General features: G+C 44.7%; 1 protein-coding gene and 1 long non-coding RNA gene across 2 annotated transcripts; one reads left to right on the top strand and one right to left on the bottom strand.

The window, feature by feature from the left end:
• The first annotated feature begins 3323 nt into the window (after positions 1–3323).
• On the top strand, positions 3324–4551 carry LOC311009890. Its single transcript, XR_014596706.1, has 3 exons — positions 3324–3343; positions 4007–4162; positions 4467–4551. It is a non-coding gene; the product is annotated as an uncharacterized lncRNA (long non-coding RNA).
• Positions 4552–7935: 3384 nt separating this feature from the next.
• Positions 7936–35691, bottom strand: LOC311010083 (CD5 antigen-like; the record flags this gene model as incomplete). Its single annotated transcript, XM_084004564.1, has 5 exons — positions 7936–7950; positions 9047–9132; positions 9226–9540; positions 22511–22733; positions 35515–35691. 5 exons carry the CDS (start codon positions 35689–35691, stop codon positions 7936–7938), a joined length of 816 nt encoding a protein of 271 aa, XP_083860690.1.
• Positions 35692–61392: the final 25701 nt, after the last annotated feature.

The raw sequence follows: 61392 nt of genomic DNA, 5'->3' as shown, positions 1-61392 counted from the left end.
TTTTTTGGAAGTGGGAGATTCTTGTAAAATTTCATAATGGACTGTTCACCTTGATCTCCTCCATCTCCTTTCAGCACTCCTGCATTCCCTTTTGAGCTGTTTTATTTCTTCAGTTTTCCACAGGAGTGTAGGTCTTGTTTTAATTGTTTTTATAAAAAAGTGGAACCACTGGTGGAGCTACTTAGTTAGCGTTTCCTCACCGTTCTCACAGGGGCCTCCCGCTGATTAAAACTGGTGATTGTAAAAAACACACAAAAGTGGTCAGATATAGCCAGGTCCAACAGAGGGCACACCAATGGACAGGCCATAAGATAAAACCAGGTCCAAGGTGCGCCCTCTGCTGTGGGTCGGCTGCGTAACATGTTGCTTAAAATCAAGGTGTAAAAGGTTTAAAGATTATCTGGGCATTGAGTCTGAGGAGATGTCCACATGTAGATTAAAGTCACCAGTTATTCAAATTCTGTTAAAAGTGGTATGAATAATTAATAAAAGTTCTGAAAATTCCCTAATGAAAGAAGTGGAATACTGGGTCGGTATTGAAGACGCGGATGTTTTTTATGATTGAGTCTCCAATTATTAATGTGGTTGGGGAAAAAAGGGGGCAGGGGGGTGACGGTTTCTGGCTCACCTGGCAGCCAGTGGCATCAGGAGTTGGAGTTGGTTTCCTGTCCGGGTCCGGGCGAGGAAACCAACCGGAGCGGCGGAGCACAGCCTCTTTCAGAATCTTGCGTCGGGCGGAGGAGGTCCGGTTCGAAGGCCGCTGAGGTGGCTCCCCTGTGTGTTCCCCAGCCACCCGGGCCTCATCATTGCAGCTCCTCACCGGCGAGGCCACGGGGTCCGCAGGTAGTACAGGTGTGCCCCGGTCCAGGAGAGGAGGAGGCGCGGAGAGAACCGGGTCGTCATCGGCCAGAGCAGTGTAGCGGTTGGAGAGGTTAACGGGAGGTGGAGAGACAGACCCGGCCGAGCCTCTCTTACATCCCCGGACTGCAACCTCAGCCCAGGTTGACCCATGATTTGGGGTTAAGCAGGAGGGCCGGCAACTGGTGGATAGATCCCACACTACTGTATCCTGCAGGGTTGAGCTTGGTAGTTTTTTGGAATGGTCGGCTGCTAAAAAACTGGTCAGTACAGGAAGACGGGAGGAGAAACTAGTCAGCAGTGAGTCCTTCTTCTGCAGTTCGTCAGAGAGCCGACGGATGTCCTCCTTAAGGTCTGACATCTTTTTATATGCCTTTTTTAAAAGCTCACTGTCTTCGCAGGGCATGGCAGGCATAGTTGCCAGGGCCTCGGCTTCCGCAGCAGCAGACGGAGAGAGCGGTTCTTGGTAGAGGTCCTGCCGTCCGATCATTAAAATATGCAAGTCTGATAAAAAAGCATGGTATAAAATATGAGCTAAAAAATGGATAAAAAAGTAACAAGGATAAAAGTAGCTATAAGGGGAGCAGTTTCCCCTGGCGTCCAAACAAAACAAAACGGCGCACAGGCGCAGGAAATGTGCGTCACCTGTTACCTGTCACCTCTCACCTCACAATGAGTTGAAAAGTAGTAGGACCAAGGACTTATTAACTAACAAGGAAGATGTAAAAAATATCAATCAATTGTACCTGCCAAACCCATCTTTTAATAAATGAAAGCTTTAAATATCATTTCATATAATGTGAATGGTATCAATAACCCAATTAAGCGTAAGAAATTATTAGTAAAGCTTAAAAAAAGACATATCTTGTGAAATCAGAACATGAAAAACTTAAGAAACTTACAAACGCCAAGGTTTATTATTCTTCATACAAATCTTGTAGAAGATGGGTTGCAGTTTTAATAATGCCTCAAATAGGTTTCACACTGAAGAAATTAATTGCTGATAAAGAAGGCAGATAAGTAATGGTTGTAGGAATGATTGAACAAGTAATGGTTTCATTTATGAATGTTTACAATCCTCCTGAAGAAGGTCCGGATTTAATTAAAAAGGGTGTTGAAATGATTGTATTGGAAAGTCGAGGGGTCACTATTGCCGCTGGTGACTTTAACCTCATACACTCTAAAAAGTGTATTTCAGCAGTAGTTGAAGTTACGTAAGGTTCTGAGTGAGTTTCATTATGATTTCTGCTTTAGTGGAGGCACTCTACATTTGTGGAGTATATCAACTTGTTATTAAGTGTTGTTCCCTTAGTACACATGTAACCTGCTATTCTCATTTGAGTGAACCTGCATCAATTCGGTTTCTCGTGACGCTGTGCGTCTGACGTCATGACGTCTCCGCCTTCTCCAGAATTTTCTACCTGCGGTTTAGACGCCATTTTTTCGGCTCCAGCAATTTGGGAAGAAGGTAACGAAGATATTACTTTTTACATCGTCATTGAAGGTAAGTCAAATGTAGAACAAATATTTTAATACGTTAGATATAAAAATAGTCCAACTGTATCGTTAAGTTTGTTAAGTGTTTAGTAAACTGACCAAACCAGCTATCATTCAGCCATGCTAACATTAGCGAAATGGACAGGTTAGTAGTTTTTTGGTTTACTGTTAGTTATTCATTAGCATTAGCACATTATAGCGGCAAACTGGGCCGCGGTTCTCTTCAGACTACGTTACTTCGGGCCCGCACATTTATACATGAGTGTGTGCATGTCTGTCGGCGCGCACAGTTCATGTGGTCATGGCCACGGGTGGTGTGGGAGGTAAGGTTAACTAAGCTCAGCTTGTACTGATAATAACCACAAATTACTCTGATCACCGCCGACTTCATTGTTCACAAGTGAGAGAAAATCATCCGCGGCCCCAACATGCGGCGCGTGTGTGCGCACTCTCAGCGGAGTCAGTGTGTCGGGGCGTCGGAGGTGAGAAGTAGAGCTCACCACAATATGCATATTTTGTAGGCTTTCCGCCGATCTGATCGGCTATAGCTGATCCGTTTTGAGCCCTGTCACTATGTGACGGACAATAACGTTTTTTTTTAATCATTAGATGTCGGTTACAAACAAACATGTCGGTGCCGTGGAACTTCTTTGGAGTAAATGAGACGGATAAAACACAAGCAATTTGTAATCTATGCAACGGGAGCATCTGCAAAAAGTTTCAACGCGACAGTGACGTCATTGATCCGATCGTGATCGGTTATTGATTTATTTAAACAGCGAGACCTGCTGACATCAAAAGACACTGTCGTTGTACAAATGAAACCAAACGAACTTGTAAAAGTGTATTATTACATTTAAGACCAGCGTATATGATATATATATATATATATATATATATATATATATATATATATATGATTTCTTTCTTCCTTTTTTTTCATGACTGGCGGTGGGCTCAAGCTGTACACTCATTTGGACCACCTAAGGTAAGTAGCACTGCTACAGACCAGGCTGAAATGTGGCTGTATGTCACTTACAGGATAGTGTGTTTTGAAGTGAAAAAAATATTTGAAAAAATAAATACAATTTCAACACTTACAGTAAATGTGAAATGCAGGTGATTGTTATATATTGTAATATTGCCCAACCCTACATCTGTGTTTTTTTTGTTTTTTTTCAAATGATTTCTATACACCCAGTAAAGCGCATCTCTTTGTTTCTCCAGTGTTACGCTTCACATGGAGATGTAAGGACTGTGGGACAACATTAACAAAAGATCTGAACTGCTCAAGCACGACAAACTGATTCAAAGGCATTACGGACGAGGCCACTCATATCCATGCACTTATTAAACCAAGAATGCAGGATTTCAAGGACAGATGGCCTGCACTCTTCACACAGAAAGAGGTAAGAATGGAACTGAAGTGATCAAAGTCTGTATGCTTCAGGATTTATTGCAGTTAACTTTTATGAATTGGTCATAACTTGACGTGGTTGAGATTGTATAACACTGAACTTAATGACGGAATTTACATTTTGAATTTCCACGTTATACTTTTTGGGGTATAGACATTTTGGCATACAGGATGAGATTGGTTGCATTTTGTTCCATAATACAAAATCTACTGTCATTTGTGTTTTGTTTTTAGATAAATACAGAGTTCCAGAGGCTCGTGGCTGTTCCTCTTGAGGGGAAGTTCATGGCCCAATTAGACGTGCACTCAAGTCAGCTGATCAAAGTCATCCGTGCCAAAGGAGGAGCAACACGCCGAAAGACTGCAAACATCATGGACACATTGGACCAGGTAAATCTGTACCATCAAACGAGACACGTCTTAACTAAGAGGGCTGTCAAAATATATCTGAATCCTTCATAAATACATTAATATGGGCAGGCCAATGCTAATCATTGCTTTCATATGCATGAATGTTTTTAATGACTCAAAAACTACACCACTGAACTCATCCCCTTTTTCTTTCTATAATGAATCTCTGGGCTTGCGAATTACTGTTTTTAAGTAAAGTACATGTAAGAGTTAAGCAATAAGAGTAAGGATGTCTGTCTTATGAAATTTAGAACTTAAAATGTATCAACATTTGTTGTTCTAGAATGTGGACATTAATCTTCGGAGGGAATGTGTGCTGAAAGCCCTCACCATCTTCCTGGGAGAAGATGCAGATGACCTGATCAAGGAATATCTTGTAAGTTTCAACAGTTTATATGTCAGCACATCTAAGGGACACAAAAAAACTGTTGGAACAAACATAACACCTGAACCATAGTTGGAGACATGTTGTATTTATTATCATGGCCATATTTCTCCTCCCCGTCTCCCCTCTTTTCCTTCTCTCCTCTCCTTGTCTCCTCTTCTTCTCCGCCTCCACTTCTCCTTCCCTCTTCTGCTCATCTCCTCTACTTCTCCCCTCTCCTCCTCTTTTCCTTCCATCTTCTCCTCCTCGTCTCCTCTTCTTTTCCTCCCCTCTCCTCTCTTTGCTTTCTCTCTCCTCGTTGTCTCCCATCTCCTCTTCACCTCATCCCTTCTTCTCCAACCCCCTTTCTCCTCTCTTAGCCCTCTCTCTCTTCTCCTCCCCTCTCCTTCTTCTCTCTTTTCCTTCTCTCTTCACCTCCTTGTCACCTCTCCTCCTCCTTCCCTCTCCATCTCTCTTTGCCTTCTCCTAGATTAAGTGTACTAGAAAAAGAGAGATTTTTGTTAGTTGTTGCTAGAACAACCATAACACCTGAACCATGGTTGGATTGCTGACGTGTATTTATTATCACGACCATATTGGACATTATGTAATTCCCAGCAACAATACACACCACACCATCCTTCTCTCTTTACTGCCTCCCATAGGTGTTGCATGGCTATATTGGCGCTCGACGGCAGATTTATGCGGGTTGAACGATGTTGTGTGCACGATGTTATTTTTGAAAACAGAGCAGGGGGGGGGGGATATTCGTGTCTCTAAATACCCTGCTACGTGTAAACATGGCCTTAGTTGATTATACAAATTCAAAGGAATAGTTTGACATGTTGGGAAATCTTATCTTTCTTGCTTACAATTAGATTGTCAGATTGATACACCTCTCTCTGCTGTTTCTGGTGTGTGATGACACCCAGCCAAGATATAGCCTAGCACATAACACATATTGGTACATCACCCAAACACTTCATCATAGTAAGAAGAAGTGAGGCTAATGACGATTTGTGTTTGTGTCCTGTACCCCCTCTGTAGGACTGTGGAGCAGAGGGACCTGGAGCAGCTCACCATGGCAGTGTTTGTGATTCGGAAGGAGGGGGAATTTCCCTCCGTTTGTAGGGAAAGGTTGCATTTCAGTTTTGATGTGTTCTGTTATACAACAAACTTGTGTGACAGTGTGTAACAGTGTGATTTAAAACTCTAAAAGAAGTGTTCATATTTTTTCATCCCTATTCGTCAGCTAAACTGTTCAGATTCATAATATTCATTGGCTATAGCTAAAGAGAAGTTTCTGTATACTCTTGGGGCACTTTTTCATAGTTGTGATAACACTGTATGTGTTGAGATTGTTAGGCATATTTGTGTACTACTTTGTTGCACTATTTCACACTTTGCTGACAACTTGTTGGTCCTACTAACAGTTACTTGTGCATTTTGTGCATATGTGTTTTTAAAAAGGACAAATGTGTAATGTGTTGGCCCAAAAGCTGTGTTGGTGGCCATAAAGTTAATGGTTTGTTACATTTTTATTTAATTTAATTTAATTTAATTTTAGGGTTACTCCAAAAAGTAATTTACACTAAACCATATTATTAGTTTAGAAAAGAGCAATATTTTACTTCTGGGTTATGCAAATTATTGAGTTGGGAAACTCAAAAACTTTAAGTTGACCTGCCTTAATTTTAAGTTAGATTAATGCAAATGTGACTAAATCAATTGTCAATCAATTTAAACTAACTTAATTCATTTAGGTGTTACCAAATGAAACAATTCAATTAAGTTGGTTAAACAATTTTCTTTTTTCAGTGTAATGGACCTGAGTAAGGATACACATAGGGCCCTAGTTTCGTGGCGCAGCGCAGCGCGGCGCAGGGTGGCGGAGCCGGCGCAATGCAAGTTTCGACCCACGCAGCCTTGTGCACGGTCAGTTTGGCAGTTTGGTGGATCGCCTGCGCCAAGATGGGTGTGGCGGCGCAGCAGGGGGAGGCGTCACAGATTCAGCTTGGCGGAGTGGAAGTTTCGTGGTAAAAAGCCTCACCCAGACTGCGCTGAAAGCTCGCCAGCTCCAACCTGGTCTACTTTCGGCGCAAGGCGTAAATAAAGTCCATTCATTCAATGCGAATCACAGCTGGCGGATCGGAAGTTTGGCTGACGGCGCGCAGTGTGCACACGTCACCGAGACCTCACAGGCACCTTCCACAGTTCCAGGCCCATTTAATGCAATAAATAATCAAAACAAACACTATTTAATGCAACTAATTGAATCAACACGTGAATTTATATCTATAAAGATTGTCCCGTCACATCTCACGTCATCTGACGTTACGCACACGTAACGGAAACTCTGGACGGAAACTAACGGTCCCTCTGGGACCAAACATCTCCTTCTCTCTCTATTGTTTTGTATAATATGGGCATTGTTATTATTATGATATGTGTGCACAGCGCGTGATGCGCGTGGTGTCATCGGGTTGTCAAGTGACGGAACTTGCACTGAACCTCCCCTAACGCATTAAAGGAGAGGAGAGGAGCTCATTTGATTGGTGAAGATCTGAATCGGCTGTATTAATCCCAGTCCACGCCTCGTCTCCTCCTAGTCTCCCACTCACGCCTTCTTCTCCTCCCTCTTTCCCACTTGCGCAGGTGGGTGAGATAATATATGACTGAGAAACACTCTAGAAATTTGAGCTAGAATCAAAAATGTTGTTGAAATAAAGAAAGACTTACTGGCTCTGAGAGAGATAAAAGAAGACCCTGAATTCAAGCCTAACAAAACGGATGAAGCCTTTGACATTTGGGCACAAAAGGGATTGACCATTTTTGGGCAGTGTTTAAATGAGAAGGGAATAATACAATTTGAATATTTAAGTAAAGCGTATCATTTGCCGCATTCCCACTTCTTCCGATATTTACAAATAAGACGTTATATCCAAAATAGTGAAATAAAAAATAAGACCAGCAGAGACTTAAATCCACTGGTGCAATTTTTGATAAAGAAATATGATAAAACTAAAGTTCCACATCAAATCTCGGCTGTATATACTATTTTGGAAAATAACTGTAAATATGAAGATACAAAGGCAAAATTGAAATGGGAAGAATTGAATATAGGCCTATCAGAGGAGAGTTGGAAGGAAATGAATCAGAATGTTCATGCAACGACTGTATCGCCGTATTGGAGGGAATATGCATGGAAAAACACCGGTGCAGCAAGCTAGCTATAATAGTAAAATATCATCAAGCTGCTGGGGAACCATACGCTAATGTTCAACATATATTCTGGTCATGTCCTGTTTTACAAATATTCTGGGAAAAGGTACAGAAAGAAATCAGTCATATTTTAAGATGTGCTGTTCAACTAAATACAGACTATATGCTACTGGGAAGGACCCTAGACACACCCCACGAGGAAAAAGATAAGTACTTGCTCAGAGCGCTGCGTATAACTGCTTGAAAACAAATGACCAGAAACTGGCTTCAGAAATCCCTGCCCACAATATAAAAATGGAGGGACACCATTCAACAGGTACATGAAATGGAGTACATAACATATAAAATGAGGGGTAACCTCAGATTGTATGAAATAAGCTGGGCCAAGTGGTCAACCTACTACAATTAATTTAATTTTAAGGTGGATGTCATAGTTGTGGTTATCCTATTTGCCTGTTGTAATTATTTTCTTTTTTAAAACTTGTATTTACTTATTTATTGCACGTTTGTTTATGTTGCTCTTAGTGTTATGCTGTCCATGTTGTTCTTCCTTTTTTCCTTTCCATGTGTATGCAAATGTACAAACACGTGGTGACTTAAAAAATAAAGTATTAAAAAAAACATGAACAAATCAATTCTAAAATGGACTGGAAGCCAGTGAAATGACCTGAGCACAGCTGTTATATGGTCCTACTTCCTGTTTGTAGTTCTCTACTGAAAGGAGTTTGGTAAGACTTTAGATGGAAATGAGGGACGAGAGATGAAAGGTCACATTTACCCTCCGTTCAACAAGATGGACCCTTAAAACAGGAAGTGATGTCACAGGTCTGACAGACAGACAGACAGACAGACAGACAGGTGTGTCCTGCCAGGTGAAGCTCAGCAGTCTATGGAGGGTCTGAATCTTCCAGAAACCAGCCCACTTCTCTATATTCTAGGACGTCATTGTCCTGGAGAACTTTACAGTTCAGTCCAGTGGAAACCACTGACTGTCACTGGGACAGAGGAAGGAACATACTGGGAACACTGCTGTCATAGATGATGTCATAGATGATGTCACTGAGGGGCTTACCTGAGCAGGTGAGATTCAGGATGAAAGAAGAGGAATCTGATGTTGCACACTCCCTCAGAGTGGATCCAGAATGAACACAGTCAGACCAGATCCTCCACACAGGTCTGACTGAGGACTCCTCTCTCCATCTTACAGAAACAGCAGAGCCACAGTCCAGCTCTCTACAGACAACAGCTGCTTCCTTCAGGGACCAGTCCTTGCCAACCACTGGTCTCCAGTCTCCCTGATGTCTCACCTCCAGTGTTCCAGCACAGCGACTGGCTCCTCCCACCAACCTGACATCATCAGGCTCTGAACAGAAAGAAGAGAGTTGTCAGTCAAAGAGCAAAGTGAGTTTGATGAGAACAGAAATGAACCAGATCAAAGCTGCAGCTCCTCTTCTACCTGAGCAGGTGAGTCCAACAGCTTTGCCAGGTGAGCAGGTGTTTCTATCTGAGCCTGAGCTTCTACAGTCCAGGAGAGCAGACTCATGGCCTCCACACTGGAACTCTTTGGTCCACGTTGGAGCCCCCACGTCTCCATAGAGCGCCCCCTGGAGGACTGAAGGAGCCCCACAGCCAAGCTCCCTACAGACCACCTCTGCATCCTGCTGGTCAAAGTCAGCTTCACACACTGAGGACCACCACTGGTTGGACTGGTTGGACTTCACCTCCAGTCTGCCTGAGCACAGACTAGTCCCATTCAGCAGCCTGACAGAGTCTGGAGAGATGATAGAAGATCAAATAGAGAGAGAGAAAAGACACCAGACACCAGAGAAAAAGATGTCATGAAACTATTCAGTGATTCAAACTGGACTCAAAACAATTCCACCATCAGTTCATCATTTACAGTTTTTCTCAATTGCTTTGCCACAATTCTCAAAAGATAATGAATATTTTCTAAACAACATGTGTAAACCTCCAAACCACTGGCCACTGCTTCACAACAGATTATCATTTCTCATTCTTTTAAATAATTTGCAAATATTTTAGCACATATATGCAAATTAGTACAATTATCTACAATTTGCACAATTAATGATTGAACATATCTTGCTGATCAAAACTGATTATGTTGCTTCTCAGTTGAATAGTTGTTCTCTTCAAAACATGTATGAATTCTTTCATGGTGTGAGTCATCACATGTACAATAGTCCGTTCAACTGTCTAAATGTGTCGGCATATATACCATGAATATCATTATGTATAGAGCAGTGTTTTCCCTAGATCTTTTCATGGCAGTGGTGCTCTGAGTTTGTAACGCTAGCGGGGTCCGGGGTCATTGTGGTAAATGTAAGAAAGATCATTGCTGTCAACATTGCTTTTCTGGAAAATGGCTTGTAATTAAGCTCTATTAATGGAGCTAAAATTATTATTTGCTGGTCCCAGTCGTTATATGCCCCGAATTAGATGTTAATGTTGTTTGTGGATTTAAATGATAATTGTTCACGTCAGGAGTTTGACTGTTTATATTAATTGTTCAGTTTTAAGGCTGCGGAGAAACCCAATGAGAAACACGTGGCATATGTGACGTCACGTCATCGCCCTTTCTCACAGCCATTCAATGCCGCTCAAACGAAGATGCCGGTGTGTTTTGTTCCTGAATGTTCCATTCCAGCAGGTACGGCTGTTCACGCTTTCGGTTCCCGTCCGATGAGATGACGAGGAATCTCTGGCTTAAACTGACAGATATCATTCACGCCAAGAGCAGCGATGAGCTGTAGTTCACAAAGCGGCCTCACACAAAAGCTACCATTATCAAACGGAGTTTTTTTTTTCCCATGAAAAATTATCTTTAAAAACCACAAACAACATGTGAAATTTATGGCACAATTCAAACGCACAATTTCGATCTCGCCATAGGAATACATGCATCAGAAATTTGTTTCTTGGTGGATGCTGGGTGAGGATAGGCCTGTCACAATAACATATTTTGCTGGCCGATTAATTGTCCCAGAAATTATTGAAATAAGCGATAATATTGCTGTTTTGAGACCATTTTCAACTGATATAATGATAATGGCATAATAATGCAAGTACACCCTTTCAAAGATTAAAATGTTTATATCTGAAGAATATTTAACATGAGAACTGGAAAACATTTAAAATATCCAAAATAAATAAACAAAACAAACAAAACCAATAAATAAAATGGACTCTCAATCTATTTTAACAAAAAATGCACTTGAATAAAAACACACAACCAAAACAATAAATAAATTGGATGTTAACTAACATGCACACAATGAAGCTGGCAGCAGCCACACGTTACAGACAGTCTGTGTAACAGGTAACACCCTGTCTACGGACACTGCGCCTCCGTTCCCTGTATAGTTTAACTGTTTGAACGATACTAAACGGCGGCATCTCTTTAGCGATTTAGCAAACTACACAGCCTGTGAGTGCGCACCATTTTGCACTGTCCTGTTTGTACTTTGTTGTCGACTAAAGGCCAGTGTGATGGTGGACTGTTTTTTTCCCCAGCTGGGAAAACTGCATCAGATGGTTATGCTTTAGGCGGAGACGCAGGTTTGTTGTATTGCCGCGTTTAGTTGCTATTGTTTTCGAACAAATTCAACTTCAACTTTCAACTTCACTTTATTTATAGAGCACTTTTTCTACATAGACATGTAACACAAAGTGCCACACATAAAAAGGAAAATAGAAAAAACAATTACAAATAAAGCCCCTCCCTCCCACCCTCCATACTCCACACACGCACACGCACGCACACACACACAAACATACACACACACCTGCACACTCTCACTACTGACAATAGGGAGACATGGCATGACACTGATGATTGAGGAAACGCTATCTTTGGGGCCATCCACACTGGGAGGAGTCGCAGGCTGTGCCACAGGGGGCACCAGTGCGACAATGCGACATACCGGCTCATACAGGTTGAGTGGTTCACCGCGGCCATGCTGTTTGAAACCAAAGTGTTTCGACACGCCAGATGTCGCTTTTGGCTTTGAAACCAGTTCCATCTTTTTAAAACGCCAAATCTCAACTAGCGTGTTTGCTACTTGCGGGGCACCGACGCTGTACGCTACACCAGGGGTCCGCCTCCCCACACAGAGACTGCGCGCTGACAGGTAACTGACACGACACGTGACGAGAGTGACGCACCGGAGAGAAAACTCTTGCCATCCAGTCTCTCTGGTGGAGAGACGCAAGGAAAAAATTTAATTATCACGGCTGGCAAAGTTACCAAGCTCATTAAAAGTTATCATGCGATTAATTGATTTATTGCTTATCGCGACAGGCCTAGATGAGGATCATCGGACTTCAATAACTTCAGAATGACAGCTGAGCCAGCTGACAGCTCGAGATACAGATGTTCCAAGAGTTTACCGCCACAGGAGATAATCCAATCAGGATTAAGAAGCACATCGCAACAACATAGCAACGTAGTACTAGTTTCGCGTGTCGGAGAAACATGATGTTTCTCTTTTTGTCAAAGATTCTAGATTGTAAGTAGCCTGGTGGGTCCAAGGAAGCTTCAGATTGCACTGCCAAGTTTACCTAGCTGCCTGCTAGCAACTTTAAATTCAAGGTAGCGGTCTGAATGTGACTCCAAACCAATTAAGCCAGGATTTTTATTTATTATTATTATTTTTTTTGCCGTGGCGCAGACAAACCAGCAGTGGCGCGCATATAGAGGAAACAGTGTATGGAGTATTTTCTAATGTCCACTTAACTTGTAAATTGTCTGTCAGGAGAAAGTTGAACTTCACTAACCAATGACGAGTTTGTCCCATCTTACATCAACCAATCACACGTCATCTCCAGTCAGCTGACAGGTGCTATTCATGAGTACGGCTGTTACCAAACATATTTATAGAGCTGGACTACAACAGAATAACCACAATGTCTGAACATGGAGGAACCTGCTCAGGTACATCATGAACAGGGCAACTGCCTGCTGGAGGAAGAGGAAGAGGAGGAAGGACCCGAGGTGGTGTCGGGAGGGCAAGACAGTCATTTTACATGAATAAAAATACAGGAACAATTTCCATGGAAACGTGAGTGCAGTGTGTAATACTGTAAAAGAAACTTGTACTGATGAAATCAGCATGTGGATAGTATTCAGTTTAGTGTTCAGTTCACTGGACAAACAGAACATTCTAGTAGAGGAAACATTCAGGGTCAACTAAAGAAATAGGACAAACCTGAAATGTGGATATAAGGAACATTTCCAGGCTCCACTGCCGTCCTGAAAAACATCTAAACATTCTGACCACCATTGTTTCCATGAGGTCAAAGGAACTTTTCATTTGGAGGGCAGAGACTTTTTATATGAGACACTAACTTTGTTTTGAAGCACGACTTCAATGTTTTGAGTGAGTTCTGACCTTTTGCAGGTGAGTTATGGTGTTGTGTTGGAACATGGAAGCTATTTAGACAAATCAGGTTCTGAGAATATTAACAAAGTTTCAAGAGATGAGCCAAAGAAATTGAAATAAACTGTAACACCAGAACATGTTTAGAACACCACAGCCTGCCGTAACACATCATCATCTGCAGATCCTCTAATCTGTTCCTTCTGCTCAGAGACTCCACAAACGTTGCTCTCCACACAGAGAAGTTACAACTTTGGATTCTCTCTTATCTTCCTGAGAATAAAGCTGTGTTTAGAAACAGAGCTGTAAGATGTATAAGCCATCGGGGCTGGACTCTCTCCTCCATGTGGGGGTGGAGATACTGACGAATCCCCGACTGAGCTGCTCAGAGTTGTGGCCACTTTTGGTGCCTGCTATGGTGGCAACCAAAGAACCTGCTGGTGGAAACCAGCGGCTCAGAAAGCTGTGGAGCTGAAGAAGGAGTCCTTTCAGGCTGCTTGGTGGTCGGCCCAGAGGACTCCTGAAGTAGCACACGTGGAGGTTTCTCTCATACAGATATCTTGGTGCATTCAGCAGCTGATTTACTGACACTGAGCTCATCAGTCTGCTGCTGTTATTTTTTTTATAACTTTCTTTATTGGAAGCAATTCCACAGGTAGCAACACATCAGTACAGCGTGACATAGAGGACTTCCATTCCAACATTTTTCCCCATTTTTTACCCCTCCCACAATCCCGACCCACTCAAAGGTGAACAGTTCTATGAGTCCAGTAACATGTAAACAGTACAGAGTACATACAACAAATACATGAATAAGGAAAATGATAAGGTAGGCAAGTAAATGAAATTAAAATGTAAAAAAAAAAGAAAAAAAAAAAAAACTCGACAATAATTCAATAAAATAAATGAAATTAAAATAAATAAATAGGGGGGGGGGGGGGGGGGGGGCTCAGTCGTCACAATCAGGCAGAGTAGTCAAAGATTAAATATGATTTAAGAGAGGTTTCCAAGTCTTTTCAAAATGACCTAAGGAACCATTGAGGGAAAATCTAAGCTTTTCAAGTTTAATGGACAGTAGCACTTCTTTCACCCACCTACTATGAGATGGAGGTTGAGGGTGTTTCCAATTAAGAAGTATGAGTCGCCTAGCCAACAGGGTGGCAAAGGGAACAACGGTACGGAAAACTTTAGAGGCAAGAGGCTGCAGGGGGGAACCAAATAGGCCCAAGAGAGGATCAGGAGATATAGTAGTGTTATATGCTGTGCTAAGAGTATTAAAGATTTCAGACCAAAAAATGGCAAGCTTGGGACAGAACCAAAACATATGGGAATGGTCAGCTGGAGATTGTTTGCACCTATTGCATGAATCAGTTACATTGGGATCAATCCGAGATAGCCTCAAATTGGTGTAATGAGCTTTGTGCACAACTTTACATTGTAGGAGGCCGTGTCTTGCACAGATTGAAGAGGAGTGAACCAACCGTAAAACTTGTTGCCAATACTCATCGGGCAAAGTGGTCCCAAGCTCTTGCTCCCATTACTCTTTGGGACCGGAAGCTGGGGTGTCAATAGCAGAATTAATGAGACCGTAAATATTAGAAATTAGCCGCTTTTGTTTAGGATCAAGAGCCAGTAATGAATCAACCAAAGTTTCAGGGGGGCGACTAGGAAATTTGGGGTTCTGGTTCTGAATAAAATGCCTTGCCTGGAAAAAACGAAAAAGGTGGGATTTAGGCAGGTCAAATTTTGTTGAGAGCTCAGAAAAGGACATAAAGGTCCCTTGGTTGTAAAGGTCCCTGAATTTACACTCAACAAAAATATAAACGCAACACTTTTGTTTTTGCTCCCATTTTTCATGAGATGGACTTAAAGATCTAAAATTCATTCCAGATACACAATATTACCATTTCTCTCAAACATTGTTCACAAATCTGTCTAAATGTGTGATAGTGAGCACTTCTGCTTTGCTGAGATAATCCATCCCACCTCACAGGTGTGCCACATCAAGATGCTGATGTGACATCATGATTAGTGCACAGGTGTACCTTATACTGCCCACAATAAAAGGCCACTCTGAAATGTGCAGTTTTGTCTCACAGCAAAATGCCACAGATGCCACAAGCATTGAGGGAGCGTGCAATTGGCATGCTGACAGCAGGAATGTCAACCAGATCTGTTGCTCGTGCATTGAATGTTCATTTCTCCACCATAAGCCGTCTCCAAAGGCGTTTCAGAGAATATGGCAGTACATCCAACCGGCCTCACAACCGCAGACCACGTGTAACCACACCAGCCCAGGACCTCCACATCCAGCAAGTTCACCTCCAAGATCGTCTGAGACCAGCCACTCAGACAGCTGCTGAAACAATTGGTTTGCATAACCAAACAATTTCTGCACAAACTGTCAGAAACCGTCTCAGGGAAGCTCAACTGCATGCTCGTCGTCCTCATCGGGGTCTTGACCTGACTCCAGCTCGTCGCCGTAACAGACTTGAGTGGGCAAATGCTCACATTCAATGGCGTCTGGCACGTTGGAGAGGTGTTCTCTTCACGGATGAATCTCGGTTTACATTGTTCAGGGCAGATGGCAGACGGCATCGTGTGGGTGAGCGCTTTGCTGATGTCAATGTTGTGGATCGAGTGGCCCATGGTGGTGGTGGGGTTATGGTATGGGCAGGCATCTGTTATGGACGAAGAACACAGGTGCATTTTATTGATGGCATTTTGAATGCACAGAGATACCGTGATGAGATCCTGAGGCCCATTGTTGTGCCATACATCCATGAACATCACCTCATGTTTCAGCAAGATAATGCACGGCCCCATGTTGCAAGGATCTGTACACAATTCTTGGAAGCTGAAAATGTCCCAGTTCTTGCATGGCCAGCATACTCACCGGACATGTCACCCATTGAGCATGTTTGGGATGTGCTTGACCGGCGTATACGACAGCGTGTACCAGTTCACACTAATATCCAGCAACTTCGCACAGCCATTGAAGAGGAGTGGACCAACATTCCACAGGCCACAATTGACAATCTGATAAACTCTATGCGAAGAAGATGTGTTGCACTGCATGAGGCAAATGGTGGTCACACCAGATACTGACTGGTTCTGAGTCCCCAGACCCCCAATAAAGCAAAAAAATGCACATTTCAGGGTGGCCTTTTATTGTGGACAGTCTAAGGCACACCTGTGCACTAATCATGATGTCAGATCAGCATCTTGATGTGGCACACCTGTGAGGTGGGATGGATTATCTCAGCAAAGCAGAAGTGCTCACTATCACACATTTAGACAGATTTGTGAACAATGTTTGAGAGAAATGGTAATATTGTGTATCTGGAATGAATTTTAGATCTTTAAGTCCATCTCATGAAAAATGGGAGCAAAAACAAAAGTGTTGCGTTTATATTTTTGTTGAGTGTAGTTATCCCTTTGTCAAACCAAGTCCTAAAAGCCAAGTCGGTGCAGGAGGGCAGAAATAGGTGATTGTTTACAATGGGGGAGAGGTCTGAGGCTCTATGGAGGCCTAGGCTTTTCCTAAATTGAATCCAGATTCTAAAGGAGTTACTTACTACTGGGTTTAAGGTAAAATTGGAGGCAGTCAAGGGGAGTTGGGAGCAAGCCAGGGAGTGAAGGGAAAGTTTAGAGGATGCTAGTTCCATATCTACCCAAGCAGGGCGCTCTTCATCTGCTGTGTTGTTAATCCAGTATAAAAGTTTATTAACATTACAGGACCAGTAATAGTGTAAGAAATTGGGCAACGCTAAGCCACCTAGAGCCTTTGGGAGCTGCAGGACTGATCTTCTAATGCGTGGGTTTTTATTGCCCCAGAGGAAGGAGCTTATTAATTGATCAAGCGATCTAAAAAATGACTTTTTAATTAGGACAGGGATATGTGAAAATAGATATAAAAATTTGGGTAAAACAACCATTTTAACTAAACTAGCACGACCTACTAAGGATAGAGGGAGACCAGACCATCTGTCAAAGTCTTGTTTACACCTCTCAAAGAGAGGAGCAAAATTTTTGGAGAAAAGTTGATTGATTGAATTAGTAACATGCACCCCCAAATATTTAAATCCATCAGTAGCATATTTGAAAGGGAAAAAATCGGGGGGTATATTTCTGGCCAGATGATTGATGGGGAGAAGTTCACTCTTTTGGAGGTTAAGCTTATAACCTGAATACAACCCAAATCTGTCTAAGATATTTAGAACCACAGGGAGAGAGGCAGCTGGATTAGACATGTACAAAAGGAGGTCATCGGCATACAAAGATAATTTATGGACTGTACCAGCTCTGGTGATGCCCTCAAACCCACCCTCCTGACGTAGCCAGATGGCTAGAGGCTCAATAGCTATGGCAAATAGGAGGGGGGAAAGAGGGCAGCCCTGTCTGGTTCCACGATAAAGTGGAAATGGGGCGGACTGGAGTCCATTTGTGTGGACGGAGGCGACTGGGTTGGCATAAAGCAATTTGATCCAAGATATAAATTCTGGGGGGAAGCCAAATTTCTGCAAAACAAAAAAAAGGAAGCTCCACTCCACCCTGTCGAAGGCCTTTTCTGCATCTAGTGAGATAATCACTTCCGGGATATTCAAGCTGGGAGCACTAATGATATTCAAGAGCCTCCTTGTGTTATGAAATGAGTGCCTTCCAAGCATGAAACCTGTTTGGTCAGTAGATATTATATTTGATAGGACTTGTTGTAGGCGTTGGGCTAGGATTTTTGACAGGATCTTTAGGTCAACATTTAAGAGAGAAATGGGCCTGTAACTACCGCACAAAAGAGGATCTTTATCACACTTAAGCAACAGAGAAATAGAGGCCTCCGACAGGGTGGAAGGTAGGCGACCCCCAGCAAAGGATTCATTATACATTCTCTGGAGGGCTGGAGCAATGGTAGCAGAAAATAGTTTAAAAAACTCAACCGTGAACCCGTCAGGGCCTGGGGTTTTACCATTCTGGAGTGACATAATCGCCTCCTGTACTTCCCTGGCCGAAATTGGATTTCCCAACTCCCTACACAAATCCTCATCCATTTTAGGAAAAACAATCCTATCCAGAGGGTTGTCTCCATCCCAAACATCTGAAGGGCATTGTGAAGAGTAAAGGTTAGAATAGAAAGAACAAAATATCTTATTAATCTTGATAGGATCTGAGGTAACTTCACCTGACGTGGGTTTGATCTTGGGGATCAGTCTGGACAGTGCGGCTGCACGTGCCTGATGCGCTAATAATCTTCCTGCTTTGTCTCCAGTCTCAAAGAAACGTTGTTTAGCGAGGAATAACTGCTTCTGTGTTTTGCTGGTGGACAATAAATCAAATTTAGACTGAAGCTGAAGGCGTTCTTTATAAAGAGCAGGGGTTGGAGTTGTAGCATACAAATTGTCAATTTTAAATATCTCTTTGGTGAGTGTCTCTAACTCCACCCTTTCTGCCTTCTTTAGGGATGAAACATATGAAATAATTTGCCCACGCATAAACACCTTAAAGGTTTCCCACAAAGTACATCTAGAGATCTCTGGAGAATCATTAGTATCAAAGAACAAGGAGATCTGCGTATGAAGGAAGTCTTTAAAGGAAGCTTGAGCTAGCAAAGAAGAGTTAAGTCTCCACTGTCTGGAGGGGGGGACCCGACTAGGAAAGTTAATATCCACAGATACAGGGGCGTGGTCCGAAATAACAATGCTATGGTACTCACATGGGTGGACCTCTGGTAAAAAATAATTATCCAGGAGAAAAAAATCTATCCGCGAATATGAATGATGGACATGTGAAAAAAAAGAAAAAGCTTTGTCTGAATGGGATTTAGCTCTCCACGGGTCAAATAAACCTAAACTGGTCCTATATGTGTCAAGGACTTTAGCTGACTTGGACAACACCTGAGGATTAGAGGAGGATCTGTCTAGGGAGGGGTTTTGAATCAAATTGAAGTCGCCACCAATTATTAAGTAATGGTCATCAACTTTAGGAAGGGAGGAAAAAAAGCTTGTAATAAATTTATCATCATCCCATGTAGGTGCATAAACACAGGCCATTACCACAGGGATTCCACATAGACTACCAGAAATAATTACAAATCGACCATTAGGGTCTTCAATGGAGCTTGACAACTCAAACGGAACGTTTTTATGTATGAGGATTGCTGCGCCCCTCGCCCTTACTGGGAATTTAGAATGAAATAAATGCCCTATCCAAGGTCGCTTAATACGGTTAACCTCTGAGGAGCAGAGGTGAGTTTCCTGTAAAAAGAAAATGTCACCCCTGAGTTAGTCTGCTGCTGTTCTGGTACATTACTGTCATTGATGATGTCATAGATCAGTGGTTCCCAACCTTTTTCTGCAGGGACCCCCCTTTGTAGATAAAAAAAATATTGTCCCCCCCCCATGAAATCCATTATAATCAAATGTTTTCCCCAAATTCCATGTTTTCCATTCTTCTGAAGAAAATAAACTGGGTCATTCCATGTGAAAACAGCCAATATCTGAACTACATAACAGACTTCTGGAAAAAGTCCAAAATGGTGCATTTTGATGAATAACATTCATATTATGCTTCATAGTCAAAGGTTTTATTTAATTAAAAGAAAGAACCAATATGTATCTTTATCTCTTATAAATCCCTTTAGGATCATCAAGTGCCCACATGGTCATTTTGGGGTCCAAATATGGGGTTCCAAAAGAGTCACCTCTGCCCAGGGTTTTTTTTGGACCCCCATAAAACCCCCACCAGTGGTACATTGCCCTTAAAATTCATTTTGGCAAGAGCAAAGGTCCCACATATAACAAATAATGCTGTTTAGAATAAATGTGATCATTCATCATGGTGCTAGGAGCACCCAAAAAGTGAAAAATAATTTTGGCCGTCAAAAAAAAATGGACTTTGGTGACCCACCTCTCACCCAAACAGTAAGGAATGTTGATTCTGCCTTCAGAATTGTGTAGTGCACACCTCCTCAACTGCCGACCCACCATCTGAGATTGTCCAGCCTCTCTGCACCTTCTCCGATGTCACACAGAAAGAGGTGGAGGATGTCATCAGAAGAATGAAGCCGCCCACCTGTTGTTATCAGACCAATACTGAAAAAACCCACCCTGGATCCAGAAGTCCTTTCCAATTACAGGCCCATCTCCAATCTTCCATTTCTGTCAAAGGTCCTGGAAAAAACAGTTGCTGCACAACTTTCAAGATCATCTCAAAGGCAATAACCTTTTTGAGAAGTTTCAGTCTGGATTCCGCCCTGGCCATAGCACAGAAACAGCCTTGGTCAGGGTGACCAATGACCTTCTGATGGAAGCAGATACTGGTTCCACATCTCTATTAATCCTCCTGGACCTAACAGCTGCCTTTGATACAGTTGACCACAATATCCTCCTACACCGCCTGCAGTACACCATTGGACTCTCAGAAAATGCACACAACTGGTTCACCTCATATCTAACCGACAGAACCGAGCATATCGTCCTGGGCAAAGCAAAATCATACACCCACAACATCACCTGCGGTGTCCCTCAGGGCTCGGTGCTGGGCCCCACCCTCTTCACCCTCTATCTGCTTCCCCTGGGCAAAGTCATTAGCAGGCATGGAATATCCTTCCATTGTTATGCTGATGATACACAGCTTTACATAAGGACAACCCCCACTTCTTCTGCTCCCCTGCCATCATCCACACTAACCACCTGCCTGGAGGAGATTGAGGCATGGATGAAGCTCAACTTTCTTCAGCTGAACAGTTCGAAAACAGAAGCCATCCTAGTCGGCACACCACATCAGCTACGCTCATCCACCATCACCAGTATCACCTTCTCCGGCCAAAACATCCCCCTTTCCACATCTGTCACCAACCTGGGTGATAAAATAGATCCTCAACACTCTTTTGACACCCACATCAAACACATCTGTAAGACATCATTCAGGAACATTTCCAAACTCCGTCCATCACTCACCCTGGCAGATGCAGAGAAGCTCGTCCATGCCTTTGTCTCCTCCAGGCTTGATTACTGTAATGCCCTACTCATCGGGATCTCTGGCAAGAGCATTCAAAGACTGCAATACATCCAGTACAGTGCTGCCAGGATCCTGATGAGGGTGCGCAAACACAATCACATCACCCCCATCCTGAAATCTCTTCACTGGCTCCCTGTCCCACTCAGAATCGAGTACAAGGTCTCCCTCCTCACCCACCAGTGCATTCACGGACATGCCACCCTATACCTCAAGGAACTCCTCACCCCCCATACCTCCTCACGCACCCTCCGTTCTGGTACCTCAAACACCCTCCAAGTCCCAAGAACCAAGCTCCGCACCATGGGTGATCTGGCCTTTTCCTCGGCTGCTCCGAGGTTGTGGAACGCCCTCCCTGACCACCTGAGGGCCCCACAGACTTCAGATGTTTTTATAAAAGACCTAAAAACCTACCTGTTCTCCAAGGCTTTTTGTTAAATGTCTTCAATATGTTCTCCTTTTAACTTAACTTATTACTTATCTTTCTTTTTACTTTTATTTTTTATTTTTCTATTCTGCTCTGTAGCACTTTGAGATTGTTGAATGTAAAGTAAATAAAATGTATTACTATTATTATTATAATTTCATTACATACATGTATACATTCCAATAGTACTGATTTGTTTACTATTCAAATTATATTCGGTTCCAGAAGTTCGTTCCAACAGCCCTAAAACATTCTAGTAGTTTGAATTATAATTCCTTGTTATTCAGAGACCATGAACATGTGCATAAATATGCAAATGTGTGAGCAATCATTTATGGACTTTCACCGTGTCTGAAGTCAGCGCGTCTGTCGATCCACTCGCCGCTATTTAAGTTTCACTATCAGTTGTGAATCAGTTAATTTCTCAGTGTTTCTAACGTCAGATTGTGTTTGGAGCTGCTCATCACATGGATTCTTGTGGGTCATTTGATGACAAAACTCAGAAAAAACTTATCATAAACATCTTCAACATGACTATCAATCACTGTGTGTGTGTGTGTGTGTGTGTGTGTGTGTGTCAGCCCCGCCCCTCTGTTAAAGACAGAGAGGAGAGACGCTGGATGAAGCGGTGTCTGTTAATTACACTAAAACACAGGAGAGACTCTCAACGTGTTTTCTCTTTTCTTTTGACAAACGCTTATAATGTTATATATATATATATATATATATATATATATAAATATATATATTAGAGAAAACATAGATTTTTATAAATTCAATGAAATTCCGCATTTTACAGTTGATTACATTTTCATTGTCAAAATATGTGATTCCATCATAGGGCCCAGTTTGAAAATCTCAGTCATAAATGATGTCATAGATTAAATAACTGAGGGGCTTACCTGAGCAGGTGAGATTCAGGATGGAGGAATAGGAGAATGATGTTGCACACTCCCTCAGAGTGGATCCAGAATGAACACAGTCAGACCAGATCCCCCACACAGGTCTTCTTGAGGACTCCTCTCTCAGTCCTACAGAAACAGCAGAGCCACAGTCCAGCTCTCTACAGAAAACAGCTGCTTCCTTCAGGGTCCAGTCATCGTAATCCACTGGTCTCCAGTCTCCCTGATGTCTCACCTCCAGTGTTCCAGCACAGCGACTGGCTCCTCCCACCAACCTGACAGGCTCTGAACAGAAAGAAGAGAGTCGTCAGTCAAAGAGCAAAGTGAGTTTGATGAGAACAGAAATGAACCAGATCAAAGCTGCAGCTCCTCTTCTACCTGAGCAGGTGAGTCCAACAGCTTTGCCAGGTGAGCAGGTGTTTCTATCTGAGCCTGAGCTTCTACAGTCCAGGAGAGCAGACTCATGGCCTCCACACTGGAACTCTTTGGTCCACGTTGGAGCCCCCACGTCTCCATAGAGCGCCCCCTGGAGGACTGAAGGAGCCCCACAGCCAAGCTCCCTACAGACCACCTCTGCATCCTGCTGGTCAAAGTCAGCTTCACACACTGAGGACCACCACTGGTTGGACTGGTTGGACTTCACCTCCAGTCTGCCTGAGCACAGACTAGTCCCATTCAGCAGCCTGACAGAGTCTGGAGAGATGATAGAAGATCAAATAGAGAGAGAGAAAAGACACCAGACACCAGAGAAAAAGATGTCATGAAACTATTCAGTGATTCAAACTGGACTCAAAACAATTCCACCATCAGTTCATCATTTACAGTTTTTCTCAACTGCTTTGCCACAATTCTCTAAAGATAATGAATATTTTCTAAACAACATGTGTAAACCTCCAAACCACTGGCCACTGCTTCACAACAGATTATCATTTCTCATTCTTTTGAATAAATTGCAAATGATTTAGGACATATATGTAAATGAGTACCAATATCTACAATTTGCACAATTATTGATTGAACATATCTTGCTGATCAAAACTGATTATGTTGCTTCTCAGTTGAATAGTTGTTCTCTTCAAAACATGTATGAATTATTTCATGGTGTAAGTCATCACATACACAATAGTCCATAGGGGTGGGGGGAAATCGATCCTTATATGCATTGTGATGCAGACGATTCTGAATCGATGCACAAATGTAAAAAAATAGATTTTTTTTATTCCGTATTGTTTACGGAACACAAAAGGTGGAACTCTGAAATGCAGCGCCCGGACAGTCTGTGGCGTTACACATAACAGAGACACGGCTGAGAGAGAAATCCCAACGGCACCCGCTGCATTTACACCGATAATGTTTCATCATCCATGGCTGAAATAAACACTAGTACTGCTTTGTACATGTTGAGAAGTCCCAGACACACCAGGAAACTAAACGGCGTCCTGTCTGAGTTTCTACCTTTACCCAGAGGGGGATCGGTGAGTCTCATAGAGCTGCATTCACAGCAGCGGCCGCTGTCAAAGAACCACGTTGTGATTTATTTACCATTTAAAGAGATAAAGGGCCCTAGTTTCGTGGCGTAGCGCAGGGCGGCGCAGGGTGGCGGAGCCGGCGCAATGCAAGTTTCGACCCACGCAGCCTTGCGCACCGTCAGTTTGGCAGTTTGGTGGATCGCCTGCGCCAACATGGGTGTGGCGGCGCAGCAGGGGGAGGCGTCACAGATTCAGCTTGGCGTAGCGAAAGTTTCGTGACAAAAAGCCTCGCCGAGACTGCGCTGAAAGCTCGCCAGCTCCAACCTGGTCTACTTTCGGCGCAAGGCGTAAATGAAGTCCATTCATTCAATGCGAATCACAGCTGGCGGAGTGGCAGTTTGGCTGACGGCGCGCAGTGCGCACACGTCACCAAGACCTCACAGGCAGGTTTCCACAGTTCCAGGCACATTTAAATGCAATAAATAATCACAACAAACACTATTTAATGCAACTAATTGAATCAACATGTGAATTTATATCTATATAGATTGTCCCGTCACATCTGGCGTCAGATCAAAGGCGGATGGCACGCGTAATGGAAACTCAGCCTCTGGGACCAAAACATCTCCCTCTCTCTCTCCTGTTTTTTATAATATGGGCATTGTTATTATTATGATACGCGCGCACAGCGCGTGATGCGCGTGGTGGGAGCGGCGGCGGCTGCTTCTGTCATCGGGTTGTCAAGTGAGGGAACTTGCACTGAACCTCCCCTAACGCATTAAAGGAGAGGAGAGGAGCTCATTTGATTGGTGAAGATCTGAATCGGCTGTATTAATCCCAGTCCACGACTCGTCTCCTCCTCGTCTCCCACTCACGCCTTCTTCTCCTCCCTCTTTCCCACTTGCGCCGGTGGGCGAGACGGGAGGTGTGCCTGCCCGAGCCTGCGCGGTGCACGAAACTTGCAAAGTCCAGGCGGACACACCCCGTCGGCGTGGCGCAGGTGCGCTGAGAGCTGACTGCGCCTGGTCTACGAAACTAGGGCCCAAAGAGTATGCCGAAGTAATGACGATTAGTAAAAAGTCTGAAGTCATGGTTTATTAAGTCTGTCCGTTAAGACGATACAAAATAACTTTACAAATACCTGTTTTTGCATTCGGCTCGCTCAGAGCTAAGCTAGGCTAACACCGTAGCTGCTACGTAAACACTGAACATAACGTCGTCTCGGCATAAATATGGCAGAGACCTTGTTGTTGTTCGGTCTCTGTATGAGACGTAAGATACTATCCCACGGGTGTCATGATTTGTGTTTTGTCATGTTCTGTTTCCTTGGTTTTGATTTCCTGTTTTATTTTGTCCTCAGTGTCATTTCCTGTCTCGTACTTCCTGGTCCTTGTTGTTTCCGCTGTCTTGACTCCCCCACCCTCTCGTGTTGATTACCATGCCTGCCCTGATGTGTTTCACCTGTTCCTCATCAGCTCCCTGCCTCCCTGTGTATATAGTCTGTGTGTTTCCCCTGTCTCTTGTTGGTTCATTGTCGATGTTGCTGTCGCTGTCACCCCCTGCATGTTGCACCACGTCAGGTTTATTCGTCTCTGCGTCCTGCCCAGTGTGCGAGTTATACCACGGTGTCCGGGGGAGCCGGGGCTGGGGGCGGGCAATCATTTTTTTTTTTTTTTTTTTTTGGAGGGGGGCAAAGTTTAAATGCTGATCCTGTCATTAATAGCAACAGCATATGCCTATTATAAAGAGCAAATCCGTTGCACGCACACCATAGGTCTATGTACAATATTTACATGAAACACCCCGATCGATCATCATCACATCATACATCACATGGGCTCACAGAGCCAAACACGCGATAAGAGCAGCCAGCGGCACCAACCATGAACCAGTGTGCGAGTTATACCACGGTGTCCGGTGCAGGCAGCGCCCCCACGCTTCAAGCGCCTCGGACGTGCAAGCAGGCAACACTTTTTTCATGAATCACGAATTAAAAATACAATTTTATTTCTCTTATTTTACACCTTTGAGGGAAAACCATGGCCAAAATATAATTAATTTGGCAATCATATCAATATTTTAGAGCTCCCCCCAAATTTCACAAATCATGTTTCCAGGGGAGCTCAGGTGGCCACCAGGGGAGCCATGGCTCCCCCTGCTCCCCCGTAACTCGCACCCTGGTCCTGCCTCCCGTGTCCCTTCATGTTTTGGTTTTGTTCGTAAGTGTTTCGTTGATGACCGTTTTTGCCCTTGTGGTTTTCTTTGTTTGATACTTTGTTTTAGTCTTAGCTTGGTTTTGTATTTAGTTAATAATTTAAATAAATCCTTTTTTCAACTGCATTTGGGTCCTCACCTCCTGTTTCCAAGCCCGAATCGTGACAACGGGAGACCACAGACCGCTACGCTGTGATGTGTTCAAATGCAGCTGCATTGATTAATGCATTGAAATATTTGTATATAGGCTACAGTATTAGGGTTGGGCCATATCATATTGTTCACGATAATACTGCTTGATTTTTTTACATGGTAGAAAAATCATATAGTGACATTCTGATTGGTTGGCGTGAATACTCTTATGCTGCTTACGTACACTCACATGTGTGATGCAGCGCAGCATCATTCAACAAGCATGAGTGAAAGCAAACATGGCTGAAAGCAACACTTCAGAAGAAATGATTCCCAAAAAAGGAGCTACTTCTAGAAACATGCTGTTTTTTCCTCTTAAACTAGAGAAACGGGGCTAAACATCCATGTGAGCCGTTATCTCTGACAACAAAACGAATGCATAAATTTGTAAAAGATGTGACTAGATGTCTCCGTGGCGCATTTCTCCATTTTGTATATCGATCAGTTCTCATCCGCCATCTTGCTAGTGACTTATAGAGTTACATTTATGCATCGGACGCTCGTATTGGCCCCCGTAACGGCTTTTACAGCCAATCAGAAAACCTAATTTACGCTTGGCCGTGAGCTGTTGTGTTTGCCCAAACGGGAGACACGGAGGAGTTCAAAGCAGAGAAAAGGATTATCAAAGAGTAGTTGTAGTACACGATATACATACACACATATTTAGGGCAGGGAGAGGAAAGGACAATTCCTGGCAAAAAAAAAAAAAAAACGCTCATAGACTCTACCCAAAAGAATCTCCATATTTCACAAACAGAAGGAGTTGGAAGCTTCAGATGACTTCTGGAACAATCCAAACAAGTGTGTGCAACTTTCTACATAGAGCTTTCCTTTCATTGTAATGGCTTGCAGTGCTTTATTTCGTAAAATCCGTAAAAATGCAAGGTCTGTTTTGTATTTATTTTTAATTCATGGGCTAAAATCCCCTATTATAGTGTATGGAAGTATTCATTGAGAAATACACACAGTTAGCTGATGTTGTGCTGATTCTGGGGATGTGTATAACTTGATGATACTGTAAGAAATGACAATTGTATAGGGCAAAACGCAAAAGCATGAAAAGACGGAGAGTTCTCTATGTGGGTTTCAGAGAGTTAAGGCTGTTTACAAACTAGACTACTGACTAAACTACAACTTAACTGAGAAATGTATATTTGTTTTAGTATTAAGTGAATATTTCAAGGTGAATTATATGTTCTTGAAATGAATATCAACCTATTTTTCCGTATTTTGTCATATCGTCAAATACATCGTTATCGCCTAAATACCCTGAAATATCCTGATATTCTTTAAGGGCCATATTGCCCACCCCTATACAGTTCACTGTTTGCTCTCAGGGATAAGCTCATCGCCTGTAACAGGAGGATTTTGTGTTATCACTTATAGGAAGTGATATAGGGTCCTAGTTTCGTAGACCAGGCGCAGTCAGCTTTCAGCGCACCTGTGCCGCGCCGACGGGGTGTGTCCGCCTGGACTTTGCAAGTTTCGTGCACCGCGCAGGCTCGCGCAGGCACACCTCCCGTCTCGCCCACCGGCGCAAGTGTGAAAGACGGAGGAGAAGAAGGCGTGAGTGGGAGACGAGGAGGAGACGAGGCGTGGACTGGGATTAATACAGCCGATTCAGATCTTCACCAATCAAATGAGCTCCTCTCCTCTCCTTTAATGCGTTAGGGGAGGTTCAGTGCAAGTTCCGTCACTTGACAAACCGATGACAGAAGCAGCCGCCGCCGCTCCCACCACGCGCATCGTATTATAATAATAGGCGAATTCGACTTGATGTAGCCGCCTGCAGCGCGCTACCTAACGTGATGTATTGTGGGTTGAAAGCGATGCATGATGGCTAGAATTGTGTCCGACTTAGCAGCCGACTGCAAAGACGTCACAGGGTCGCGACCATATCACGTGACCCAAAACATCGCGAGAACAAGTTTTTAAGAGGCGCTTCTTGCGGCGCTTGGCAGCGCGGTGAACGGTGGCTGCAACTGGCTTGTCCACACCTCCGCTACAGCGGAATGGTTCTCATTGGTTAAAAGTTCAATGACGTGTGTTCAGGTCCGCACTCGGCGGCCACCTTGTGGTGAAATGATACTTTTTATTTTGGTCGCATTGATCTCATGGCTTGATCTAAAGTTCCGTGCATTGTGTTGTGAGTCGGCCTATTATATGTGAGGTCTGGTTAATACAAACATAGAATGATAATACAAATATACTGGAAAAAAGAATGCCTTCCACATGTTGCCTTGCGTGCGTGTGTGTGTATGTAATATATATATATTTATTTATTTATATTTATATATTTATATATTACACACACACACACACACAACACATCCTCTTTGGTTTGCTGCTGTGTTCTATCGCTTGAGCACCATAGTCACGTTGACTTTGTTGTCCGACTTGACGGCGTTTGGCTGCCGTCTCTTTTAGAGCCCGCCCCCTCAGACACCTGCAGCTCTCGTCGGCGTGATAAGTCAAGTCAAGTCAAGCCAAGACCATCCCGAACGAGCCTATTAACAATGCCGATATTATAAAAAACAGGAGAGAGAGAAGGAGATGTTTGGTCCGAGAGGCTGAGTTTCCGTTACGCGTGCCATCCGCCTTTGATCTGACATCAGATGTGACGGGACAATCTATATAGATATAAATTCATGTGTTTGTTGTGATTATTTATTGCATTTAAATGTGCCTGGAACTGTGGAAACCTGCCTGTGAGGTCTCGGTGACGTGTGCGCACTGCGCGCCGTCAGCCAAACTTGCACTGCGCCAGCTGTGATTCGCATTGAATGAATGAAGTTTATTCACGCCTTGCGCCGAAAGTAGACCAGGTCGGAGCTGGCGAGCTTTCAGCGCAGTCTCGGCGAGGCTTTTTGTCACGGAACTTCCGCTACGCCAAGCTGAATCTGTGACGCCTCCCCCTGCTGCGCCGCCACACCCATCTTGGCGCAGGCGATCCACCAAACTGACCGTGCGCAAGGCTGCGTGGGTCGAAACTTGCATTGCGCCGGCTCCGCCACGAAACTAGGGCCCATAGTGTTGTGTTGGAACATGGAAGCTATTTAGACAAATCAGGTTCTGAGAATATTAACAAAGTTTCAAGAGATGAGCCAAAGAAATTGAAATAAACTGTAACACCAGAACATGTTTAGAACACCACAGCCTGCAGCAGTGTTACATCACATTTACATGAATACACTCTAACAACTGTTATCCAGTGTTCAACACTTTCAATATGTTTTCAAGCAGAAACACATCATCATCTGCAGATCCTCTATTCTGTTCCTTCTGCTCAGAGACTCCACAAACGTTGCTCTCCACACAGAGAAGTTACAACTTTGGATTCTCTCTTATCTTCCCGAGAATAAAGCTGTGTTTAGAAACAGAGCTGTAAGATGTAAAAACCATCGGGGCTGGACTCTCTCCTTCTAAGGAGGTGTTCAGGGTGAAGGACTCCACGTGGGGGTGGAGATACTGACGAGCCCCCGACTGAGCTGCTCAGAGTTGTGGCCACTTTTGGTGCCTGCTATGGTGGCAACCAAAGAACCTGCTGGTGGAAACCAGCGGCTCAGAAAGCTGTGGAGCTGAAGAAGGAGTCCTTTCAGGCTGCTTGGTGGTCGGCCCAGAGGACTCCTGAAGCAGCACACGTGGAGGTTTCTCTCATACAGATATCTTGGTGCATTCAGCAGCTGATTTACTGACACTGAGCTCATCAGTCTGCTGCTGTTCTGGTACATTACTGTCATTGATGATGTCATAGATCAGTTTAAATTGAATTTTCTCCCCAAATTCCATGAAAGAATTAAAGACATTTTTTTCCATCAAATTGTCTATCATCATGTGGTTGATGAATCAAAACTCAATAAATCAATTTGAATTTTCCTCTATAATACTATTCAGATTTGAATATGAACTTGAAATCATATTTCATTATTTAATTCTCAAATTCAGCCTATTAATTAATTAATATTAACTGCACTACACAGGCTTATATGTTGCCAATGCCATTATCGGCAATGTGGTTGTTTTACTTCCTGTCCACTAGAGGGCGTTCCAAAAACATTAAATATGTTGAATTACCAACAGCTGACAGCTTCCTAGATAAGTAATAATGAAGAACGTAAAACAACCACATTGCCGTTCTCCTGGGGACGCTGTTTCCCTGTTGTCATGGCTACGCCCTCCTCGTCTCACCGTCAGCTCTACTATCACGTTCTCACGTACATCGTGTTGTTGGTCTCGTTCCTGATGAATCAGCTGATGGAGACGCGGATCGATCTAGCTAGCAGTAAGCAGCATGAATGCATCTTTGTCATGACGTCATCGCTTCTAGAGCTCCGTCCATATCTTTGTTTCATTTCACGGAGTGCTGCCGCGCCGTTATTTCTGCGTGCGCTGCTGTCGCTTAACCTGACTCTCGCCAGATGAACTTCGTTCCGCCTAGCTCCACTCACATCCATCTGGGATCACTCCATTGGGAGTGATTTCCGCACCAGATTTCATGGACGGGCCAATCAGGACGCAGGGCGGGAGGTTCATAGATGTGACGTGGCGGAGAAGCGACTGTGAGACTGTTTTGATTCGTCGCTCTCTTTAGCATGATTAGCGTCACGGATTGGCTTCGATGTGAGTGGTTGAAGTAGCACGTCAATAAAGATGACGGACAAGTGTCTTATCCTATCATATGCAAGGATTTTTCATACGCAAACACCTCTCCAATGGAGCAATCCCAGATGGATGAGTGGAGCTATGCGGAACGAAATTAATCTGGCGAGAGTCAGGTTAGCTGTCGCTGTTTCTGTGGTGAGATTGTGATTTATAATTGCTTGTTATTCAGAGACCATGAACATGTGCATAAATATGCAAATGTGTGTGCAATCATTTATGGACTTTCACCGTGTCTGAAGTCAGCGCGTCTGTCGATCCACTCGCCGCTATTTAAGTTTCACTATCAGTTGTGAATCAGTTCATTTCTCAGTGTTTCTAACGTGAGATTGTGTTTGGAGCTGCTCATCACATGGATTCTTGTGGGTCATTTGATGACAAAACTCAGAAAATACTTATAATAAACATCTTCGACATGACTATCAATCACTGTGTGTGTGTGTGTGTGTGTCAGCCCCGCCCCTCTGTGAAACAGACAGAGAGGAGAGACCCTGTCTGTTGATTACACTAAAACACAGGAGAGACTCTCAATGTGTTTTTTCTATTTTCTTTCGACAAACGTTATAATGTTATATATATATATATATTATAAATTCAATGTAATTCTGCATTTTACAGTTGATTACATTTTCATTGTCAAAATATGTGATTCCATCATAGGGCCCTACTCGGCACGCCCCAGTTTGAAAACCTCAGTCATAGATGATGTCATAGATGATGTCACTGAGGGGCTTACCTGAGCAGGTGAGATTCTGGATGGAGGAAGAGAAATCTGATCCTGCACACTCCCTCAGAGTGGATCCAGAATGAAGACAGTCAGACCTGATCCTCCACACAGGACTTCTTGAGGACTCCTCTCTCTCTACTACAGAAACAGCAGAGCCACAGTCCAGCTCTCTACAGACAACAGCTGCTTCCTTCAGGGTCCAGTCATCGCCATCCACTGGTCTCCAGTCTCCCTGTCTCACCTCCAGTGTTCCAGCACAGCGACTGGCTCCTCCCACCAACCTGACAGGCTCTGAACAGAAAGAAGAGAGTCGTCAGTCAAAGAGCAAAGTGAGTTTGATGAGAACAGAAATGAACCAGATCAAAGCTGCAGCTCCTCTTCTACCTGAGCAGGTGAGTCCAACAGCTTTGCCAGGTGAGCAGGTGTTTCTATCTGAGCCTGAGCTTCTACAGTCCAGGAGAGCAGACTCATGGCCTCCACACTGGAACTCTTTGGTCCACGTTGGAGCCCCCACGTCTCCATAGAGCGCCCCCTGGAGGACTGAAGGAGCCCCACAGCCAAGCTCCCTACAGACCACCTCTGCATCCTGCTGGTCAAAGTCAGCTTCACACACTGAGGACCACCACTGGTTGGACTGGTTGGACTTCACCTCCAGTCTGCCTGAGCACAGACTAGTCCCATTCAGCAGCCTGACAGAGTCTGGAGAGATGATAGAAGATCAAATAGAGAGAGAGAAAAGACACCAGACACCAGAGAAAAAGATGTCATGAAACTATTCAGTGATTCAAACTGGACTCAAAACAATTCCACCATCAGTTCATCATGAACACCAGAACACATGGTTACAACACCACAGCCTGCAGCCATGTTCCATCACATTCCCGTGTACTCGTGGCTTAAGGGTGAAGCTGATGTGGTCTCTGTCCCACTGTGACACCGAGGTCCACAAGAAGACAACACAACACTTCACTAACTGTGGATGCTCCACGTAATAAGGCAGGGAGACACCAACTGTGCCACGTTAACACCATATCAGCCGTGTGACAAAGAAATGTGTTGCACTCTCTTCACACAGCACTGCTGTTGCAGAATAGTGGGGACGTCCATGTTCTCCCTCATGGTCCTCATGCAGCCGCTAACCTGTGATGATCACATTAGAGCTGCACAGTTTGATGTGTGCACGAGGGCGGAAGTTTGCATCGGGACGATAAGGACAAGTCACAACCAAAGTTTGGGAAGACAGAATTGTTCCAACCAATATTTTGATATATTTTAATATAACAGAATGTTCTTTTACATAATGTATTGTTGTATTGTAATGTATTGTACAACCGTCCCTCCGGATCTGGCGGACATTCTTTTATCAATGAGAGTTCGGCCGATGGAGAGTCTTCACTGGAGGAGCCCACAGAAAAGGAGAAGATGAATGTAGAGGATGAGAAGACGGCTGTAAACAAAGCTAAGGATGACAAAGATAGTGATGAGGATTGTTTGTAAAGAATTAAATCATGTGTCTTCTATGAGTTAGGACAGCAAAAGCTCTCAAGGACCTAGAGTTGTTATGATGTGATGTTTTAAATCACTGTGAGTTTACATCATTGATGTCTCGCTCTTAAAGTCTTTGTGTACTAAATGCTCAGGGGTTAGGAGGAAGCCCCTGACCCAGGCAGGCAATGAGCCCCTGAGCCACGGGCTGGCGGAAACCAGCTCCCTGGCCCTCGCCAGGGCCGACTGCCTCTCCTCCTCTCCCTCAGCATGCCGGTGCTCGGCCTGGAGACACTGGAGTCGGTAGGTAGCCTCCCGGAGCTCGTGTGTCGAGCCACATAAAAAAAAGGCTGCCGAGTCCATCATTAGCCTCTGCTGGGTCCTTAAAGTGGTCGGATCATTCTGTCAGGTTTATGGGCTAGGAAACAGGCGTGGACTCGAAAAACAGGTGGTGAGGACCCAAGTGCAGTTAAAACAGAGGTTTTATTTAAATAATAAACTAAATACAAAATAAAACCTAAGACAAAAAACAAAGTATCAAATGAAGGAGACCACACGGGCAAAAACACCAGGCAAAGAAACACTTACGAAACGGAACCAAACACGAAGGGACACGGAAGGCAGGACGCAGGGACAAAGACAAATCCAGGGACGAGACGTGGTGCATGACAGCGACAAGAGACAACGACATCGACAGCAACAATGATCCGACAAGAGACAGGGGAAACACACAGACTATATACACAGGGAGGCAGGGAGCTGACGAGGTACAGGTGAAACACATCAGGACAGGCATGGTAATCAACACGAGAGGGAGGGGGAGTCAAGACAGTGGAAACAACAAGGACCAGGAAGTACGAGACAGGGAACCACACTGAGGACAAAATAAAACAGGAAATCAAAACCAAGGAAACAGAACATGACAAAACACAGACATGACACCCTGCAGGATTTCCCCCCAGAAAACTTGCTCAGCCTGGTGGTAGGGCCACTAGAGAAGCCCACCGGCCGCCCACCATGTTTTTGTAAAGATAAATTGTTAAAAGTTGACAGGAATTTTGAAATTATGACTATAATGTGTTATTGTAAGCCATTTATTAACAATACTTAAATGCAGTCTTACAAAAAGGCGCAATCTTGAAATATGGTTTTAACAAAAAAAAAAAAAAATACAATTAAAATAAATAATATCAATTGTTTTCACTAAAGTTCAATCCTGGTGAATCTTAAAATAAGCCATTGCTGGTCAAATTTAGAAGTAAAATAAACTAACATAAATGTGCAAAAGTGCAAACGTGAGGACTCTGGTTAAGGATCCTTGCGTTGCCCGCTTGCAGTGGTTGCGACACACCCGGCAAAACATACCTAAGAACGACACAAAAAAAGCCACAGCTATAAAACAAAACATATCTAGTGTTGAATTTAATAGCAAAATTTGCTCAACTAACATAAAATTAGCGAGCATAATATTGTTAATATTTTAATAAAGTACTAAACATGCTTATCATACTCGGTCTTGTAGAGCCATCCGCTAAATTTAGGGTCCGCTTAAATCGAAAGTTACCACTGTAACTACGGTTCTATGAATCCTGGATGACCGCCAGAGGCAGTGCTTAACACTGGATATCTTCTGTCTCGCGCAGGTCAAGTATTCATATCAACAAAGTCACCTGTGACCTCGGATGACCCCCGGCTCAGGTATAAGTTCCGGTGTCATCCGCAAGATCGCTTCCTACAGAATCTTCTTGCAGCTCACGAGATTCTGAGTGACCTGGATTTCTGGTGGTCATCCAGGATTCATAGAACTGAGTTACAGTCGTAACTTTCGTTCTATTTCATCCTAACTGACCGCCAGAGGCAGTGCTTAACACTGGATGACTCATACCAACAGAGTCACGAGGAATCCAGAATACCCACCTATATAGGTGAGGTGGAGGGAGTCCAGCGGAGAACCACGAAATAGCAGCCACATACACCCTCAGTGTAGAAGGCGACTGATCACTGTCTAGAAGCGATTGCAGAAACTTAAGGATGGTAGACACGGAGCAGTGCACTGAACACCAGTTGGAAAATAGTTTCCACCTGTTCTGATACTGCAGGCGGGTAGAAGGTGCTCTAGCACTCAGAATAGTTCTCCTGACGGGTTCTATACAATCGCTCAGCAGCGGGTTGGGCCCTGCAGCGGCCAAACCCACAACCGAAGGCGGCAAGGGTTGGGCTGCCAAATCCAACCCCCCAGCTGCGACAAGAGGTCTGACCTCTCTGGAAGGCGCCAGGGTGTCCCGCAGCAGAGTTTGTGCAGCAGGGGAAACCAGGTCCTGGCAGGCCAGAAGGGGGCCACCAGGAGCAGGCTGTGCCCCTGGTGAAGCACCCTGAGAAGCGTTTGGAGGATCAGGGGAAGTGGCGGGAAGGCATAGAGAAGGCTGTCTGGCCATGCGTGGGCCAGAGCATCCTGACCCAGAGGGCTGGTCGTCTCCATTAAGGAGAACTACAGTGGGCAGTGGGCTGACTCTTCCGAGGCAAAGAGGTCCACCTCTGCTCTTCCGAAGAGACCCCAAATGTTGTGCACCACCTCTGGGTGATTCTGATGCCCCTGTAAATACGCCGCCCGTAGGCTGGTCAGGCGAGGGGCTGCCCACGTTAGAAGAGCCTGGGAAACCTGCAGTAGCCGTGCGGACATGGTGCCCCCTTGGAATAAGGAAAGATGATGGAGGACATCGACCACAGGTCGAGGCGAGGGCCGGGCCTCCATCGTAACTGTGTCCAGATCCACACCGAGAAAGGTTATGGTCCGTGAGGGGATCAGAAAGCTCTTCTCCCAGTGCACCCTCAGACCGAGCTGAGACACGTGAGAAAGAAGGCGAGCCGTGTCCTTGGCGGCCTGAAGCCGGGTCGGCGCACAAATTAGCCAATCGTCCAGGTATGGTAGGATCTTCAAGCCCTGCGACTACAGAGGTGAGAGAGCTGCCACGACGCACCAGGTGAATACCCGTGGGGAGAGGGAGAGCCCAAATGGGAGCACCCTGAACTTAAAATGACGGCCTTGGAAAGCAAAACGAAGAAACTTCCTGTGATGAGGCACAATAGGAACATGAAATAGGTATCCTTCAAGTCGACTGAGGTGAACCAGTCTCCTTCGGCGACGGCATGAAGGACATCTGCTGCGCTGTCCATGTGGAATGGCAAGACTTTTAGAAACTTGTTGAGGCCCCTTAGATCGAGGACTGGCCGAGGCCCGCCGCATTTCTTTGTGATCAGGAAATAAGTCGAGTAGAACCCCCCGGGCTGAAGCCAGGGATCCATCGGCTCGATTGCCCCTTTGGTCAGAAGGGCGGATAACTCCGGATCTAGGGCTAGGTTTTTTGCCGGGTCGTGGATGACGGCCATGTCATCTTGACCCGGCCAAAGGTAGGGGGCCGGCGTCGGAACTGAAGTTTGTAACCCTGGGCTAGGGTGGAAACCACCCAGGGATCCAGAGTTTGCGCTGCCCAGCAGTCCAGCTGCTGCTGGGAGAAATGTCCGACAGCCAGCCCCGAAACTTCAATTCCTGCCCCCCCGGCCTTTCGGGGCCTTGGGGGGGGGGCGACGGTTATGCACCGTGGCCCGAGGTTGTTCGGAGGTAAAGCGGGCAGGCTCCTGATGGCAGCGGACAGGCATCTCGGCAGATTGCAGAGGCCCATAGTAGCCCCTGGGGTGAGACGGTGGCCAGGGTTGGCCCCGTGGGGCAGATGCCAAGCCCCCAGCCCTGCCGGAGGGGGGGGGGGGGGGGGGGCATGCCCCTGCTAAGACCCGAGAACTGCCGCCTGGTACGATCAGCCTGGACAGTCCGCTCGAGTGCCTGCAGAGCGGCTGCGCCGAACATTTCCCCTGGTTCCACTGGAACCATGCGACGGGTCCTCCTACATGTTTCGGACAAGGGTGACTGTGCCAGCCAGACCTGGCGGCGAGTCTGAACAAGAGTGGACATCAGATGCCCCATTTCCCTCGACATTAAGGCAAAAGCCTGCAGCGAGGCATCACTGAGGCTGATGGTGGATGCGTCTACTTCAGCCTGCTGCAGTGCACCGTGTTGCCAATACGACCCATCCGGGCTGCTGTGCCATATGCCTTATAAAGAAGGTCGTCTGTAATGCGACATTGCAGGCAAGGGCACCTGGCATCTGGCCTCAGGGCCTCGTCGGGGGAGATTACAAGGGAAGCAATTGTCGGCTCAACAGCCGGCATGTGGTCAAGGCCAAATTTGGCCGCATCCTGCATTGCAGCCAAAGTCCGGCCGTCTGCTGTAAGGTGGGAGAGAGCCTTAGAGTCTCTCCAGCATGCATGCAACTCCCTCAGATATTCGTTAGAGGGAGGGATGGTGAAGGTGGCAGGGGCCGGAGTGCGCCTGAAGAAAGCACGAGCCGGCTTCGGCTCTGCTTGCTTGAGATCCAGCTGCAGGCGTGCCAGGGCTGCACGAATGATGGATCCCATGGAGCCATCTGCCGTCCCCTCCACGGAGCTCTGAGCGGAGGAACGAGAGCTAAGCCGAGAGACCTGGGAGGACATCTCATTAAAGAGAGTGGCAGAAGCTGCCACGGATACAATGTCCTCCTCCTGAAACAGCTAAGGCATGGATGTTCACTCGGGTGAAACAGCGGTTTCTGTACGAGCAACAGGGCGGAGGGACAGGAGGAGAGATTTCATCTGGGCCAGCTCTGTTGCAAGCAGATCCACCTTTGAGGCCAGCTTGTCAGACTTGGCCGTTTTCCTGGAGGGAGCCCGAGCAGCCCCTGTGGCATGCCGCTTGCTCGGATGGGCGGGCAGGCTTGGGACGACTGCCCCGACAATGTGGAGCAAGCATCGGCCATCAGGCTCTCCACCTCAGTCAGCCTTGCTACTCTCACAGCGAGAGGCATGTAACTGCAGTTCATGCAGGGGTCTTCTGAAAGACCCTCCCTCAGGTGCTCAAGGCCAAGACAAGAGGGACAATGGGAATACAGGAATTCAGGCATGTGAATCCATTGCGGCAACGGTGCCAGTACAGTCAGGCCGAGCAAGAGCACTCTGCTGACCATGAGAACCGGACATAAGACGGTTGTAAGGCTACGGTGAGAGGAGAGTGGAACACACTCTACGACCTAGCGACCGTATGTATTCTCCGTGAATTTCCCTCTGTAAATGCTATAGTGAGGGGGGCGAGGACAATCCCTTCGCAAATACGGCAGCTTATCAGTATTGGGATTTAGTTATCAATATAAAGGCTAGCACAGAGCACAGGCTTCTGCTAGCACCCCCCAAAGGCAGCCTGAGCTAGAGCACTCCGCTAACTGTGGGGACAGGACACGAACAGTGTTCAACGCTACGATGGGAGGGGAGCGAGGACACACCACTTCACTAGTATGCCAGTTATTCGCATAAGCTAGCACCGAGGCACACTTCAGGGCAGCGAGAGCGAGAGCACTCCGCTAACCGTGAACACAGGACCCGAAAAACGGTGATCAATAATACCGAGGGAGGTGAGCGAGGACACCCACCTTCACTGATATGGCAGTTATCGATCTAAAGCTAGCGCGGGGCATGCGCTCCTGCTAGCGTCCTTTCAGGGCAGCCAGAGCGAGAGCTCTCCGCTAACTGTGAACGCAGGACATGTTACCTATGAAATAAATGCCAGTGAGAGGAGAGCAGACAATACTCTCCGTCTTCTCCACATTAAGTTAGCTTGCTTCATTAGCGAAAAACGCCATGAAGTAAACCGAAAAACGATACGGGCAAGGAGAGGGGAGCGAGGGCACTCACTTCACTGACGCCGTATCAGCATTTCCTAGCTCCCGCTAGCCTAACACAACGCCAACAGGGTGTTGAGGGCACTGCACTCGACTGGCTCACCTCCTACCTCACCAACAGACAACAGTTCGTCTCCCTCTCCGGCCACACATCCACCCTCTCCCCGGTCACGCAGGGGGTCCCCCAAGGCTCAGTCCTCGGCCCCCTCCTCTTCATCTGCTACCTCTTCCCCCTTGGTCACATCATCCGCAACCTCAACCTGGACCATCACTGCTACGCCGACGACACCCAGATCTATATCAGCACCAAATCCACCAAGAACCCTCCCCTCACCCACATCGAAACCTGCATCTCCACAATAAAAACATGGCTGACTCACAACTTCCTCAAACTCAACAGTGATAAAACAGAGCTCCTCCTCATAGGCACCAAATCCACCCTCAGCAAAACCGGACCCATCTCACTCACCATCGACACCTCGACCATCACTCCCTCCCCCCTGGCACGCAACCTTGGCGTTATCCTGGACCCCACCCTCTCCTTCGATCATCATGTCAGCTCCGTCATCAAGACCTCCTACTTCCACCTCCGCCGCATCGCCAAAATCCGACACTGCCTCTCTCCCCCTCCTGCCGAATCCCTCATCCACGCCTTCATCTCCTCCCGCCTCGACTACTGTAACTCCCTCCTCACCGGCATCACTTCCCACTCCCTCCATAGACTTCAAATGGTCCAAAACTCTGCTGCCCGCCTCCTCACCCACACCCGGTCCCGTGAACACATCACTCCCGTCCTCAACTCTCTGCACTGGCTCGCCATCAAACAGCGCATCAACTACAAGATCCTCCTCCTCACCTTCAAAGCCCTCCACCACCTGGCCCCCCCCTACCTGTCTGACCTCCTCATTCCCCACCGCCCCACCCGTGCCCTCCGATCCTCCTCCACTCTCTCCCTGACAACACCCATATCCAGACTCAAATCCTTCGGCGACCGAGCCTTCTCCCGTACTGCACCCCGACTCTGGAACTCTCTCCCCACATCTGTCCGCGACTCACCCTCACTCCCCACATTCAAGTCCCGGTTAAAAACATACCTCTTCTCCCAAGCCTACGACCTCCCCTACCCATATCCGGTCTCTCCATCACCTCGCTCATTAACGTCTCACTGTCTCTCCCTCGTCTCCCCCTGTATGTCTCTACCCTGTTTCTTTTGTGTCCCTTGTAAGCGTCTTTGGGTCATTGAAAAGCGCTATATAAATTAAATGAATTATTATTATTATTATTACCATAAACCAATCAACCTTACCGGCTGGTGGTGATAGTGATGAGTGATGATCGGAGGATCCGTCCGTCCCGGCCGAGGCCGAACGGCCTGTAATCACCAATCCTCCTCTAAGGACGGCTTGTCGCAGCCTCTGGAGGGCGAAGAATACGCAACTCCGATCTAGAGACCACAAGGCTACAAGCGATGAGCCGAAAAGTTATAATATAGGGCTTTAGCTAAAGCTAATGATACTGCAGTAACAAGCCGTAACCTGCAAAGCGAGAAGATGAAAAGGAAGCGATTTCGCGGATGACACCAGAACTTATACCTGAGCCGGGGGTCATCCGAGGTCACAGGTGACTTGGTTGATATTAATACTCGACCTGCGCATGCGCAAGACAGAAGATATCCAGTGTTAAGCACTGACTCTGGTGGTCAGTAAGGATGAAATAGAACCGCTAGTTCGATGTTTACCATCGCGGCACGCAGAAGGCTGCTCTGACGGCGTGTTAACATCCGTGCTAACATCCGTGCTAACTTACGCTGGCTCTGCCTCATCATCGAACCGTGCACTTCATTTGGGGAAGGTACTAAAATGTCCCATGATTTTCATGGTCTGTGAATGTCTCATGACGTTTCTTTTGTTTATTTGAGTAACCAGGAATCAATCTGTTATTAGCCAATCCGTGCCTGTTAGAGATGGGTGTCAACTACCAACCGGATTCGGAAAGGGGTGGGACAAACAAAAAAGAGAGGGACGAGACACAAAGCCTGTGTGTTGGGAGTGCCGCAGGGCTCCATCTTAGGGCCGCTGCTGTTTAGCACATACATTAATGACCTTCCATCTGTGTGTGATGAAGTAGGGACCCTGATGTATGTGGACGATACGGTCCTGTACACTGCTGGGAAAGATCCCGAAGAAGTAGCTGTGAAGCTGTCAATGGCAATGGAAAAAGTTACACGGTGGCTTCAGTACTCTCGTCTTACACTTAATACTAATAAAACGGTAACCATGTATTTCTCAAATAAACAACGAAATACTATTTTCCCAAATATATATGTTAATGGAGAAATAATAAAAAATGTCAATGAGTTCAAATACCTGGGTGTGATACTAGATTCCACTCTTACATTTAAGGGCCATGTTAAGAAAATGAGCCACACGCTGAAATATAACTTGTTAAATTTTAGAAACATCAGGAACTCATTAACAGTTGAAGCCGCGAAAACTTATTTCAATGCCATGATTTTGTCACATTATAATTACTGTATGTCCTGTTGGTCTCAGGCAAGTCCATCTGTCCTGAAACCCATCAGGTCACTACACAAACAAGCACTGAAAATATTAGACAGAAAGTCACGACAGTATCATCACTGTGAAATACTAAACAAATATAAAATGCTTAGCTTTGATAATCTAATGATGTATTCTAATGTCCGTCTAGTGTACAAAATAATTCTCTAACCTTTGTTAAACTCAGAACCAGAGCCTTAAGATCTGTCTCAAGTGGAGATTGTAACATCCCTAAGCGTAGCTCTGCCTTTGCTCAATCTGCCTTCTCTTTTAAATCTGTCACATCATGGAACAATCTTCCAACTAATCTGAAACTTTGTACAGACTTCAATGTTTTCTCCCGGGAAGTCAAAAAATGGATCCTAAGAAATCAGACATGTCAGCATTAATCATGAGCCTAAATTATTCTTAACCTTGGCAAAGTGTGAAGTATTTTAATAACTGTATGTTTTGTTAACTGATATGAAATAGGACTATGTCCTGAGTGTTTGTGATGTGTGAGAGGGTGTATATGCATATGTGTATGGATGTTTAGAATGCTATGTAAATTGATCATTCTTATATTTCTATTGTTCTTATTCACCTGCCCAGGGACTATGGATGGAAAGTAGCTAGTAAGCTAAATCCGGTACAAGGCATCTCGTCTCATTTCGAGACTAATGTTATTTTGTACATTGTCCCTGATACAAATAAACTTATTAAACTAAACTAGAGGGTGCTCAGAATCCCCGCTGTCGCCAGAGAGACTGCTGCTGTATGAGGACGTGTCAGCAGGACTAGTTTTCTTCATCTCCTTTCACCTTACTCCTCTGAGCCGAGGGTTTGAGAGAACTGTGGTTATCCGTGAGTACTGAGAAACACTTTCACAAGGATACATGAGCTCCAACTCAACATGCAAGAAAAGCCTGCTGGCCCGCCAGGCCTATAAAGCACTGGAGGAAACCCTGTCCTGTGTGCATTTCTGTACATTGAACCACAACGTCATGTTATTTTCTTCACAAGGCAGTCAGACACTTGTCCCTAAACTGCATGACATACAGCTGCAAGTCTTCACCAACTTCCTTGCCTGCTATATCAAATCTGCACTCCTGAACCTGATGCCCAAAGCTCTGGCTACCCTGGACTTTGATGACAAAGATTCAGAATGGTACATTCACAACATCCTGGGAGTACTTTAAATTGAATGTACTGAAATTAGATTGATGAATGATTGCTTCAGAGCCTCTGCTGGGTTTGTATGATAACATGTACTGTCGTATGTGTTTGTGTGCTTATTGTTGTTGATCAGTTACTACATTTGTTTTTTTTAGCTACTACATATACTTTTTTTAGCTACTACATTTGTTTTTTTAACTGAAAAAATCTTGTCTGTACCCTTATTTTCTTCTCAGAGTACACCAGAATGCTTCTGTATGTTGGATGCCCCCAAACCCCCCTACTCAGGTTTTTTTGGGGCAAATATGTCACCTTTTTCAGCCCCTCTGAGTTTGCAGGTCTGGACAAAGCTTTGGATGTCTCTTTTCTATTTCCCCACCCAGAGAGTAAGTAGTAGCGTAGCTGCAAGACAGTGGGGTTGCTGGGCAGTGTCCCGACCAAAGCTGAGACCCAACTTCAGCCCTTGTGTGCATAAAAGCACCAGATGTGATCAATGATGCATGTGAATTAAATCCTTTAAAAAGTAGGAATAAAAATAATTACAACCAATAACAGCAACCAACTAGTTACAATCTAAAAGAGAAGTCAATAAAAAGCTAATGGAAAAATAAAGAATAGTAAAAGCAACAGGTGACATGTAGGTTAAAACCAATAAATTCAGTTATTTATCGAATCGAAAATACTTAAACTATATGACTTAGTAAGCTATCGCACAGCACAAATGATGTACAAAGCTTCTAACAGAACTCTCCCTCAGAACCTACAAAATCTCTTCATACACAGAGAGAGACACAATCTTAGAGGGGACATGATTTTCAGGCAAAGGAAGGTACGAACTACGTTAAAATCCTTTTCCTTATCGGTCACAGGGGTTAGACTATGGAATGTGTTAGAAGAAGAAGTCAAAAAATCAGCAACACTAAGTGGCTTTAAGAAGAAGTATGTAAATTCAACCGTTGACCGGTATAGATTATTGCATGAGAGTTGATAAATGTCTGAGGCACGAATCAGCAGACATGGTGTTGTGACGGGATGGGAGCATAACTAATGAACATTCTGTACCCAAACAATAAGTTGGACCGAAGAAACTGTATGGTGTGATGTCAGTTGTACGTAGCAGGGAGTATCAACAATGTGTAGATAAATGAGGTATGAATACCAAGCGCAACTGTTACTCCTACAATTCACGATGGAGTTGCTGAACTGGTCACTGAATGCTATTGACAGAGTGTTCTCAACACGGCGTGCGGGTTCTGGTGAACCTGCGTGTCCGGATGGGACCTTCATGTCCGGCTACATCATGGATGGTTGGGGAAAGTGGAGAGTCATCTGCCTTGCCACTCTGGATGTGGAAGACGTCGAGGACGTGTACGTGTTCGCGTTCACGACAACTGGAATGATCGCCTTGGGATGTGGAATCTTCATGCTACATCGGAAACTGAGAAAGATCGCCACGGAGCTGACCAGCGTGAGGGTGGACAACGCCACCACTCGGTCTACTGTGGTCGGGATGCGCTCTGATATCTCGGCAGTTCGTGAGTTCCCTTCACGGAAGCGAGCTGAAGTTGCCAATAACCGGGAGGAAGTGGCCAAGTCAAGGGCAGCGAGAGCTGCAGAGGACAGTGAGGATTAATAAAAAAAAGAAAAAGGGGGGCTCCCACACCATCTCTCACCATCTCAACAACTAGTACCTACACTGGACTTTATTTTTTTATCTTTATTTTTATTTTTATTTTTTATTTTTTCATTTTTTTTTACTTCTCTTTTCCCTCGGACCTTGTCTACATGTTGAGACTGTTGCTCTATCGTGATGAATAAATATGGACACGTGTGCAGACACACACGTAATCTGTATGCACTGGACTTCAGCTCTCTGTACCACCTACTGCTGTAACATGTTTTGTCAAATGTCACTAGGAAAAGGAAAAGTTATGTCAAGTGAAAAATGCAATGAAAAGAAAAGATTATGATGATGATTTTATCCTGTGTGTAATGGGGGCGGGACCAGATAAGCCTTGGCTTCTCCCGCTTTAACTTTCGGCCATGTGTATTTTACTATGTGAACAATGATGTGTGATGATGATTTAACTGACATGCCCGAAATAAACAAATAAATAAATAAATAAATAAAAAGAAAGAACACAATAAAAGTAATAATCCAGACCTTCAACCAGACTCCTGGACGGTGCAGCTATAAAGGAATGTTTCCAGTTTAGTTTTTTTCCTGGAGAGCCGGGGAATAACCAAGCGGCCTGTTCTCGACCACCTGAGAGGTCTGGCTGCTTGGTACCTCACAAGACTGTCAGAGAGATATTGGGGTCTCAGACCATGTAGGGTCTTAAAAACACCATTAACATTAAACATTAAGATGTGTGACAAAAAAAAATACACTGGTCCCTTCAGCTTATAGCTGTAGGGGCCAGTGCTCGGTGCGATTGCCCCGTGGCCCTAATGAGGGGGAGACTGTATGAAATAAGATGGGCCATGTGGTCAACCTACTACAATTAATTTAATTTTAAGGTGGATGTCATAGTTGTGGTTATCCTATTTGCCTGTTGTAATTCTTTTCTTTTTTATTATTATTATTATTTTCTTTTTTAAAACTTGTATTTACTTATTTATTGCATGTTTGTTTATGTTTCTCTTACTGTTATGCTGTCCATGTTGTTGTTATGCAATTTTTTTTCCTTTTTTCCTTTCCATGTATATGCAAATGTACAAACACCGGGTGACTTTAAAAATAAAGTATTAAAAAAACATGAACAAATCAATTCTAAAATGGACTGGAAGTCAGTGAAATGACCTGAGCACAGCTGTTATATGGTCCTACTTCCTGTTTGTAGTTCTCTACTGAAAGGAGTTTGGTAAGACTTTAGATGGAAATGAGGGACGAGAGATGAAAGGTCACATTTACCCTCCGTTCAACAAGATGGACCCTCAAAACAGGAAGTGATGTCACAGGTCTGACAGACAGACAGACAGGTGTGTCCTGCCAGGTGAAGCTCAGCAGTCTATGGAGGGTCTGAAGCTTCCAGAAACCAGCCCACTTCTCTACATTCTAGGACGTCATTGTCCTGGAGAACTTTACAGTTCAGTCCAGTGGAAACCACTGACTGTCACTGGGACAGAGGAAGGAACATACTGGGAAAACTGCTGCTATAGATGATGTCATAGATGATGTCACTGAGGGGCTTACCTGAGCAGGTGAGATTCAGGATGGAGGGAGAGAAGTCTGATGTTGCACACTTCCTCGGAGTGGATCCAGAATGAACACAGTCGGACCTGATCCTCCACACAGGTCTGTATGAGGATGCCTTTCTCCATCCTACAGAAACAGCAGGGCCACAGTCCAGCTCTCTACAGACAACAGCTGCTTCCTTCAGGGTCCAGTCATCATCGTCATCCACTGGTCTCCAGTCTTCCTGATGTCTCACCTCAAGTGTTCCAGCACAGCGACTGGCTCCTCCCACCAACCTGACAGGCTCTGAACAGAAAGAAGAGAGTCGTCAGTCAAAGAGCAAAGTGAGTTTGATGAGAACAGAAATGAACCAGATCAAAGCTGCAGCTCCTCTTCTACCTGAGCAGGTGAGTCCAACAGCTTTGCCAGGTGAGCAGGTGTTTCTATCTGAGCCTGAGCTTCTACAGTCCAGGAGAGCAGACTCATGGCCTCCACACTGGAACTCTTTGGTCCACGTTGGAGCCCCCACGTCTCCATAGAGCGCCCCCTGGAGGACTGAAGGAGCCCCACAGCCAAGCTCCCTACAGACCACCTCTGCATCCTGCTGGTCAAAGTCAGCTTCACACACTGAGGACCACCACTGGTTGGACTGGTTGGACTTCACCTTCAGTCTGCCTGAGCACAGACTAGTCCCATTCAGCAGCCTGACAGAGTCTGGAGAGATGATAGAAGATCAAATAGAGAGAGAGAAAAGACACCAGACACCAGAGAAAAAGATGTCATGAAACTATTCAGTGATTCAAACTGGACTCAAAACAATTCCACCATCAGTTCATCATGAACACCAGAACACATGGTTACAACACCACAGCCTGCAGCCATGTTCCATCACATTCCCGTGTCCTCGTGGCTTAAGGGTGAAGCTGATGTGGTCTCTGTCCCACTGTGACACCGAGGTCCACAAGCAGACAACACAACACTTCACTAACTGTGGATGCTCCACGTAATAAGGCAGGGAGACACCAACTGTGCCACGTTAACACCATATCAGCCGCGTGACAAAGAAATGTGTTGCACTCTCTTCACACAGCACTGCTGTTGCAGAATAGTGGGGACGTCCATGTTCTCCCTCATGGTCCTCATGCAGCCGCTAACCTGTGATGATCACATTAGAGCTGCACAGTTTGATGTGTGCACGAGGGCGGAAGTTTGCATCGGGACGACAAGGACAAGTCACAACCAACGTTTGGGAAAGACAGACTTGTTCCAACCAATATTTTGATATATTTTAATATAACAGAATGTTATTTTACATAATGCATTGAATAGAATATTTTTCAGCAAAATTCACCATTTCAATCCAAATATGTCAGTCAGGTGAATCGTGTAGATTCAAGTGGGGGGGGGGGGGTCGTTGGCATAATTCCACATAGACTGGAGTGAGACTATTGGCGTTTCAGAGTGTGATCTCCTTCACAATAAAATATCTTTGGTTGAACGTCAAGATAACAGCATCGTCGAGGTCTTCACTTTTCAATGATACTCGCTTTGAGGTAAGTCTCGTTATCTCTAACGATATAATACACTGTTTAATGTTAAATGAAGTTTAAGTGTGTCGTGATTCGTTTTTTTCCTAACGTTACCTTTTCCACCAAGTTTATAATGGAAAGCTGGTCAGCTAGTTAGCACGTAAGCTAACGTGACTGAATTATGTATTAAAGGGGACATATACTGTTTTTCATCAATTTAACACAGCTGTCAGAGGTCCAACAACATTGTATTCGATATGCATTGCCCCAAACTCATCCATGGTCCTGAATTTCAGCTGTCTAAAAGTTGCTGAAATGAGCTCTGCTGAGAACATGCTGTTTCTGTGTCTGCACCTTTAAATGCTAATGAGCTCTGTCTGTCATCGCCTACTCGGAGAGCTACGGAGACAACGCTTATGCTACGCGGCAGCATGCGCCAATGTTTACGTGGATGTATGGCTATGGCTCGCCTATGTGTCTCAGGTGAAGTTGCTGGTCCTGTAGGGTTGGGACAGATCCTATTACGAGGGTCAGTGTCAAGGCAAAGCCAGCTTTGTACTGACTCTTGTTACTGAAGCAGTCCGGTGTGAAGTGGTTAGCACACATACAGAAGCTAACACGGACTGTAGCCGGCACATTGTCGTTAAAAATGAAACGCAACAGACCAGTGGCCTCAATTATAAAACTGTGCGTAGGATCCTTACTAAAGGTCTACGTACGACCAAAAGCCAAAGTTTGCGTGCACCAAAAAAAAATCTGATTCATAAAACTGCGCACACAAGCTGTACGTAATGTTCCCTTTATAAATCACAGGATCACCTACAAGTGTGCGTATCTGAATCCCGCCCACTACAAGCCCACATTTTACCCTATTAATGAGCCGGCATACAATCATTTCCGTGTGGTAAATCACGGCGACAGGTCAGAAAAAAAGCGATGAAACGTAACTTTGCAGAAACGGAGGAAGAGTCACTTGTTGGGGAGGTGGAGGCCCGGAAAATAATTTAATTTTGTGGTCACAGCAGAATAAAAAGACGCAGTGTGAGTGGCAACACATTGCTGCTGCAGTCAACGGCATCAGTGGGACGGAGACGGTGATCTGAAGGTAAATGACATCTTTCTGCTCCTTAACCAACAGGGATTGAATGTATTGCTTGAGTATTTGAGGAAGTTTGATTTTGATGTGACTTTGACGGGGATTGTGTCCGAAAAGGATGGAGACACAGATGCGACTGAGACCAGAGGGATAAAGGTGAACAGATTTTAAACTTTTAGATAAAACAAAACGTTAAATAGTTTCTGTCCTTCCAGAGTCTGCAGCGTTGGGCGTAGAGGAAGGTGACGGTGAGGAGGGTGACGTGAGGAGGGTGACGGTGACGGGCCCTCGGCACAGCGTCCATGGCACATCAAGCGGTCGGGTGCACAGACACAATTGAGACACAATCACCACCATCAACAACGTTGCAGATGAGCAAACACACACTGTGATGCAAGAAATTGCCATATTAATAAAAGAATACGTAGAAAAAATTAACATTGATTGTTGTCTTTCTTATCGCAGCATGACATCCTCACGGATTCTTGCGCCCTGTTGATACACCTAGTCGGGCAGGGGGGCGTGGCTCGGGGTCATCATGCTAGGGACTCTACCACCTTTGCCGGGTGGTAGAGTCTGCCTCCTGAAGTTCGGTAAAGTTGCGCTCCACGCTCCGCGACTGAGCGCGCACGAGCGTGCCACTCATTATAGCACATTTCCTCTGCACACTTGTGGTTTAAAAACGAGTATAAAGTGTAACAAGTATACGATGGCTTAATGGCTGTATGTATGTGTGTTGATGACATATGCACAGTAAATAAGGAGAAGATGTAGTTATTCCCGCTGTGTTCTGCAGTGATCTAATGGAGGGTATTTATTGTATCCTGTATTACATGCAGTCGGGCCGTCTCCTCCTCCTCCTCCTGCGGTGACAGCGCTGATTCAATATTTCGAAATGATTTTGAATTATTTAGAAGGTGTTTATGAAGTTGAGTTCATCATGATAACGCAAATCTAACGTATGATATGGAGTGAAATTAAATGTGTGTTAGTCCTCAAAAATATAATAGTTCTTCTCACGTTTACTTCCTACAATCTGACTTCAGTTCACCACAGCTCCATCTGTGTCGCTGACTGTGTGTAAGCAGAAAATCTGAGACATGGAGGAAACACTCATCAATATGAAAACTCGGGTTTCGGAAATGGAGACGGCAAATTAACAGCTGTGTAAGGAGAATGAAGAAGTGAAAGAAAAGGCAGAGCGGCTGGAAAACCACAGCAGGAGATACAACCTTTGTGTTTGGCCTAACTGCCGAGATCGAAAAGGGGAATCCAACAAGCTACATGGCATCACTGTTCAAAGAGTTGTTTAAAGGGAAAATCCTGCTCGAACCACAAGTGGAGTATGCGCATCGAGTTGGTTCTGTGGTGAAGTCAGGGAACAGAGCCATGATCATGCAAATGCAAAGTTTTATGGTGAAAGAAGAGATTATAAACAGTGCCAAGAAAAAACGTGTTTTGAGGCCCATGGAATGAAGTTGCGGATCTTTCCGGACCTGACGGCAGATGTGGTCAAAAAACTAACAAGTTTTAATGAAGTGAGGAGCAGCCTAAGGAAGGCAGGTATGCGTCATTAAAGCAATGACTGGACGGTAGACAGGAATATATATATATATTTTTTTTGTTTTTTTGTTTCGATTGGACACATGGTTTCTGAGTAACCCAACTTGGACTATCTATTTAATTTCTATTTTCAGCAGCCTTATTTAAGCCACTCGAAGCAAGCTGGTGGCCACAGAAATGTTGTAAAGTTATTATGATAGGAGATGGCAGGACTCTTTTTGAGTTGTCGCAGTTGTTGCTGTGGGCAGTTGTTTTTTGATTACAATGCTGGTAAAATGTGTGGGTATGTGTGTGTGTGTGAGAATAAGTCTATGTTTGTATACTTTGTGAGTACTTGTATGTTAAATGTATTTTGTTTGTATTGTTTTGTTTTTGTGAAAGCTCAAAAGATGATGGGATAAATAGTTATTTGATTAAAGGAAAGGTATTGGATGATGCAAAGTAATCTGACATTACCAAAAAAAGGATTAAAAATAGCTCACTTGAATATTTATAGCCTAAGAAACAAAATTCAAGATATCTCTGAGATTCTAATAGAGAACAATTTGCATGTATTAGCAATATCAGAAGCTCATTTGGATTCATCAAATAACAGCTCTCTATTGAATATAGATGGGTATCATTTCTATAGGCGGTGTTGCTTTTTTATGTTCAGAACCAAATACCAACGAGTGTTTGTGATGGCGAGTCCACATCGGAAGAACTGCCCGACTCGCATCGGTAAATGAAGTCGGGCTACTTAATATGGCCGACTGAAACAACGACATGGGCGGTTCACACCTACGGAATTAGAGCCAACGCCATACGTTCCGCGCTTGCGCGAGATGTAATGTCTCCAAAACAACAGGCGGCGCTAATCTGTATTGTGGGCCAAAAAACACGAAAACCGGAAGTAGCCGAGAGAGTGTGTCGACGCCTTCTTCGATTCCACCGTTTATCTGGTATTTTTACCATCGTCACTTCCAGGCTTCACTGATTCGCTAGTCAAGCTGCTAGCCTCCACCAATGAGAATGGTAAAAGAATGACCGACTCGCATGGCGGATTACACATTTGAATCGGCTGAAATGAACGCCGACGTGGCCGATTCGAGCGACCACACCAAGTAGACTCATGTCACGGACACCGACTCTCTCAAAGACGACGATTTTCGGTCCGGTGTGGACTCGCCTTTATGTATAATAGGAGTCGAAATCATTGCCTCAAATGAGGACAGTTTTTGTTGGGTGTTGTTATAGACCACCAAATGCACCAATAAAGTATCTGGAGCAAATTTGTGAAATGTTAGACAGTGTATGTGACACGAATAAGGAAATTTACTTTTTAGGTGACTTGAATATTGATTGGATTGTAAGAAGTTGTGCATTGAAAAATAAGTTACTTTCATTAGCAGATACATGTAACTTGACACAAGGGGCCCTAGTTTCGTGGCGCAGCTCAGGGTGGCGGAGCTCAGGGTGGTGGAGCCGGCGCAATGCAAGTTTTAGTTTGACAGTTTGGTGGATCGCCTGCGCCAAGATGGGTGTGGCGGCGCAGCAGGGGGAGGCGTCACAGATTCAGCTTGGCGCAGCGGAATTTTCGTGGCAAAAAGCCTCGCCGAGACTGCGCCGAAAGCCCGCCAGCTCCAACCTGGTCTACTCTTGAGGCAAGGCGAATTACAGCTGGCAGTTTGGCTCACTGGTGAGCAGTGCGCACACGTCACCAAGACATCACAGGCAGGTTTCCACAGTTCCAGGCACATTTAAATGCAATATGACGTCAGATCAAAGGCGGATGGCACGCGTAACAGAAACTCAGCCTGACTGAATTAACACAGCTGAAACTGTGATGCAAACTAACAAGTTCACATCTCTCTCAGCCATCTGGCGCTGCTGCTGCTGTCTTCTGTTATTGGGTTGTCAAGTGACGAAACTTGCAATGCATCTCGCCTCGGTGCATTAAAGGTGAGGACAGGAGCTCATTTGATTGGTGAAGATCTGAATCGGCTGTGTTAATCCCACTCCACACCTTCTCTCCTCCTCTTCTCCCACTCACGCCTTCTCTCCTCCCTCTTTCCAACTTGCGGGGGTAGTAGTAACGGGAGGAGTGCCTGCGCCCGACTTCGCCGTACACGAAACTTGCAAAGTCCAGGCGGACACACCCCGTCGGCGTGGCGCAGGTGCGCTGCGCCCCGACTACGCCTGTTCCACGAAACTAGGGCCCAAGTAGTCAAAAAGCCAACAAGAGTATGTTGTAAAATTGATGGCACAAAATCAGAAACCTGTATTGATTTAATTTTTACAAATGTTGAACTATGCTCCAAAGCTATTTCAATTCCAGGGGACTGTAGCGATCATAATTTAATTGCAATTGGAAGGAAGACTAAAGTACCAAAAGCTGGGCAAAAAAAATCATTTTTTAAAGGAGGTTTAAAAACTTTAATGAATAGGATTATTGTGATGAAGTAAGAAATATTGATTGGTCAAAGATTATACAGGAGGTAGATCCAGATCAGGCCTTGGAAGTATTTACTAACCTGGTAACACCAATTTTTGATAAACACGCTCCTGTAAGAAGGCAAACTGTGGGAAATGTAACTGCTCCATGGTTGGATCAAGAACTCAAAAAATATATGATACAAAGGAACAAAGCCAAGGTAGAGGGAATCACATCTGGTGATGTGTTGTGTAACCGATGGGTTCTTTTCATTTCATTTCACCAAAAATCACTTTATATTACAACTGTTAGTTTTAATACATGTTTTTCATTAATATTCGGTTTTGGGGGCTTTTATTTTGTTAGTTTTATTTTGGTAACGTAATCCTTCCTTTCCGTCAACATCCTGTGCACGTCGCGCCGTTTCTCTCAGTCCAAAAAATGGCTGATGAGAAGAGGTAGGGGTAAAACGTGCTAGTGCTTAAAATATTTGTTAAGAGTGTGAAATGTATGTTTTCTTTGTGTCTTAACCAGGCGGGTTTAATACCATGGTTTTTTCAGCTAATTGAGTGAATGGTTATGTTATGTGTGCAGTTGTGAGTGTATTTTGCACGGCAAAAATGGCTGATGAGAAGAGAGGTGTGTGAGACTGAGAAGAAGAGTGCTGTGCTGTACTAACAATAATATTGCTGTACGCAGAATAAATCTCCCCCTGCTGGCCGAAAACGAGAACTGTGGTCTTTCTTTCCTCAACGACACAACACAACGCAGACCGGTTACAGTTGCATTGGGATATCTATTGTAAATTGAGGAATTATGTCACAAAATGGAGTTTGCATGTTCTCCCCGTGTAAGCATTGATTACTCTAAATTGCCCATAGGTGTGAATGTGAGCGTGAATGGTTGTCTGTCTCTATAATAGACGAATACAGGATAAGCGGTAGAAAATGGATGGATGGATGTCACAAAATTTAATAAAATGAAAAAAAGGATCTATTATCAAAATAGGATTAAAGATGCCAAATTAGACAGTAGAAAAATATGGACTACAATTAATGACTTAATGGGAAGGAAAACCAAATCAACACCATCTTTTTTGGAAGTGGATGGCATTTTTATTACTAAACCTATTGATGTCGCTCATAGTATTTTAGCAATAAAATTAAAAAAACTTAAAGATGAAATGGACCTTAGACATGAAAATTACCTTTCTTGTAGGTTAATAAAGGAAAGAATAATGAGTGGTAAATCATGTTAATTTAAACTAGAAAAGGTTAGTGCAGAAATTATAGGAAAATTGATAGAGAAAAGTAATGAAAAACCTTCGGGTATCGACAACCTTGATGTGAAGCTACCGAAACCTGTGGCTAACTTGATTGCCTCGCCAATTTCCCATATAATTAATTTAAGTTTGGAGAAATGTGTTTGTTCTTTAAAATGGAAAATATCTGAAATTGTACCATTAGTTAAAAACAATAAAGATAGTCGCCCTATAAGTTTACTCCCCACCTTGAGTTAAATTATGTAAAAAATCGTGTATGAGCAGATTCAGTTGTATTTTTCAAAAACTGACTTGAATACAGTGTATCAGCATGTATAAAAAAGGACACTCTACAACTACATCTTTAACTCAGATAACAGATAATATACTTGATCATAAGTCATTATTAAATAAATTAAGTTGCTATGGTTTTGAAAGGCCTGCTGTGGCATGGATGAAGAGTTATCTCACTAACAGGGAATACATTGTAAGTCTTAATGGTAGTTTTTCTGAGATAAGAGAGATGAATTGTGGAGTGCCACAAGGGAGTTGTTGGGGCCACTCCTATTCTCGATCTTTACGAATGATTTGCCATTGATTTTGAAGCATGCCACCTTGGCGATATATGCAGATGATTCTACAGTCTATGCCTCTGCACAAAATCTGGTAGAACTAAGTAAGATCTTGAATAAGGAATTAGAGTTAATTGCAGAATGGGTCCGGGTTAATAAAAGGGTTATAAATACAGAAAAGACTAAAAGTATGCTTCTTGGCTCAAAATATATGTTAAAAGATGTTCCTAAGCTTAACTTAAATAAAGGATTAAAGATATTGAACAAGTATTATAAGTTAAGCTACTGGGACTCACAATTGATGATAAAATGTCTTGGAACTGACATATAGACCAAATGTTGGTAAAACAATGGGCAGAAGTATGGCTGCTGTAAAGCGCTGTAAGAAGTTCTTGCCAAGTTGGTTAATTAAAAGATTAGTACAGGTATTAGTATTATTACAGTTTAATATTGAACAGATTATTGTTCAGTTATTTGGTCCAATACAACAGAAACTAATCTAAACAGACTGCAAGTAGCACAGAACAAAGCAGTGCACTTTCTACTTTGCTGTCCATACAGGACAAGAGTAAGTTTTATGAATAACAGTTTGGCCTGGTTAAGTGTGAAAAGTAGGTTACACTATTCATTACTTCAAGTCTTATTAGAAATATGGTTAAAACCAAAGTCCCTGACATACTGTATTGTAAATTGTCTTTTTTTTATGACACACATCAGTACCCGACTCAACAGTCTTTGGAAGGCCGTTTTCTGTTGCCTCCATGTAGAACAAGTTTAATACAGAGGACAGTGAATTACCGAGCGATGGTGGCATGGAATTCACTACCAGGTTTTTTAATTTCTGAAAGTAATAAAAAAAAGTTTTAACAAAAAGTTAAGACTGTACTTGTTCACACAAGAAACTGTTTAGAGCACTGTAGAATATTTTTGCCTTAAGGAGCCTGAAAAGTGACTGAGCTATACACCATCCATCCATCCATTGTCTACCGCTTTATCCTGTATATTCAGGGTCACTGGAGTCAATCCCAGCTGTCATTGGGCGAAGGCAGGGTACACCCTGGACAGGACGCCAGTCTGTCGCAGGGCCGACATGTAGAGACAAACCACCATTCACGCTCACATTCACACCTACGGGCAAGTTAGAGTCATCAATTCACCTACCCCCATCCTGCATGTCTTTGGACTGTGGGAGGAAGCCGGAGAACCCGGGGAGAACATGCAAACTCCACACAGAAGGAACCCGGGCCGACCCGGGGATCGAACCCGGGACGCTCTTGCTGTGAGGGGAGAGTGCTACCCACTACACCACCGTGCAGCCCAGCTATACACACCAATTACCATTTTTTTATTTAGTAGAAAATGTATTCATTTATTATTTTTTTTCCTATCAGCTTTTAAAAAGTTATATTATAGAGCATGTTTGAGTTTATGTTGACTTTTGTGTAATATATATATTTTTTTGTCTTGTTGTATGAATGTTTTTGAGGTATGTTGTACTTTTGTTGTAATTTGTATGAGTCAAGTATGTTTATATGTAAGTTATAAATTTGTAGAGACCCCAGGAAGAGTAGCAACTGTCTAAGACAAAAGCTAATGGGGATCTTAATAAATAAACAAATAAACAGAGTTTCCGGGCTGTAGGTGGTGTAGTGGGTAGCACTGGCACCTCACAGCAAGAGAGTCGTGGGTTCAATTCTTGGGTCGGGTTCGGGTTCCTTCTGTGTGGAGTTTGCATGTTCTCCCCGTGTAAGCGTGGGTTCTCTCCGGGTTCTCCGACTTCCTCCCACAGTCCAAAGACATGCAGGATGGGGATAGGTTAATTTGTGACTCTAAATTGCACGTAGGTGTGAATGTGAGCGTGAATGGTTGTTTGTCTCTACATGATAGACTGGGGTCCTTTCCAGGGTGTACCCTGCCTTCGCCCAATGACAGCTGGGATCGGCTCCAGTGCCCCCGCGACCCTGAATACAGGATAAGCGGTAGACAATGGATGGATGGATGGAAACAGAGTTGCCCATCTCAGAGTTGGTCGACTTAGAGTTCAGGGTTCGGTTCAGAGTTGGTTGAGCCTGCTTTCTGGAACGGGCCCCTGGACACTGCCGTGAGAAAGGAATGTTTCCAGTTTAGTTTTAAAGGACAACAGCATCGGGGCTCACCCACCATGATGAAAAGCTAAGGGCACTTTCCTGGAGAGCCGGGGAATAACCAGGTGGCCTGTTCTAGAGAGGTCTGGCTGCTTGGTACCTCATTAATATGAACAAATCAATTCTAAAATGGACTGGAAGCCAGTGAAATGACCTGAGCACAGCTGCTTTATGGTCCTACTTCCTGTTTGTAGTTCTCTACTGAAAGGAGTTTGGTAAGACTTTAGATGGAAATGAGGGACGAGAGATGAAAGGTCACATTTATCCTCCGTTCAACAAGATGGACCCTTAAAACAGGAAGTGACGTCACAGGTCTGACAGACAGACAGACAGACAGGTGTGTCCTGCCAGGTGAAGCTCAGCAGTCTATGGAGAGTCTGAAGCTTCCAGAAACCAGCCCACTTCTCTACATTCTAGGACGTCATTGTCCTGGAGAACTTTACAGTTCAGTCCAGTGGAAACCACTGACTGTCACTGGGACAGAGGAAGGAACATACTGGGAACCTTGCTGTCATAGATGATGTCATAGATGATGTCACTGAGGGGCTTACCTGAGCAGGTGAGATTCAGGATGGAGGAAGAGAAGAATAATGTTGCACACTCCCTCAGAGTGGATCTAGAATGAACACAGTTAGACCTGATCCACCACACAGGTCTGACTGAGGACTCCTCTCTCCGTCCTACAGAAACAGCAGAGCCACAGTCCAGCTTTCTACAGACAACAGCTGCTTCCTTCACGGTCCAGTAAAAACCAGCCACTGGTCTCCAGTCTCCCTGTCTCACCTCCAGTGTTCCAGCACAGCGACTGGCTCCTCCCACCAACCTGACAGGCTCTGAACAGAAAGAAGAGAGTCGTCAGTCAAAGAGCAAAGTGAGTTTGATGAGAACAGAAATGAACCAGATCAAAGCTGCAGCTCCTCTTCTACCTGAGCAGGTGAGTCCAACAGCTTTGCCAGGTGAGCAGGTGTTTCTATCTGAGCCTGAGCTTCTACAGTCCAGGAGAGCAGACTCATGACCTCCACACTGGAACTCTTTGGTCCACGTTGGAGCCCCCACGTCTCCATAGAGCGCCCCCTGGAGGACTGAAGGAGCCCCACAGCCAAGCTCCCTACAGACCACCTCTGCATCCTGCTGGTCAAAGTCAGCTTCACACACTGAGGACCACCACTGGTTGGACTGGTTGGACTTCACCTCCAGTCTGCCTGAGCACAGACTAGTCCCATTCAGCAGCCTGACAGAGTCTGGAGAGATGATAGAAGATCAAATAGAGAGAGAGAAAAGACACCAGACACCAGAGAAAAAGATGTCATGAAACTATTCAGTGATTCAAACTGGACTCAAAACAATTCCACCATCAGTTCATCATGAACACCAGAACACATGGTTACAACACCACAGCCTGCAGCCATGTTCCATCACATTCCCGTGTACTCGTGGCTTAAGGGTGAAGCTGATGTGGTCTCTGTCCCACTGTGACACCGAGGTCCACAAGCAGACAACACTTCACTAACTGTGGATGCTCCACGTAATAAGGCAGGGAGACACCAACTGTGCCACGTTAACACCATATCAGCCGTGTGACAAAGAAATGTGTTGCACTCTCTTCACACAGCACTGCTGTTGCAGAATAGTGGGGACGTCCATGTTCTCCCTCATGGTCCTCATGCAGCCGCTAACCTGTGATGATCACATTAGAGCTGCACAGTTTGATGTGTGCATAAAAGCACCAGATGGTCAACGCTTCATCTGCCATCGAGCTCATTTAACACTGAATGAGTCGGGGAGGATTCAGATCCATCTAGCAGATAGAAACAGATGAAAGGGCACGGAGAATCCCAGGATGCTGCTGCAAACATGTCTGCCACTGTCATCCCTCTGAGGAGAGCCTTGGAAGAGGACATGACTCTCTTGCAGTGCACCTGAATATCCAGCGGAGGCTCCTCTCCTGCGTCACTGAAGGCTTGTGTGATGGCGTCCCACAGCCAGAGAGACAAACGCTGTTTTAACAGAGCCTTGTAAGTGACCTCTGTAATGAGCAAACAGCTGCTGCCTCCTTCTGTTCAACATGCCAAGCAAAATAAACTTCATGTATGTGGAACGTTTCCTTCCTGGTGGAAGCACAATGAGCAACACGATGCATTAGCAACCATGGAAGTCACAGCCACAAACACAGCTGATAAAACCTTTGACATCAGTAATTACAAATTAAAACAGACACATAAATGATGCATGTGAATCAAATCCTTTAAAAAGTAGGAATTAAATAAATAAAAAGAAGCAACCAACTAGTTAGAATCTATAAGACAAGTCAATAAAAAGCTAAAGAATAAATAAAGAATAGTAAAAGCAACAGGTGACAAGTAGGTTATCACCAATAAAAAGAAAGAACACAATAAAAGTAATAATCCAGACCTTCAACCAGACTCCTGGACGGTGCCGCTGGAATGTTTCCAGTTTAGTTTTAAAGGACAACAGCATCGGGGCTCACCCACCATGATGAAAAGCTAAAGGCACTTTCACCAGTTTTCCTGGAGAGCCGGGGAATAACCAGACGGCCTGTTCTAGACCACCTGAGAGGTCTGGCTGCTTGGTACCTCACAAGCCTGTCAGAGAGATATTGGGGTCCCAGACCATGTCGGGTCTTAAAAACACCATTAACATGAACAAATCAATTCTAAAATGGACTGGAAGCCAGTGAAATGACCTGAGCACAGCTGCTTTATGGTCCTACTTCCTGTTTGTAGTTCTCTACTGAAAGGAGTTTGGTAAGACTTTAGATGGAAATGAGGGACGAGAGATGAAAGGTCACATTTACCCTCCGTTCAACAAGATGGACCCTCAAAACAGGAAGTGATGTCACAGGTCTGACAGACAGACAGACAGACAGACAGGTGTGTCCTGCCAGGTGAAGCTCAGCAGTCTATGGAGGGTCTGAAGCTTCCAGAAACCAGCCCACTTCTCTACATTCTAGGACGTCATTGTCCTGGAGAACTTTACAGTTCAGTCCAGTGGAAACTACTGACTGTCACTGGGACAGAGGAAGGAACATACTGGGAACACTGCTGACATAGATGATGTCACTGAGGGGCTTACCTGAGCAGGTGAGATTCAGGATGGAGGAAGAGGAATCTGATGTTGCACACTCCCTCAGAGTGGATCCAGTATGAACACAGTCAGACCAGATCCTCCACACAGGTCTGTATGAGGACTCATTTCTCTGTCCTACAGAAACAGCAGAGCCACAGTCCAGCTCTCTACAGACAACAACTGCTTCCTTCAGGGTCCATTCATAGTCAAACACTGGTCTCCAGTCTCCCTGTCTCACCTCCAGTGTTCCAGCACAGCGACTGGCTCCTCCCACCAACCTGACATCATCAGGCTCTGAACAGAAAGAAGAGAGTCGTCAGTCAAAGAGCAAAGTGAGTTTGATGAGAACAGAAATGAACCAGATCAAAGCTGCAGCTCCTCTTCTACCTGAGCAGGTGAGTCCAACAGCTTTGCCAGGTGAGCAGGTGTTTCTATCTGAGCCTGAGCTTCTACAGTCCAGGAGAGCAGACTCATGGCCTCCACACTGGAACTCTTTGGTCCACGTTGGAGCCCCCACGTCTCCATAGAGCGCCCCCTGGAGGACTGAAGGAGCCCCACAGCCAAGCTCCCTACAGACCACCTCTGCATCCTGCTGGTCAAAGTCAGCTTCACACACTGAGGACCACCACTGGTTGGACTGGTTGGACTTCACCTCCAGTCTGCCTGAGCACAGACTAGTCCCATTCAGCAGCCTGACAGAGTCTGGAGAGATGATAGAAGATCAAATAGAGAGAGAGAAAAGACACCAGACACCAGAGAAAAAGATGTCATGAAACTATTCAGTGATTCAAACTGGACTCAAAACAATTCCACCATCAGTTCATCATTTACAGTTTTTCTCAATTGCTTTGCCACAATTCTCAAAAGATAATGAATATTTTCTAAACAACATGTGTAAACCTCCAAACCACTGGCCACTGCTTCACAACAGATTATCATTTCTCATTCTTTTAAACAGATTGCAAATGTTTTAGCACATATATGTAAATGAGTACAATTATCTACAATTCGCACAATCAATGGTTGAACATATCTTGCTGATCAAAACTGATTATGTTGCTTCTCAGTTGAATAGTTGTTCTCTAAATGTGTCAGCATATATACCATGAATATTGTTGCAGAGTGAATGCATATCACTGCTGCATTAGAGGGCTGCGCCCCGGAACCTTTGTCAGGGGGCTCGTGTAACCCCGCCCGGGAAAAGTAGGCACACCTGTTGTGTTGCACATGTAATGTTCCGCCTACTGGCCGATGTATGTATGCTGCTCGGAGTGTGAGTAAACAAAGCAAACACGGTAACCGGCGTCTGCGTGTATTATTGCTAAGAGAACAACCACTCAGGTTACTACAAATATCATTATGTACTATGAGTATTTTCTGGTAAATTGTCCGTCAGGAGAAACTTGAACTTCACTAACCAATGAGGAGTTTGTCCCATCTTACATCAACCAATCACAGCTCCAGCAGTGTTGGGAGTAACGCGTTACAAAAGTAATGCATTACTTTTTTTGCGTTTTGCTGTAACGCGGTAATGTAAGGCATTACAAAAAAAAACTGGTAATATTTTACTCGGTACAAATCTCAGTAACGCGCGTTAGAATACATTTTAAACCCGGAATCAATTGACTCTACATTCGTGATCGCGAGATGGGCATACGCTCCACTTTTGGAAAAGTGTGAAAGCCGGTCCGTGTAACTCTACACTATGTCACGGAGCGGCTCCCGGTCGGTCAGAGCGCAGCCGACCCGGCACACCGTGGATCAACAGCTGCGGCGGCGGCGAGGCGGAGGCTCCGATTCTCCCCGTCGGTTTTGAAC

This window comes from Eutrigla gurnardus, assembly GCF_963514095.1.
Source record: "Eutrigla gurnardus genome assembly, chromosome: 24".
NCBI classification, from domain to species: domain Eukaryota; kingdom Metazoa; phylum Chordata; class Actinopteri; order Perciformes; family Triglidae; genus Eutrigla; species Eutrigla gurnardus.
Note: the sequence above shows the minus strand (reverse complement) of the source record. Positions and strands in the feature narration are given on the sequence as shown.